The sequence below is a fragment of the Astatotilapia calliptera genome, chromosome 2, assembly GCF_964374335.1.
Source record: "Astatotilapia calliptera chromosome 2, fAstCal68.1, whole genome shotgun sequence".
NCBI classification, from domain to species: domain Eukaryota; kingdom Metazoa; phylum Chordata; class Actinopteri; order Cichliformes; family Cichlidae; genus Astatotilapia; species Astatotilapia calliptera.
In genome coordinates, this window is record NC_137423.1 from 7,600,771 (window position 1) to 7,672,859 (window position 72,089).

A 72,089-nucleotide genomic window follows, 5' to 3' on the forward strand; every position below is an offset into this window, starting at 1 on the left:
TTAACTCTGTATTTTTCTACTCATGATGGCATTTTATGACATTCAACATGGACAATGAAATGCCTAACGTTTTGAAATGGTTTTCAGCTCGGTTAACGGTAGCCTACCTAAAGTTGCAATCTCTTTGAAGCTTGTATTTTAAAATTATAGTCAAAAGCTGTATAATATAAATTCAGATTTCAATTGTATTTGTGCGGTCTTAAATCTGAAATCATCTCAAGATATTGTCTGCTTCATTTGTCATGAAATAACAATGGAACAGGCTTCACCTGCCCATCAAACTGCTCATTATTCAACAGTCAAATTAATTTTGAGCTCCTGAAAAGGAGACTGTATAAAAATGTCTGTAATTCCGAAACTGCTGGTGCATGATTTTTTTTTTTTATTAAACCCACTTAATTACAGCTGAAAGTCGTCACGTCAGTCACATAGTTACAAATGTGACTATAATGATACTGTCAAATGGTGTTGTCTACAGTAAAGAGGGTAGAATGTAAGTCAAAGACTTACTAGAATTTATTTTATTCAGGTAAATGTTACAGATAAGTACAAAAAAGGACGCACATGTTCCTCTCAACAAACCATTAACAATAAACTAAGTCTGATGTAGTAAATGGACACAATGCATTTTATTTTAACACACAATGGGTCAGCAAAGCTACCTAATTACAATTTATACTTGACTACATCACACAGTAAATTAAAATTTCATGTGGCTTTGTTTTGACATCCAGTCAAACTGAAGATGGGTACTAGCTTACAGTTTGTATTTTATGTTACAGGAAAAAAAAGACAACCATTTGGATGAAGTAACTAAATTCAGTGAAGTGCCATTACATGGTTTGGGACAAAGCTCGCTCAGTAAAGCGATACATGCATCACCTGCTCATCATGTACTGCCAAAAAATGAGAAACAGCTCCGTTACAAAGAGTCTGCTCCTATTATCCCTTACATTTTTTACAGCCAAATTAAACCAGATGTTTGTGATTACAAATATTATTTAAAAATAATGAGCCTTAAACATGCGTCAGCTTTCAACAAATAACAATCACTTTTTTGCACTTGGACTTGTTTAAGGTCCTGGCTTCACCGTTGCCCAAAATATGACAAACTTACACACATCGTGTGTAAAACGAAAGATCAACAACAATCAGAACAATATTCCAGACATTTTAATAAGGGATTTTTTTTTACTAGAACACAATATGTGAAACAAAGACTAAGAAAACAGCTCAAAGCAGTAAAAGAAACGATTAGAAAGGGCAGGATAAAACCTAAACTGCAATTGTCCAGCTGCCGGTCTTGTAAATAAAAGCAAGAAATATGTTTACACAACACAACGTTCATTAGGACTGATATGACAAAAGTATTTTTTTTAAAAATCAGTCAAACACGTGCAAAGCAAAAGGACAAAAGACTGGGCCTGGCAACCTGCTGCTACTGAAACCTCAGTGTAAAGAAGACATCACTAACAATTATTAATTACATTTGGGTAAATTACAGGGCCAACTTCCGTTATTAAAATTGAAGTAATACATTTTATAGCAAAAACGCTTGATAATGTAGAGTTTGAGCATATCAATTTAATTGGTTTAAGATGTGGAACATTTTGATATTAAATGAGAATAGAAACACATCATAAGCTCAGCATGAACGAAAGTTTGTTGTCATCAGAGGACTGATATATGACTGCAAACAATTACAGATATGAGTTCTTATATGTTTTTTAAGGTGATTTACTCTGCAAAAATTGTTTTTTAATGCATTTATTTTTGTGACATCTTTTTGCCTATTTGCTTAATTTTTGCTGGGAGAAACATATTTATTGATTTTGCTGGCCAAGCTGTTAAAAAATATAATTGTATTGTATTATATTATAATGACTGATTGTGGTTTGACTAAAACAATACAGTATTCAAAAAACCGCATGTACAATCTGTAAGTCTGTAAGCGGAAATGCTTTTTAACTCCTCAAAGCTGAAATAACAAACAACTTTTATTGTCACTGACTGATTAAATTTTCTAGCTGTCAAACGGTCCTCTTTTATTAGCTGTCTTCACCATTTACATATGCGCTGCTCAAATTCACACAAAATGGGTTTATCTCAGTTTACAGTAGAGATACATTCCCCAGTCAAAAGGTTAAGACCACTTGAAAAATGGCAACAACAAAAAAAAATCAGATTTTACATGGTTGAATCCTAACAAGGTTGCAAGTTAGGGATGGATATCGAAAACCGGTTCTCAACAAGAACCAGTTTTCGATACCCATCCCTAACTTGGAACCTTGTTAAGATCCAACCAGGCAAAGTATGATTTTTGGCCATTTTTCAGGTGGTCTTAAACATTTGATCAGGACTGTATTTAAAGGCACATTCTGCATAACCTCCTCTTGCAATAATGACTGAATATGATAAACAGATGCTAATCAACCAATTTCATATATTTCCACCCAGATGCTGTTTCAATGTGACCTGCATCTTCTTCAGTATTTGAAGAAAGTGGGACGTTCAATGAGGATATCACCACCTACAGGCAAGGAAAGGAATAGCTTCTGTATTGTAACACTTACACCACCTGCAGGCAGCGTTTCAACAGTTTCAAAATTTTGTTTACTTTTTGTCAAGCACATTTGTGTTAGTGAGTCCTTCTGCTGGTATAAAAATAATACTGTTTTGCCAACAGGGCGTACGAAAGAACTAGCAACTACTAACTAGGTTAGGTTCTAAGTTTGGCCTGGTTTTGGTTTTGAATACTTCAAGTACAAGATTTATTGTTAACTAATAATGATCATATTCAGTGATACACAGGAGCTACATAAATCTGCAGGTAGTATAAATTTTAGAAACTTTTCCTTTCCTGTAGTAGCAACACAGACCCCGCCCATTGTGATGCACGCAGCTTCCCCTTGCAGCAAATCTACAGTCTGCTAAACATGAATCGAGTCTGTGAAAGAACCAACTCAATAGTTGGTCCTTTCAGTCTAGGAAAAAACGAAGAAGAAAAACATTGACACCTAAATCTATGCATTGATGGCTCTACCATATTTCAGCACTCAGTCCATTTTCATCTGATCATAGTCCTTCACAGGGCTGAAAGAAGGAGACCGATTAGGAAATCTAGCCGACTGTGCCTTTAAATGCCTTATAGGATGCAAATGTACAAATGCTTTAATGTATGTGTATGTTACTTCTTCTCAGTCTTCAGTGTTTGCACAAAACTCCAAAGACCCTTGACCACCTGTGGAAGGAGAGAGAAAAGAGGGATAACACCAAAATAAGAAACAAGGAAAGAAAGAGAAAAATTACAAATTATCTAAATGAAGTGCTATACAGCATGAGACACATGACTCACTTTTACTACAACATGCTTTTGTGCGTCTCGGCTGTGGGAACACTGAATTTGGATGGGGCTGTTGGGGGAACGACGAGGGGCTGGGTGGGGGCAGCATTACATACCAGAGTATATGACTAGGTGCTCCAGGTCTGACAGATCTCAGCCTTGGCTGATGAAACCAAAGCACTTCCACAGATGTTTCTACACAGTGGGATCAACAAGCTCTCCCTGACCCAACTCCACCCCCACTCTTTCCCTTGTCCACCCAACCCATGTGCCGCTCTAAAGAGCTTTCACCTGCTCTCATAACTGTACAGTTATTATTTAAACACTGCAAAGCAATCACATATGAATGTTCAAATAGCTCGGTTCAAGTGATCGCCATCTAACAGATGCCTTAATACAGAAAACACAACTTCACTATCTGACACACTGCCCAGAATCATTAAGTCTACAGTGATCATCTAAGGGTTTAAGGGTGATTAATTCATGCTTTGCAAAATAATGTGCAGGGGATGTTGTTTTTCTTCTGAAACGACAGAAGCTGCATTAGAAAAGATTTAAGGCTTGCATTTGGTCAAAGGCCTTGAAAGCGAAAAAGGCTGGTACCACGCACATACCACCAGTCGCTTCATTAGGGCTACAAAAGACACACTTCCATTAAATCACCGTGAAAGAGTTTGCCTTGGCAGGTGTACTCCCAAATCCATCTCGCAAGAGCCCACCGAAACAGTGTGAATATAATTCAAAGAGTACACACTGTGCTGGAGAAACATTTGAGGCAAACTGAACAGAATAAGGTATGAGGAGAGTGAGAGGAAGAATAACGTATGCCCGGTTATACATCATGGCAATGAGCTCTTACAGATAAAATGAGTTTGGGCATAAATGCGACTGCTAACACTCTACATCTGAAGGAGTATTCCTAGAAACCTGGCGGAAAACAGCCACTCTTGGGTGAGCGTTTACGAGACCGATTACACAGACTGCAGAACAGCAGAAAATTGATGAGAACTGCACATGGGATAAAAATGTACAAACTTAAAGGGAGCACATATACACATCCCTTATTATGCTCATCTCAGGCATATTTCTGGTGTGAGCACAGGCCTCTCTCACCTGCTATTCAAAGCTTTTATTTACAAGGGACAGCCAATCGGACAAACGCTGGCTTAAATGGAAGCTAAAGGGGCTGCTCCAACATATTGGATAAAGATTATTTTGAACTGTGAGGAATGAAAAACTATTCTAGAAGGGCCCAAAAAGATATACATGAAGTTGGAAATAAGCACAACAGGTCCGCTTTAATAATTTACATAAGCAAAAAGCTCTCACAACACTGTACAAAGATTACTTACTTGTTTGTCTGAGATTTTAAAAGCACTTCTCAAGTAATTCTCAAACTTCGGCTCTGTCTTTGGAAGTGGCTTTCCCTGAAGAAAAGGACAATTAAATCATCATAATCTTAACTGTCATTAAATTATGAAGGATCATTTAAAAACAAATAAAAAAACAGCAGCCTTACCTCCTTGGCTGCAGTTGACAACTTGCTCTTAATCTCAGGCAGAGATTTAGATGGGCCGGGCTGTTGTTTGTCTTTTCCCAGGGCAGGTGTCTGGAAAAGTACATCAACTAGATAAGACACTAGAAATTTACAGAGCTATAGATAAAATGATGGCTTCAGATTATGCCACAGCATTTTATCGTTAACACAAGCTCAGTTCTTGCCATCAGTATTATTTTGCTAAAATGAACCAAACACACAGTTGCTAAATTTAGCATGCTGCTGATTAATTAATCTGTTGACCAACAGGCCAGTCTGGGCAAAAGCCCTGTTGTGACCCACTTAGCCTTGGTCTGTGTTTAAAGCCTTGGCGTGGGCAACCAGCTGGAAGGGGATAAAAGAATTGGAGAGGACAACAAATTCTAGCCTAATTACACCATCATCCTTTTTTTAACAAATACATCAGGTACAAATTATGTTTTTATTGTCTGCAAGCAGGAGAGGGCAAGCCCTGACTCTCCAGTGAGCAATTCAGGTTGTTTGTCAAGTGTTTTCCATTGAAGAAAAGTTTCTCAAACACTGAATTCGAAAGAAAAAAAGTGCAACTTTAGCTTTTATGGCTGCTGTCAGTAAAAGATTTCTACTGAATATCAAATTATTGATTTGCACAAATAAAGCAACAGATTTTCTTTTCAACAGACAGTACTGTCTGGGCAAAAAGCAGCCACTCATTTCTGTATATTTTCATTGGAAAATGGAAAACAGGTGCAGTGATTTATTGAAACATGTAAACATAAATGGAAATACAGTATATCAGGTAAAAACAGAGTTTGCTTTCTGCCGATCAAAATATAAAGAAATTATGTGTAGCTCAAGAATTTTGCACAGTACTGTATTTACTACCAATGGTCAGGATTAAAAAAAACAATACTATCACCAGATTTGCAACAGTAAATGTTTCAAAACACAAAGACTTTGCTGTGTTTCTGAGGAAGAGAAGTGCGAGCACTGAACTAGTAGGCCAATAGGTGTGTCCAGACCTGGGCAGCCAACGACTCAGGTCCTCAATTAGCAAGTGTCTGAATGTGACACAACAAAAACACACATACGCCATACTCTGTTACTGCATGTTATGCAAGCCATGGAGCTTGCCCCTACATGCAAAGCGGAGTGTGGAATTCAGCGAAATTGCAGGGTTTCATTGATAGCCAGAGACACATTGGAAAGATGACAGTGTATAGATGTACAGAGAAACTCTATACCCACTCTATAGTCAACCAACTGTATGTCTGTGTGCCTGCATTACGACACTATACTATTTCATGGTGACATCTAGCAGCTCACTAGTTAACAAGGACATAGAAATCACTATGTTTGTAGTGTCATTCCTACTGGAACTAGAGGTCATTATATGTATCTTTAATTTTAGATACTGAGTCAAAATGTGCTGATTGCAAAAAAAAGAACAATAACTGCATAACATAATATATGTAATGTCTTGCCATGCATAACCTAAGTTTAACAGGCCTTCCAGGAGAAGCTCTCATCTTCCAAATACCAGACCCAAAATTTTGTAATTAGTCGTACACGTGTAGCCACAATGCCCTGTCCCTGCCTCTGAGAGATCAGGTTCTCTTTTAATAGCAGAGATTAAAAGGTATAAAATGAACAAAACCTTGGCACACACATACCACACTAAGAAAATGGCCTTTTTTCTGGCTCCTAGCCAGACAAATGCACTACATGTTTATTATTTACAGGCAGCTCTCCACTTCCAAGGGACAGCTGTGGACCTGAAACAGCTGATAAACACACAAAGCCAACAAGCTTTTTCATCTGGCCCAGACACTGATTACAGATGCCATGAGACATGGAACTTAATCACAAGCACGCTATCATTTGATGTAATCTCTCATCTTCAATCCAGTGCAAATACATGGTTGTGACATTTTTGCTCATCAGGGCTGTTCAGGGATAGTAATTGTCATTTTGCTGGAATGAAAACCTTGGAGGCACAAGTAGGGGGAAAATGTCAGGTCACACGGAAAAAAAGTGACTCTCATCCTATAAAGCCTCTGTATCTACAGGTACTTTAATGAGTTGATCTTTTGGTCTATCTTTGAGTCCAAATGGTAAAATGACAGATTGACAAAAGATATTAAAGCACTTACAAGATATGCACCTGCTGTAACACATGCCAATCAGTCGCTAAAACAATGACTCAAACCCTTGTGGGATAAGGCTGAGTGAAGTAGTTAACAACTTTACGACTCTGACGTGTGCTCGAAGGCATCGGCTTCGCCAAACCCATCAATCAACCGACACCAGCTGCAAGATAAAGTTACTTCAGATCAGCGCAACTCGAGTTAGCTGGTTCTCACGTCGAGCCTGTTATACAAGAAGGTGCAGCTACACGCTGGGCCGTGAGAGGTGAGAACCGTGGTACTGGCAACAGATCTGACAAGCCAATCTAATGACCAGTCACCTGCATTTAGGAACGAAAAAAACAGACACCCACACCCGCTTCCTCGCTCCTCAGGGGCATCTGGAAGCGCAAGCTGCACCAGACATCAAACACTGGTAATGAGAGCAATTGGGAGAAGGTGTGTCCAGGAAGTGAGGGGTGTGAAGAGGTGGTGGAGAGAGAACAGTTGTGAAGAAGCTGAGAGGGGATGGAAGCATTCAAAGCACCACAGGCAAGAAAGTTAAACCAGCAGGTTGGTTTGGGGCGATTTAGTTGCCCATTGGCTAATCCCCAAGAGCATTTCAAGAGTCGCTATGTTATGTCTGGACAACAACTACTGCATTATAAACTGCGCTCACCCATACAGCATGCCCTTCAGGGCACTACACCTTCAGGGGTTCGGTAATCCTGTGGCTTAGTGTTTAACATGACAAAAAAAAAAATCACAAAGCTTTCCATCAAGATGTCAGACGAGAAACGATAATCTTCTCACGCGCCCTGTCTGCGTAAGTGAGCGCAAGTCATGTTTCTATCATACAAACAGACAACATTCGCATGCCAACACGTAACACCTTATCTGAGCCGAGTTTCTGTCCAAGTATTTTCTTTCACAGTAACATGCTTTGAGAAGTATGTAAACCTGCAGAGAAGCTTGACAATTTGTTTTTCTTAAAGTGTGCGCGAGCTACAGAGGGGTGAGGGGCATCAAAGGTGGCTGCAACTTAAGATGGCGAGGTCAAGCTAAAAGGTCGCAGGTTTAAACCTTGCCCCAGGAAACCCGTTTAGAGGTCAGGTGTGTTTGCTTAAAGACAGGCAGAGTTCAAGCTTTAGGTTTTCAGAAGTGGCTGTCCAAGACATTCCATCGAAGAAATTAACTATCAGGTTGAACTAATTGCACCGTGCATTTATCACATTCCTTGGCTTTGGAATGGGAAGGCTCTCCAAGTTTTTTGTGTGTCTTTTCCCCTCCATTTGGTGAGCCTGCATTTTTTCAATTGATAATGGCAGTAAATGCAAACAACCAATTTAGCAAAGTTCCCTCACCTTCTGTAAAACATTATGTAATTGTGTACTTTTTTATCCACTCTTCTGTAAAACTTTTCATCATCTGTTGTTTGTATACTTGTTTCTATGCCTAACACGACACATTTCTTCAGAAATACAACTACTGGCTTTGACTTTACCCTGCTGTAACTAGTGACATAATAAAAAAATTCCCATAAAAATTGCAATGTTACACATTTTCTTAAACACTTTTGATCTGGAGTACAACGGTTAACAACTGGCTATTTAAAATACCCACAAGCCAACCGCAGGTAAACAAAGATTTACTTCGGAAATCTTTTGGGCATACCTTAATCTGTGGTTTGACAGCTGATCCTGAGGCTTTTCCTGCAGGGCCATTTTGTTTTACTGGAGTCTTGTTGGGCTTCTTAGGTGAGGACTCCGGGATCTGAGGAAATGAACAACATTCCCAGTAAGATATCTCAGAGCTCCATAGAAATGTGTGTACTTTAAACAGCTCAATTCACCACACCGGGTTCCTGAAATTCATAAAGATGTTAATGCTTTCTTAATGCATGCACTACAGCCCTGAGCTTTTCTTCATACTATCTGACAGAGATATTGTTTGGAACATGTAAAACTTTTTAACCTATCAGCTCCTTTGTACAAAGACTATGTCCACACGGATTTAGCGCTGGTAATTGTCTAGTAAATTCAGAGCGACTGAGGGGGCATCATGCATCTTACACACATGCATCTCTGAATCTGTCTATTTCTGCTGTGTGCTGTAAATGAGAAAATTCAAGTTTGGATCATTTTAAGAATTTATGTGTGAGAACAGCTAGTGGCAGTTAATCACGCTAAACAAAACCAAAAGTGACAGACTGAAGTTACTTAACTGCTGTTGTTCATTGCTGACAACTCAATGAAGCCTGCCCTCGTGTTCTGACCAACTCAACTAACTAAATATTCAATGCAACACATGTGGCTCAGTTTAGACTGCTGGCCATTTACAATTTCCTAACCCTCTAAAAATCTGTATCCCACTGATGTTCTTGCTAAACGCAATGCCCCCCTTTTATAGCCGATAAATAATAAATGGCAAGTGACAAAACATTATCCTCATTTGCAGTAACTCCATTTCTTGTTTTGCCATGACTTGTCACAATATTTTCTCCCACTCCTATAAGGTGTTACTGCTTCATGTGTGCATAAAAAAGCACAAGAAAAAGGCCAAGAAAAGTAAAACCTAAACCAAAAAAGAGAAAAGAAATAGCATCAGTTATAAGGTTATGCAGCTAATTAGATATGACAGCAAAACAATTGCCTTCCTTTGTATGTTAAAAGCATACCTTTAATAGTGCTAATCATTAATTAAGGACTACACTTAATTAGTGATTTCTCATTGATCAGGTACTTAGTACCCAGACAACCTGTAATTGTTGCACTGGATTCCTTCCCGTCAGGTTTTGATTGCTCTCAGTCACATATGTAATTACCTTGGAAAAGCTGGCAAGTACCTGAATATCCTAAGCAGCAAATCCTTTCTTGCAATCACTGGTATTCACCTTGGAATGGACTAGAAGTGTAATTGCCTGTGTTGACACAAATGCTACAATGCAATCACACATGTAATATCCTACAGCAACGCCTGCAATATAAGATGCTGGAAGTAACAGTGAGGTTTCAAAGCCTTAATTCCTGAAGGACAAAATTCAATCAAGAGAAACTAAACATCATCATGGATGCATCTGAGTCTACCAAATAGAATCTGTACATCAACATTTGTATCTCATTTTTCTGTTTTATATGGTTATATTAAACCAACCATCTGAATTTCCTGACCTCTAAAATACCCCCAAAAATGTTGGGGGTATTTCAGACAAATTGTGGAGAAATTTGAATGAGATTAGGATGAGCACAACGATTATACCAAGGGTTAGGGTTATGTAGGTACCCAGTCAAAAAGGGCTTTACGACCAATGCAAACCTGCAACTCTTGTAATTTTTAAAGTTTAATTAAAAAATATCTACCACATCTACCCAAACACAGAGATTCTGTAATATGTCAGCAGGTGGATGACCTCGGAAACTCTTGTTTTTCCATTGTTTTTTTGTTTTCTTCACACCTTTCTACCATCTCTTTCCAACTCAGGAGTTATGAAGGTATTCTGGGTGCGACTTTAGAGCGCTCATGTTGCTACAAAGCACTAAGACCCATTCACAGAAAGAGGAAACCAAAGACCAACTCTTGAAGGATGATGAGATGAGTGACACGCGTGTCAGCTTGTAGTAAAGAACATTTTCCAGTCTTTCAACAGGCTCAACAGTTATTACAGTCCATTAATAATGATATTAAGTGTTTAGAGAGAGCACGAAATCTTCCAATCAATAGGCAATTTGCTGTCCAGTAAATTTGAGTAAAGAACATTTATAAACCCTGTACAAATCTGTTGCAAGAAACACAAAAGTAGTGTGTAATTATTTAAAACACGTGAGATTCCGTGACAATACTAATCTACACAAGAACAGCTTAATATCCTGATTACCTGTTCATCAAAAATACATGATCAAATAATAACAAGAAATGTAGATTCATATGAAAAAGGATTTGATTCAATTTTGATACTGAATATGTCTGAGATGTTTTGGGTCCTATTCAGTACAGTATGGAGGTTTGACAAGAAAAAGAAAGCAAAATATAGCTTGAAACACAGCTGAATTAGCAGTAAAAAAAAAGGGATAATAATTGTTCCCAGCCCTACTTCCCCAAAGCTTTGTGCTTTCATTATTAAAGAATGAGACAGGGTAGCTATTGAGCTAAAGAGACGAAGGGTGAAAAAAAGGATTAAGGTCATGGAAGGAATGGGGTGTGGGGTGCAGGAGGAATTGGAAGAGAAGACAACAGAATAAATCAACAGGTGACAGAAATGCTCAGCTGTCATCTGACCCTGAGGGAAGGATCGGCGCTCACGTCGCAGGTATGCGCATCTGCCCTGCTTTGATCTTTTGCCTGGCAGAGTTTGCACTTGGATAGCGTGCTTTTAAAAAAATAGAAGAACGAAATCACAAACAGACACCGACGTAAAAATGAGGCAGATACACACACACGCACCCACACACTTGCAAGCGATTGTGGTAACATGCAAAACAAGTGTTCAAAGGCAAAACCCAGGTGCAAAGCTGAAATGGCATGAGAAACGATAAAAAGGAGCAATCATATTAACAGTGGGATGACAGAGGGACAAAGATATGCAGTGTTTCAGAAAAATGGTTGAAGATGTTTCCCATAACTGAAGTGCATGTGCGTGTGAGCACGCATGGGTGAGAAACAGTATGTAGAGTGCAGTTCTCTGCTTATGCGCTACCAGAATGAAGTGCATTTGTTTGCAGACTTTGTGCATTTACGCTAGAGGTTATATGTACTTATATGTTCAAATGTGCATGTCTACTAAAGTGTATTTATCCCTGTGTGTGTGTGTGTGTGTGTGTGTGTGTGTGTGTGTGTGTGTGTGTGTGTGTGTGTGTGTGTGTGTGTGTGTGTGTGTGTGTCTGCTTACGCACAGCATAACATACTGTTGTCTTGCTGGTGAGACGGTGAGAATTCAAGCAGATTACAGAGAAGAAATCCGATCATTACACCACACAGACCCTGTGTTTTACTCTAGGAAAACAGGTGGGTACTTGAGCGAACAGGATGAAAAAGTTCCATGTTTTGTCTCATACAAAGAGGTGGACGGTCAGCGAGTGCACGAATGGGGAGGGCCTGCTAAAATGAAATGCTACTGTAGCATACAGTGAGTGGAAGTTTAAATGATGTGGTTAAAAAAAAGGGTTAGAGAAATTCTTTCTAGACACACACGCACACACAAACAAACACTAAGGGGACGCTAATGGCTGCCCTGACATCTAGTGGACAACAAAGGCTCAGAAACATAAATACATTCCACTGTAAAAATCAGAGTTACTGAACCGCAAGAAACTTTGTTTGAACTAAAATGACAGAACAAATGAGTCAATAAACAAAAGATCAATAAATGTTTATGCAATAATACTAAAAGTGAAACTAAGATGTGGAAATATCCACAGCTCTCAAAGACAGGCTGGAAAAATGTGTCCTTGCATCTAATGAATTTTGTCAAATACAAATTATCCGAGCCTATCAGATAGTAGCTTCTCAAATGGGGGTAACAGCACCCTGAGAATTGCTCTAGCTCTACTAATCTATCAAGTGCCTTAAAAAGCTCATAGAAAAGAAAGCAAGAAAGCAATAAACAACTCAATTCACTGTGAGTGGAAATAAACAAAATGTACTTGCCCTTCTTCTCTGTAATTATGACCGCAACAAAGCAATGAAAACGCTGTGTATGGAAAAGTAGTTTGATCATGGCAGTTTCCTCTCAGGTACTGAAAACTACAAAGATCCGCAATGCTTAAAGGGCAACGGTCATCACAGTACATTACATGATAAATGTTTGGTTCAATATGATTTAAATAGCAAAATTCGAGACACTGATGGTGATGGCATCTCTTTGTTAGCTTTTTATTGTTGTTTTCTTTAACTAAAAAGTTGTAAATAAAAAGTTTTTTCTGGACAGAAGCTCTAAAAAGTTAAACAATTTTTATTAATATTCAGAGATATTCCAATTTAACTGCTCATTATGTTCTTAGGGTTAAAAAAAACAACTAAATTCTGATGAGCACTGGTTCATATTAATTTTGTAGCAACGTTTCCCAAACATACTTCCAGAAATGGTTATGAAATGTAAACAGTCCTCTTTATTTATTTACAATGACACTAACGTTAATACTTAAATGAGCAAGGACAGAATCGTATGTTTCTCTCCTTCAAGCTGTATGACTGGGGTTAAACAGAAATGATACTTTCGGCATGTACAAGTCCACTTGGGTCCTGGTGACGCTCGAGGCGGCAGACTTCAAAGAAGCATCACAGGAATCAGTACTTGGCCACTGAGTCTCCAGCTGTCTGTGTCCACAACCTAAGTATAATCCAGGCTTTATCTGGTGCCACGTTCCAATAACACTCTTTCAGTGGGCCAGTTGGTGTGCAGCATTTTTATAAACAAATGAAGGTTTATAAACGTCAAGTCAGACGAGTTTGATGAAGCAAATAGGTGATTTCTGCTTTTCTAAAGTTGTTTAACGCACAAACTTTAAAAAATATGGTGAGAATCAGGTCAGATTATCCTTTCTCACATATAGCACAACGCAAGACACTGCCCACTTTTGACACACTCACTACTGGAAATATTCTGTTTAATTTAGCAAAGGGTGCTGCCTAAATCAAAGATGCAGAAAGCAGGCACATGATATGTCTGTGTAGGTTCTCAGTCATCCAGGTCAAGTTAGTCCAAGCAGCTTGGAAAGAAAGCAAGCTTCTTCACTTTTCAAGAAGCTCCTCAGATGTCTTCAAGAAACTTCCAGTCACTTTCTTTCCAAGATTACAAATCCAAACTGCATTTATCACAAACTCCATGATACACAAATGTTTTTATTTGACCATATTTCCTCCATATTTGATTGTACCTCAAACCTACTCTCATATTTTTTTAACATGGAGAACCTTAAGGTTGATTGTTATTTGTAATAAAACAAAACGGATGAAGCTTACCTTTGTAAGCACTTTTCCCACATTCTTCTGTGGCTTCACATCATTTTCATCACTGTCATCATCGCTACAAGAAGCAAGTAAGCTGGTTAAAAGCTACACTGCTCGATGTTTGTGCCCAAAATTTACAAAAAAACACACACACAAAATAATAGATTTTATACTATGAGTTCACAAAGATGTTATCTTTTAGAATGCAAAATTATTTAGAAAACTAAGCCAATTAAATAAACAAATAAATGAATAAAATAAAAACATACTCATCATCATCTTCATCACTGTCTTCTTCATCATCATCATCATCGTCACCATCATCAGAATCCATCTTCAGCTTTTTCTACAAGAAATATGAATAGTCTTTTTGTCAAAAACAACATTTGAGGCTTATTTGGGGTGTCAGAATAAGTAACAGTGCACTTTAATGCTGACGTCCCGCGATAGCATCTTATCACCGATTACTAAATGTGACAACCATTAAACAGAAGGCTATGCAGTAAGCCACCACCTCGGCAGGAGAACAATTTCTGTAAACAATGATTAGTTTTGCTATAAGTGCAAATATAAAACATTTAAAGCAATGTAATACGACAATGTCAATAACTACCATTGGGGGTTTCTTCCCTGCCAGCAGATTTGCAGGCCGCTTTACCGGCGACGAATTGTTCTCCTCCTCTTCGTCATCAGACTCCTTCACACCTGACAGAGCGAACACACTGGTCACATATTGTCAAACAATCATACAACTTTTCTTTATGTTATTTTACCCCAAAACATTGTTTTAGAAGAAAAACTTACTCAAAAAATTAAGTGTAAAGTCATATGTGGACTTTTTTCGGGCTGGAAAATTTGACCCTGTATTGTTTTACCGAGCATGAAGGTCAGACTTACAACTTGCTATTTTTCCACTGACAAGGTCTTCAGTAGGTATGCCTACTTTATTTTAACAATGAGGCAAATAGTTACCTGAGTCTTAACCTTAATACTCACTAATAAAATGTTGCCCGCTTATGTAAACTGGTCCAGAACCAGACTGGAGACGGAAGGTAACTGGAGGTGTAATCTCAAATCCACCTAAACTCATCTGGAGAAAAACATAGCAGGAAGGAAGATGACATTATAAGTATTTTGTCAACGATTTATGAATTATTTATATTTATCAGAACAGTGTAATGTTTGTATTTATGGTTCTGAGAAAATGCCTTTTCTTTTTAGTTCTCTTTTTTATTAGGCATGAAGACCGTAAAAACAAGTTAATTTAAACCAGAAGCCTCTTAAATACTTCTGTCAGTGTTGGTGCTGACTCACAGAGGGCAGGACGGAAGGTTTAAGGACAGCTAGCGGCACTTTTGTCGTCTTCCCGTCGTAAGTGAGGCCTTCAACTTCCACCATGTGGAACTTATCTTCAGCCTCAGCTCCCAGACACACCTGGAACAAAATAACAGTGTGCTATATAAAACTACCTCCATGTACTGGCAAAATGTCTCTCTCTTTTTTTTTTTTTTGGTGCAAACATAAACTGTTCTTGTTAATGTTACTGTTAATCTGATTAAACTCCTGTTTTATCATCTATAAATAGCCTACTGCATCAGTAAGGTTAGTAGACTAACGCTGTGAATGCTCCATGACAATAAATAAATAAATAAATAAATATAAATTAATACCAAAAATCCAATATGTTAACATTTCAGAAATCGTGTTCTCAGGAGAATATAAAATAGAGCCGAAACTCCAATCCGCTGCTCACTAGCTCACAAACTACTGGTAAGGAACTTCTAATAAACAATTGCTAGGGTGCAAGGAGTGGGGTTTTTTTTCAATGTGGGATTTTTTGATCCTTCAACCAGCAGCCTTCCCTCGTGCATCTGATTAGGCTAAACACCCAGTTTAAGTCTGTTTAGTCCATATTTGCCATACATGCAATTTATTTTCTTTCAAAGCTCTTCTTTGGATGTCAGCTGCCTTTTATTCAGTTCTGTCAAGATGATCCCACACTGCTTCAATAAGGTTCAGGTCTGGGCTCTGGGGAGGTCAAACCACGACTGACTGGAATCTTTCATTGTGTTTTTTTAAATTGAGATAATTTTTTTATTGCACTAGGTGTATTCTGGATTATTGTCAGGATGAAAAATGAAGCCATTAACAAATCTGACAGGTTTTTTTCTACATTCTGTTTTTCAGAAATAGCGACACTCACCCTTTCGCCTGACCTCATCCGTACTTAAGGCAATTTGAACCAAAAATGTTAAATCTGGATTCATTTCTCCATGAGACCTGTTACTAGTCACTTTCTGTCCAGTTCTTGTGTATTTTGGCATAACACAGACTTTTCTCCCCATTTCCTTTCCTTTAAAATGGCTTTTCGACAGCCACCCTTCCACTTACACAATTTCTGATAAGATTTTAGTAACTAGTACATGGAAGAAAGATCTGATGTCTCAGGTCCTGTTTCAAGTCTTTGCTGGATTTATTTCCTGTTTCTTAAGGATATGACTGTAAATAGTTTTTTCATACTGCCACTTCTTTTTTTTTGGTCCTCCACATGTCCTGTTTCCTCAATTGTTTTTAAGGAAACAGTATACACCATGTCAACATAAGCCAAGACTTTGGCTGATAGCCCTTCGGGAATCACTTTGTCAATGCAAAAACCAAAAAATCCTACTACATGGCTGTCAAATTCTCTTATGTTTGCCATTTTTTGTAACAGATTATTTGTTTTTGCTACAGATTGCAAGTAGTCGATTTTCAGAAAAGAACAGCAAATGAGTGAGAAAGCACCAAATTTCCAAAGAAAAGCTTTGAAAGACCTCCAGAAATCCTGAGGAAATATTGCTCAAGACCAATTTATAATAGGCTCTTAGGAAGCGAATTATAGAAAATTTGAGGGGTGGATGTCTTTTAGGGGTAGATATATTTTAAATTATATATACATACTATATGTAATATTATTCTCTCTGTTTATTGCCTACACCTTTATCTTCACGTGCCATAACAAAGGCATTTCCCAATTTCTGGATAATTAATATCTTATCGCGATAAAACAAACTATGTTATTACGAATTTACAAGACACATAACAATTTATCGCGAGAGTATAGCATTAAAGAATAACAGCGCTCAATGTCGATCTCGGCTTCCGTAGTTAATAGCCGTATTAGTCAAAGAATTAATTTTTTCAAGACCAGGCAAACTCGATCTAAAGTCTGATTCTTACTGCTTTCAGTGACAGCTGCTGCTCCGTTTCATCGCCGTCTAGGTCAACTTTGAATTCCCGTTTGTCCGATTTCAAGGTGCAACCTGAGGGGGAAACAATACGTGTAACCAACCGTGGGTTGCGCTCGTCTTAAATAAACATACGCACATGCATATCATTTTATCAGATAAAGAGGTGTATATACATTTTGCTTCTTTACGTGGCTCCACGCCATGCTCTGCTAGCTAACAAAAGAGCTGAATTGGCGCGAGTGGGAGGGGGTAAGCAGGCTAGCCAGCTGTTTAGCTATCTTCCGATTAAAAATCTCCAGTGGCTATTTGTGCATGACAACATGACGTTAAAACTGATTGTGCAAACAAAAAAATCGGGTTTGTCAGAATTAGCGAGCTCACCAAATAAGTACATTTGTGGTCTGCTCATATCTGAGATATCGTCCTCCATCTTTGTAGTGGGTGGATACAGTTCCGTAAACTCGTATGACGGACACATCAAAGAGCCACTAGGACGGTGAAACGTCACTTAGGGACAAGTGATCTGGAGCCAATAGAAATTAGAGCGGAGAGAAAACTCAAGGTGAGCGGTCATCTGGATGAACACGAGATGGCGCCGTTGAATGAATATTTGGTAGTTTTATCTTTAATAAACCTTAATATATAAAGTATACATACATAATACTAACTAAAGGAAGGAAGACATGACAGACTATTATCGTTTTTTTGAACATGATTGAGACAAGCATAGGTTATAATACTTGGCAAACAAATCCAAATTAAAAGCTATAGTAAAGCTTGAAGTCTATACGCATGTTGTTGTTTAATTTTTGTGTGTGTATCTAGATAGATAGATAGATAGATAGATAGATAGATAGATAGATAGATAGATAGATAGATAGATAGATAGATAGATAGATAGATAGATAGATAGATAGATAGATAGATAGATAGATAGATAGATAGATAGATAGATAGCAGGGTTTATATTTAGATTGTGATCTTTTCCCTTATGTCCATTGTCTAATGTGCTGTTTGGACTAAATAAAAGAGGCCTTTGGTCAGTAATATTAAAAGTCCAGCCCAGGGGGCAGTTGCAGAATGGAAGAGTCCTCTGCGGTTGTTAAAAATATTCATAATACAGTGAAGAATCATTGCAGCCTTGCATATTACAGGAGAAATTAACCATTATGACGTTCCAGACTGAAACAGATCGATCTTCTTAAACTCATTGTTTTTGTGATGGTCACTTTAAATGTATAAAAACATTACCCTTTTTGGTTTGGTGATCAAGTGAATGACCGCATTGTTCTTTTTAATTACAAGGCAGGGGATAGAATAAATCAGATAACTGCCTCTGTCCTGCATGGTTATAACATTTTGTTAGCATTCTTTTATTGTAACCACCTTGTGACGACTGTTGTTGAGAACTGGTGCTATATGAAAATAAATCCGAACTGAAAGGAGCATTCAAATCGGATTCTTCCATAAAAAGAAAAGAAAAGCTGCAGTAAAGTATTTGTTGTGTTAAGGTCAGAAATGTTTCTTTGCATGATAAAGGTTATCACTTTCACTGACACGGAGTAACCTTTCCTTCTTAGAGGACAAGTGAACCCAGCCCATGCCAGCAAAAATCTGCCATTCACATGGCTATTTTACTTGCCTTTAACCATTTCCAGGGCACACAAACAAATGTGTAAAGTGTAATAGGAAAACGACAGCTGAGGTATTACTCAACCTGTATTACTCAACAAGAATAAGTCCTCTTCATGCATGCCTGGAAGCTTGAGAAAGCTTTAATGTGTCATGTACTGTTGGGACACGTCTGCAGATCCGTTCTCATGAATGATGTGACTTTGATGTGCATGGGCATTACTCAAAACTAGTTTTGCACTTTAGTAGTAATGCTGTAAGACTGTATGAATTTATGAAGTTGCTGGTGACTGGTCATTTTCTATCACCAATTAGCTTATACTGCTTAATAAAAAATTTAAGTACTTCTTTGAGATTACAGTTATGCTAGAATAATTTTACCATATGAGATAAAAAGAACATACAATGAAATGTTCCCATCTACATATTCCCACTACTGTATAAATCTTCCTTCCTCCTAACCTTAACAGGGAAATGCTCACATTTCCTTGTTCTCTTTTCCTTGTATGCATTCTTATGTGTAAATATGCAAAAGTGTAACTGTTTGCACACGCTTAGGGTTCAATTGTATATGTGTGTACATCAAAGAGAGACATGAGAGCATATCAAGTCAACAGACAGAGTTTATTCATGTCGTGGCATCAAACAGCAGAAAGAGTTCCTCATTCGTCACTTTGACTTCTGACTTGATCCTTATGGAATTTCCTTGTTTTTTGTTTTTTTAAAATGATCATATTAAACCAATATTTTCAACCGTCTTGCCTTCTACTTCTCTGCCATAAAATCATGTGCACTTTTTGTTAAATATTCTGTATGACTTTGTAAATGTTAGGGTTTTACTTGCCACTTCAGGCCGAATCCCGTCCATGGATGTGTTTAGTACTGGAAAACATTAATATGTCCATTTAAACCAGTTAGCATCATTTGAACACGTATATATCTACCCTATTCAAAATAAAAGAAGATGAAGGGAATAATAAAGAATGGCATTTCTGAATACAAACTACAAAATCTAAGTAGTATTACCATTACATTCATCAGCAGAGGATTATGGTTCTGAGTCTGAACTGATACCGGTGTTCAAAATAACATTTCTCTAAGAAAATCTATTGTTTGTGGTTCAAACTTTTCATCAAACGTAAAAAATACATTTGTTTAACCTTATTTGGGTGTTTTATCAAACAGAGCTAAACTTGCTGACAAGCCTAATTTGCCCACATGTAATAACCTGCTTATATGCACCTTTTTCAAGAATCTGTCACACTTGACAAAGCATTAGAGGTAAACTGCACAGATCACCTTTGGAGTGTTTTGCGGATTTAGTGCAAACAGCTACCAAGTATATTGTTAATCTTCAGTAGAGTTCTTCTTCATTGAGCATTTTCTGCTACACAAAAGGATCACAGTGCTACTTTAGAGCCAAGAACCATAGACGACCTTTTGTCAACAAAGCCTCGCGTGTCAACACATTAGCAGTTTGGCAGTGTCAGACTGTGTTTGCCTTCCTCTGAAATATTGCAGCTGCCACAGACGGAAAAGTTGTTATAACTGCTGAGTGATGACATTACATCTAGAAAAAAAGAATCTCAAAGATTTTATATCCTGTTTATTTATGCCGTAGATATGCCATGGGATGTTTGGCATCTGAACATTGGTGTCATGGCATCAAGCCAGTCTGGAAATAAAACTTATCAAATGCCTGGTTTTGTAAAGAATGACAAATATGTCACTGGATTAAATGGAATTTAGTATATTTATTGTCCAGATGAGGCCGTAAAATTATGCTTTTTGTACCAAATGTGCAGGTCACAGGCATTTTACTTATATATATATATATATGTCGATAGATGGATAGATAGATGTATATATCGACACTAAGATATGCAGGGTGATAACAAGTAGGAAATATTTATTGCACAAGAGCAGATCTGACTTGATAATCATACTATAGAAGTCGAACTTTCAATGCTCGAAGAGCTAAACCCACCGAAGCGTCAACAACTGCCTGATAACGGCTTAAATGTTTACTGCATTTCTCAAGAATGGAAACAGCTGATTGGAGGAGACAGCACAACGTGGTGAGTACTTTTTTCGTTTATGGTGCTCCTGTTCAAAACAAAATGCTTGATAGGAAGTCTGATATACCTTGAGCCTCTTTGTTCTTGTTCATCTTGTGTGGTGACATTTTATTGGATAAGGACAGGGCTCCTCAGTGGCAACAGAGAGGGGGGTGGGAGAAAAAAAATTCAGTGCCACGATAGGAGAGGAGGAAAAAAAATCTTTAAGCACCTGTAGCAAAACACAATGAGCAGTTTTGAAAACGGTAAAAGGAAGGAATTTTTCTAAAATGGGCCAAGTCACGTCTTCAAGGCATTCGAGATAGAGAGATGAAAGCAGCAGGGAGCAGAGGAAGTGGGGGTTGAGGAGGATTCACCTGGAGAGCTGGCTGATATTGACACGATCTCAACCAGGCAAGACGCTCTGGAAACTGACTAAACATTGGCACTATGCCTCTGAGAAAACAGAGGGTTGTTGAGGGTGGCTGCAGCTGCAGACAGCTGTTTCGAACCACATCATCAAGCTGCTCTAAGAGAAAGGCAAGGCTCAAACAGGCAAATCTCAAAAAAGAAGGAAAGGGACAGGCCTTCTGATAGGTATTTTTCAGTGGCAGGTACAGCCAAGATTAACAGGAGGTTGATGTTATGCTTTACAGTCCAAAGGAACTGAGTAGCTCACTGTTAAGGAAAGAAGATAGAGCACAACAAGGCCCATTTCCTGTGACGTTCTTTGTGTTGAAGGCTCATTTACAAGCAGGGAACCTGAATGATGTGTTTACTGTACCTAGGTCTGCCTGGGTCGTTTTTATTTTGACTTGGGCGATAAGCACGATAGGCTGGATGTGTTGATAACAAATGTTTACGACTGTCTGGTGCGCAGGTGGCCACGATTCGCCCAGACAACAATGGAGGCAAACACCAAAAATGGCTACTCTCCAATAGAGGATGTTTTGTTTTCGTTTTCTATTCTAATTATTGGAACAAGTCTGCCAGAGATCAGTAATATCTTCCCCACTCGCTGTCTGAGGAGGGTGCACAGTATCCTGCGGGACCAACATCACCCTGCGCGCCACCTTTTCCATCTGCTGCCCTCAGGGAGAAGGTACAGGTCTATACAGGCCAGAACATCCAGACTGGCCAACAGCCTGTATCCACAGGCTGTGAGGCTCCTGAACTCTCTGCCCCCCTCTCACGGACAATAACCATATCCAACTTCTTAATAGCAATGAACTGGTCTGCATTGGTGCATCATATCTTTATTCTCTTCCCCCTCCTGCCCCCCCCCCCCCCCCCTCTTTCTTAAATAGATAACTATCATATCTGATATCATATCTCACAGTACAATAATATTGAATGGGTTGCATTGTTGTATTTTGTCATGTTTCTCAGGTCTTTGTCTGAATTTCTACGAACATTATTGCTAAGGATTGTCTTATTGCATTGGAGTCACACTGGGTTAAATATGTACACTTGGGTTTTAAGGGGTATTTATTATTTTCTTCTTTTTTTTGGGTTGTATGGCAGCCCCAAACGCAATTTCATTGTTCTTGACAATGACAATAAACAAATAAATACTAAATACTAAATAATAGTGCTGTCTTTTGGCATTCCGCTTGTACATTTAGCGTAAGTTTAAGTTTAATCGCATTCTTTTTGGCCAAAAAAGAAACTCTTTCGAAACGTAAAGATACAGTAACCATAAAAAAGGCAACAGGTATTTGGGAGATTATTTAGGGTTGAGATTTGCATTCCTGCTGGATTACAGTAAAAGGCAAACGAACTCTGATCAAATCAAGCATCAAAATTCTTGTTTAAGGTAACTGTTGATCTCACTCGGTTATGAAATATGTTTTTTTTGTGCTGGGATGAAGGAAGGAATGACATTATTAAACAAGATATCTGGCCCCCGATAGTTTCAGCCGTTCCCTGCTATCCCTGCTGTTGAGACGCTATCTCAATCAGTGACCCACAGAAAAAGGCTAAACTTGTTAGCCTTTCATTTGTTGCTTGGTTTCCTGCACCAATCACTGGACAACTGCTTCATTAAGTCCTCGCAGTTCAGTGGAGTAAAACAAAAATACAAACAAAATCAGGCTGCCGCATTTCAGATGTTCATTTGGCACAGGCACAGCTCGTACTTTCTCATGTACTCTCATTCTAATTTGAGCTGGCATCGGTTTTCAAACCTTTTATTTATCCAGGGAGGCTTTTGCCGAGCACGCTTGCTGTTTTTTCGGCAACGCCCTGCTTCACGTTCACACATGGGAGCTGTAGTCATCAGTTTTTATGGATAAAAAAAGGTATTGCTCTGTCCTACTCATACAGTTTGATGGTATCTTACCTTTGGGTGGTTTGAAACTTTAATGTGTAATCATAGCCAATTCCCATGAGGCTAACTACATCCCTAAAATCATAAAGTATTATTGCACAGTTTTCATAATGGTGACAAACAACAACAGGAAGTGAGTGAGGGAACCCAACAAGACAATAAGAGGCAAGAAAAACGGAGAGGTTTGTCATCTTTTCAAAAAGTCACAATATTTTTTAATATAAAACACCTTTAAATTCGACATAATGAGGAATCCGTGATCAGGGCTTTCACCAATCCACTACCATTTGAACACTGCAGTTGGGGAGGAGATCCACCTTAGCAGCCGCTGACTTCAATGGTACATCCGAGTGCACACAGAAAAGGGTTGAAACATGCATTTACTACATTGTTACAAAGTCAAAAGCGAAAACACGAGGTCTCTTTTTGCCATTATTGGCAAAGAGTCTCTCTGCCACCTTGTGAGGGATCCAGAGGCAAAAGAGGGTACAGTCTTGACAGTTGGGCATGTACAGAGGTGTCCATTTGTTTCCTGGCACTTAGGGATAAAGTGCCCTCTTCTCTTTTAGACCGACAGCTGAAGGGAGAGCGGAAACTTGGTGTAAGGCAGGAAATTACTCAACATGCTTTAGATATTTAAGATAACAGTTTTAGACTTGCTTAGTTTTGACAAACATCAATGTAAGTGCGGCTCCTGTGCTGTGAAGTCCGCAAACAGTGTTTTGCAGGTCTGGTCAGTAACCGATAGCTGTGTCTTTCTCTCTACAGACTCTTCCCCACCATGTTGCTGGTAACGATCAATGAGTGAATAAGCACATTGTCCATTATTTGATTTGATTTTTTTTCCAAAGTAAGCATCCTGCATCTATGATATCCCAAAATGGTTCTGAGTTTTTGAATGTCAGTCTTGGAAGAAATTCCTCTCTTGTGTCCATTCACACTCACGACACTTTGATCAAGACATTCTGTTTTCTCCCCTTCCCTCCCTTTCTCTTCTAAACACACACACACTCACACACGCTCACACTACAGATGCTACAGAGGTGACGGAGGTCACCTTATTGTCTTCTGCCCAGGGCTGCAGGTTCTGCAGGGCGTAGAGGGAGGAGTTGTGCAGGCAGAGTGGGTCCGGCTGCAGTGGCTGGCTCAACGTCTTCTGGAAAGCTTCCTGCTGAAGTTGCAGCATCAGCCGGTTGGCCTGCTGCCTCTCAGCCTCCCTCTCCTCTGCAGTCTGTCTCCTGGGTGAAAGGAGGAGACAAAGGAGAGCAAAGGAGGATTTAAGACCAATATAATGTTTCTTTTTATGGCGATTGTACACAGTATCGACTTGTACCACGTGCCAGAGCGTTTTAGCAGTGTGCTATGCTTTAATAAAGAAACAGTGGGATTCTCTCCCTCCTTCTTTCTTTACTTTTTAAACAGACACCATATGTAGAATAGATCTGCAATTCTGTATTAGGTGCTTCTGTTAAAATTTTCCTGGATAAGTTAGCATATCCAGGGCTCATTTATTGTCATTTCTAATTGACAAAACCAAGAAAAAGCTGGCAGTCTTTGGTACTGGTGGTGAAGAATTTCAATCATATGCTGCAATGCCTGAAAATAACAAGAAAAAAAAATATATAGAGACATATATATATAGTAAAAAGCCACTGATCAAAGAAGTCAAAGGAATCAAGGGGAAAAAAAGCTTTTAGCGATCAGATGAGATTGCAAATTTCATAATAAATCATGTGGATTTGCAAATTGCCTGTTTTTTCTTCTGTCTTTGTACTACACCTGTGCCAGATACTCCTTCTGCTTTTGGCTACACGACAGCTGATCAAGATGAGTGACAGGTGTTGCTGAAGGAACGTGACTAATAGAGGGGGAAGACATACAAAGCACTTCCTGCCTCAAGGTGAAAAGTTGCATCTGTTTCTTTTCTTTTCAAAGAAACGACTCCGCACATCCTGTATATGCGCTGTGCTGATATCAACATTTGCTGCATTGAAAAGTCATGCGTCTTCCTAAAAAAAACAGCCTGTTTTGTAGCGTTTATGTTGGAAAACCTCCAGAGTGAACTGGTGTTTTAGTACTCAACAAAAATTACACTTCTATTTCAATTTAAATAGTGAATGTAAATACTTTTGGCAATTTACTTGAATTACTTTACAAAGGCAAGCATATCTATAAACAGTGGAACATTTTACTCTATCGGTCTTGAAAATTTCTTATTACCATAACAGAATAATTCATGGTGATTTATTTACGGACATTTGGAAATGATATGTTAAACAACATGTAATAAATGTTCAATTCTCTTAAAAATATAAAGCAAAATACAAATGGCAGCTAGAAATCACCAGCATAAGCACACCTCTAAAAACACTCTTTCAAGCACGCCAACCTCCATCCATTAGCCACACATTATTGTTAACAGCATTATCATAATCTAATTCCCTGGCTGTTGATTTGATCATCCTCTTGTTACTCGCGTAGTCGTCACACAAAGACATCCCTCATGCTCATCCTATCAGGTGCACACTACAGGGAAATGGCATAAATCTCAGCAAAAGTAGGAAATCAGAAAAGCGAGTTAAGCCAATTCCCTTGTTACTCGTGACATGCCGTTCAGTCTGCTGTTTATTTTAAGCAAATTCATTTTTACTGCACTTTGTAGTGGAAACTGTGCATTAGCATTTTATGGCTTAAGGACATGATTGCTGCAGGTTTTTTTTCTTCTATAAATGCATTTTTTTAAGAAAATGTAAATGAACATCCTTAAACCAAAATTCTATATTATACTTTAATTTACAACAAAGAGGGCAGTGATTTTTAACTGTTTTCTTTAACTTTTAAATAGAAAATCATTCGAAAAAGCTTTAAAGCCATTTACACATAAAAACCCTTAGGGTAATGACTTAAGGTAATTTAGCTGTGTGTAATATGCGTTTGAAATATGTATCCTGCTCCTTTAACAAGGGGCAGGGCATCATAATTTGATTTCCTACTCATTTACTTTCAAATGGCTATAAACAACAGTTAGAATGAAGTGAATGAGTGTGTGTTTTTTTCATGGACTCGGCAGTCAATTCCTCCTGTGAGTGTTTCAGTATTGCTTTGGACAGCAGGTTTCTAAAAGGCCTTTCAGGAGGCTCAGGAGTAATTGTGCTTGGTCAAGTGAACTGGCCTCAACTGGCAGCTAAGCTAAGCAAAATAAGTGTTGTACAACTCCTTCAATGCAATGTGGGCCATTTTACTTGTCTTCAAAGTAAGACACCAGTAAACATTTTTGGACGCAAGTGTAAAACAGAGACACATTCTGTAATGTCAGTTTGTGGGACAAGAAGATTTGTAATTCTGCGCAAACATCCTGTCCTAATGAAGTCAAAAACCATCAAGGCCTGTTTGTTTTGCTTAAGTATATAGTGGGATGCAAAAAAAGAGCAAGACGTGACACGTAGAACGGAGAACTATGTTACTTTAGCATCCAATAACACCCTGCTGCAATCTTACCGCCATTTTGTCCGCCTGTTTTGAAACCAGGTCTTAACTTGTGCATCCGTCATCTTCAGCGCCTTAGCCAGGGTGGCACGCTCGGCCGATGCCAGGTACTTCTGTCGGTGAAAACGTTTCTCAAGCTCACAGATCTGCACCCGGCTGAAGGAGGTGCGAGGCTTTTTCCTCTTAGGTGGCGTCCGGTTCTGGTACGGGTGGCCGATTCGACGGGTCACAGAAAAGGGTGAGAGGGCAGCTGAAAGAGGGAGGAAAAAGAGGATTAATTTGTCTGATGAGTGTTTTAAATTTGTAAAATTCTAGAGATTTAACATGAATGCTTGATTGGTTACTTATTTCCATTTCTAAGCTGGAGTGACCTGTTCTTCTGAATTATAAATGCATTTCCCCTGAGGATTTATTTCTATAGACTCATAAACCTAGCTAGCTTTCCATTCCTTGGTAAGATAAAAATTATTGTTCATTTGCTGCTAACTGAAAAAAAAAAGCTATGATGTTTGGGGAGTCTTAAGAGATGGCCTAGAAGCTGCCAACTGAAGAAGATAACGTCACTGCCACATTTTCCATTTCTGAAGAGCACGCTGAGATGTGCAAACAGAAAATCCAAGGAAAAAGTAATTGAGGCAGAAGTAGAAAAATGGTATGTGAATTATCACTTCAAAATTTAAAGTGCTAGAGGATAAAGACGTGAAAAATACTGACGCATATTAAGATTTCAAATGCTGTTTTAAATCCAGTTTATACTTTCTGGTGGCACACAATGGTGGCTCTTAACAATTAGCTACAGGTGAGGTTTTTTGGTGGGGGAGAGGGGGTGACTCACCTGGGCAAGCACCCTTTGGAAAAGGATAGTCTGCTAGAAGGCCATTGCCGTCTCGCAGGTGGGCAAGCTCGGGGTAATAACATTTGGCTAATGTCTCCACCGTGCTCCAGACAGGGACCCTGCCGATGTCTCCCTTGGGGAGAGGACAGAGGGATCCGGTGGCCCCCGGCCCCCCTGTGGCCTCTCCAGCTCGGCTCTCCTCTGCCTGCTCCCCTAAAGGAAAGGGAGACACAGTGAGGTCCCGCATCTGGAGCACAGCAGCAGCTGCCGCCGGGCGGGCACCGACGCATAGCAGCTAATCACATGAAGGGGCCTAAATGATGAACAGAGTCTACTTTAATGCCATTTGCTTCTAGTCTCTTAAGTTAGCATTTGGAGATCTTTAGCTAAGAAATGAGATATATGCCATTCAGAAAAAAAAATAAGTGACATCTAGCAGGATTACACAGATAAATCAAGCCCTGGCTGACCAATCAAAAACCTACAGCCAAGGTCATTCTCTGACAATGTGATGAAGCTCCATAAGTACTATTCACAGACCTACATAATATAATTGTAAGCCTAACAAAACACAATTTCTGAAGGAAAGTAGATTTTGGTGGGTCTTTTTTCATCACAATAATTGCATTTAAAAAATATTTGATATTTGCAAAATGTCTTGGAGCACAAACATGAAGCGTGTGTCATTACAACTCAAGCAATAACCTCAATTTGCAATTGTGTAACTTCTTGCACAGTGACATCATTTTTTGCAGAATAGGCTGTCATAAACTTTACACGCATTACTATTTAGAATATAGACACTTTATAATAAATGCTATTTCAAAGTATTGTTGTATTGTCTTACTTTGTCTCTTGTCGCTTAGTCACTGTTCCTTCTCAAAAATATAAACTGCAGTTTTGCACTGTAAGGGTGTACATTGTGTTTTTCTTCACTCTCTGCCTCAGTGCCTCGTGGTTCTTTTTCAACTGCCGGGTATTAATAACAAGTTATCTTCTTGCATCATAAAATATCTATGAATCCTGTCTATTTTGTCAGCCATGGGTAAACAGAAGATCGATAAATGTAATGAGATCGTTGGCCATAGATCCACTCCCAGGCCACATTCTCATTCTGAATGGAAATCAGCAGAAGAAAAGAGAAAAAAAAATACTTTCTGTCTTCTCTCCTTCTCTCTCTATCTCTATGTCATCCGTCCCCAGCAAGCTGTTTTGCCTGCTGTCTTACAGGGTGTTTATTTGTTTTTGTTTTGTCAGAAAAGCTCACCAGGAGCCAAAATGAATATGAAAACATCTGCATAGGTGTCCCCTCAGGGTTACGTGCTGCTCCTGCTGCTGCTCCTCCTGCTGCTGCTGTTCTCAGAGTTTTCAGCGACTTGAAAATTCATTTGCTATACAGACGATGACAATTTGGATGTAAAATAGAACATGAAGTTATTACGCACTTGGCAGTCATTTCAAGGGAGCCGCCAACGTCCCCTGATGGTGCTGAACATGAGTGGCAAATTGAAGCGTACACAAACAAATGATTTGTAAAGTAAAGATGAATAGCTACTATGCACTGTTACGGTAGGTCACATAAAGTTAACATCACGTAAGTGCAAATTAGTAGCACAGATTTAGTGTCTGAAGTGAAAATGTGCTACAGTTATTGGCTTTCGCATGGATTTATAGTGACCATGACCTCTTCGTTCCCTCTCATTATTATTTTTAATCTTCTATGTTAATATTCTTATAACAATTTCACGTTATGTGCTGCTCTGATGCTCAATAATAATAAAAAATGGTAATTGTACCCCTCCAATATTCCTTTTGGGACTTAGACCGGCATCTGTAGTATTTAATCACGAGTTTCTAATGACAAAATCCCCAAGATATTTCTATAACACTACTATAGGTGCTCACAATGGACTGGAGCACCTCCACAGTCCTTAATACTGAATTATACGGCCCTTATTGGACTTCATAGTGTGTTTCTAAATCTCCTGTAAAGCCACATTCTTACAGTAACTTTAAAGTGGAGTCTTAAATGTACAGCACATATGTTAAGCAACATATCATTTTTGCTTTTTGTGTCATTGCCCAAATCTATTTGGAGCTTTATGGGTCCCACAGAGAAAGCAAGCGTGCCTGTTGTTGCTCCCAGCGGCAGGTCTGGCTAACTAATACAGCATTAGATGGCTATTTCAGGCCATCTGTGGGCTAAGTAATGGGCCAGGCACATACAAGCACGTTCAGAGGCAACCTAACATGCAGCAGCACCCTTTAGACCTGACAAGTACAGCAAGGCTTTGCTTTACAGTGTGCAAAATCCTGATAAATATATGATCCAGTGGTGTGATACCCCACCAGACATGTTTAATGCTTTTTTTTTCTTTGGTTTTACTCCATATGCCTTCAGGTTTATTCATTACTATAATTATCGAGACTGTGAACTGCAGTATAGAATCAAAATGAATTATGCAATGTGCTGGATTTTAAGCCAAACCAATTAAGAATGCCCTTGCTCAATTGCATCAGTGAGTCGGTTAGTTTAGAGACAGTCAGTGTAAACTAGCTGGATGTAACTGGATTATAAGTAATATGTTACAAATAATAGTACCAAAAATTAAAGCCATATGGAATAACAAATATACTAGTCAAAATTTTATAAATCTGAAATATATCAGAAATACTGATGGCAGTAATTTGTATCTGGAGAAGAATACCACTCCTGTACAGATTCCAAATGTAAGGGTATAATAGGTCCCACGAGCTTAGAGCTTCCACAATTAGGAAATGAGTTATTAAATAAAGCTGTAAAACATAATTATTTTTCTAATAATTAATTGTTTTCCTATAGCTCGGAAAACAGTTAAGCAGTCTGTATGTGGCCATTATCCCCAACAAAAAAGCGATCATGTAAGTGTTCCCATGAAACAAAGAAAATGAAAAGAATCACCAGCAACCAAAAATAAATGCTGCAAAACACATTGCACATTTTGTTCCCCCTCTTCATCAAATGGAAAAGAAAATGGGTGCGAATGCTAAATCTGTTGCCTGGATAACACAATTTAGCATAAGCATATCAAAAAATAAAATGCTACCGTGGAGAATATGTTTGCCATAATAAAACCACTTATACTTAATAACACTTCCCGGTGACAGCGCCTCCCGTCCCCACGGCGGATATTACCTTTGTAGCAATCTAATAAATATATCCGTGAAGGATTCTAAAGGGGATATTGAAATATAACATGAACATATATTGCTATTTATTACACTATACGCAACAAAAAGCAGGGATACTGTCTTTTGTCACACGGAAAATCAGGCCAGCGTGGAAGCAAAAGGGCAGGAGCGGGTTCAGCTCTGAAATAAAATCATATTTTTTTCGGCACTGCTGCCATTTACACCCAGACACAGATATACAGGAGAGAAAAGGCGCTTTAATTATATTTCTTTTATTTCTGTTAGGTGGTCTACAGTGAAAGACGCTGTATTATTGCTCTGTTTATTGTCAAAATGTCCAAACAATTCAAAGAACATATTATTATGTACTTTGATCCTTCATCAAAGATGACAAATTTCTGTTAGATTATTATTATTAGTAGTAGTAGTAGTAATCACTAGTGGTAAAAGGCTTGGTTTCTTAAAATTAGTACATATTTTACTTGACATTTTGTGCTGTAAAGCCCAATTTTCATTTCACTATCCATTATATTTTTCTTCAGTTACTAACTAGTCTTAATTTTCATTACATATTATTGTGCTATGTTTTATGTTATTAATGTATTATTTTTTAATTCGTTTCTGACGTAAAAAAAATAATAATGTGAAAAAAATAACATTACAAATAAATCTTGAACCCGTATATAGACGGGTTTGTTTATTTTTTTGAGCAGAGTACATTGAAAAATAAAGGTGGCTACTGTTAGCCTCCGACTACTACTGATGCTGTTGCTGCTATAGTTGTGCGTGTGTACTTTTACGCACGGTGCGGCTTTATGTATGATTTTATTCTTCTCTGGTTGATTTTTGCCTACATGTTCAGGAACAGCAGATGGAAAATAGCAGCTAGCTAACCCTGGTGAACTTATTTTAATTCTTCACTCGTCCTTCAGAAATAAATAAAAATAAAATAACACATAAATTAGTTGCAATAAAATAGCCTGACGCACAACATTTTAGGCCTGTAAGCGCTGAGTGAATACACAGAGGAGTGGGTGACCACCAAGGATACATCAGTAGGCTACATGAAGTGTATCTTTACAGATGGATAAATGATGCCCCTATAACCCGTAAATCTTTTGCGACAGTCCAATTCAGCTTACTGTGATTAATAACACGAGTTTGTGCCATGTGGGAGGCATCCCGGCGTGAAAAATGAGAATCTATTGTCGAAGTTAACAGGTTTCGTTTACATCTCTGCAAGAAAAAAAAGAAAGAAATCCTGCCATGAATGCCAGAGCTGGAAGCATTTGGCAACATGTTTAGCTGTTTAAATCTGCACGGGACCGTTTTTCTCCTCCGGTTTCAACTTGGAAGGCGAAAAGGAAAAACAAGAAACAAGGAGAAACATTTAAAACGGTGCTCTACCCATCAGGATAGATGATAGTCCATTTGATTTACGGCCTTTTATAGGAAACAGAGCAGGCTAAATCTGGAGTGTTTGTGTGTGTATATCTGAATGTGTGTGTGTGTCTGCGCGCGCGCGTGTGTGTGTGTATGTGTGGATAGTGCTACTGTAGCTGCTGCTGTAGCTGTTCCTGCTGCTGGTGATCTTTGGCTGATCAATACAGAGGAAAGATATAAGCTGTGAAATAATTACAGCGACACAAAGCTGAGAGAAATTAAACGAGGGGCCCTCGGTGACTATGAGTAAAATTGATAAGCCTATTTACACTGTATCTTTTTGCAGATGACATATCGTCCCCCGGTATTTAATAATTAATCAGGTAGAAAGAACTGAAGAGTGAATATTTAATGCATGGAGAGGAGGGGGCGTGCGCGCGCAAATCCATGATGTTCTTCCTTTATAGCAATGAGGTCATGAGAAAAATATAAGCTGAACCACCCCTCCCCCACCCAAAAAAAGAAAACAGAGAACGCAGAAATCGTTTTTATGAAATACGTTTACCTATCTCAGCATATTCCATTAAAATTTTATTGGCAATCGGTTTTTTTTTTACCATTTTCTCACTGAGAATTATCTTTCGTATGTTTTTCATATAATTTATTATAAACAATATATAGTCGTTATACTAGAAAAGAACTTATCTTCAATTGCATTACATTTCATTATTTAAATAAGCATACATATAATATTTAATTAAGTAAAGCAAATATCTCATTTTGGATTGAGAAGGAAACAAATAAAAAAACGATGTCAGCCTTTAAGTAGCATGTGATTCTGATAGTGTTGAAGGGCGTGTGGGGTTTTGGGAACAAAAATGGCTGCATGTGTTTGCAGACACCTGAATAAAAAACATAGGCAGGAATTATGTAACTCATCGTGGGTATTAAAAGCCCAAATGGCACAAAAATCGACTTCGGTGAATTTCATTTTTAAGGAAAAAAAATAAAAGCAGCTGGTTCTGAAAGAAGTAAAATTGGAAATAAAAACTACAAATTAAAAAAAAAAACCCCACTGAAGTCTACATATAGTCTGCTAGAGTAAGTCTGCAAGCAATATTGTAGCTGTTGTCCAATTATAGCCTAATTTACTCAGTTCAAATAATAATAATAATAATAATAATAATAATAATAATAATAATAATAATAATACATTCTTGTTTAGAATTTAACATGTCATATATTGTTACTACGGTGACTCATCTTGCTTTCTCAATTGGCTCTCCGGGAGAGGGGGGAAAAAATCATTCATCCTCATGAAAAAACGGGGGACGTCGTTATCCGTCATCCGCTGTAAATGGAGAGTGATGGTCCAATACTGATTCATCAGCATGTCCGAGTCAATTTCTCCACTCGTTTATCAGGCTGCCCTTCCAGCATAATAAAACTGACTGTGTGCGCATATATGATTCGTTATAGATTACAACCTAAAGATGAAATCATCAGCGCCACTTTGTTGAGCCATTATAGGCCCACTTCACGCTTCGTCGGTCGGGGGTTGTTTTCAACACAAGTGTTAGTAAATTCATAATTTCCTCTTTAGTGGCTGTGAGGAAAATATTCACTTTTTTGGTGGTAAATAACGAGGTCTTGCTTTCTGACCTACTATGTCTGTGTTCATGAAAAACATTAAACTACAAGTGTTGTGGGACCAGGATAAGATTTATTCTTTACCTGTTAATCTGTCCTTGGCGAATCTTCTGCTGCTTTCCATCCACGGAAATGTGAAGTTTGCTGCATTCCCCATTCCCATCCCCGGCATCGAGGGGATGCCGGGTCCGATGCCCGGTGGATGCGTCGATGGGGGTGGATGAGGAGCAGCAGCGGCGGGTGGCGGTGGCGGAGGCGGCATGGGCCTGTGCGCCGGCACCCGAATTACCCCACCTGCACCTCCAGAGTTCACGTTAACGTTCATGTTCATACTGACGTTCATGTTCATGTTGACATTATAGGAGCCGGCTAAACCCGCCGCTGCTGCCATGGAGCAGGCCGGGTTGTAGACGCTGTTGTACCCATTGCTGTAGACATTAGAGGCCAGCGCGTAATCCGGGTCACCGGTCCGGTTAGGGAGCATGCAGCCGCTGGACTGGTCCGAGCTGTTGAGGATCTGGTCGATGCCGAAGCTGATGGGTTCATGCTGCTGCTGGTGCGTCTGGTTCACCTCCTCGATCCCAGTGTGCTCCATAGTTTTTGTTCTTAATGTGCTTGTCAGTATATTTTATCAGCGCACGGATGTGTTTTTGACATATAGCAATTCACGCCTTTGGAAATGAAGTATTTGGATGTAGTCTGCAGTGGTGAGCTTTTTTTTTTTTTTTTTTTTTTTGCTTTCGAGCATCGACACGGGCCTGTTCTACTCCCAGGAAACCAATAAGGTGTCCAGCGCTATCCAAAATCTTCCCATTATTTTTTGTCCAACAGTGGGATCGGGTGTTCCCTAAATTAAATGCCTATCCGTCGGACTAAGAAATACCGTATCCATCTTTAATAGCGAGTTCTTTCCAAGTGAATTAGATACAAGGCAGCTTTACAACAAGAAAAACAGCCGATAAATGCCAAATGGCTATCCCGAGTAGCCTACTTACTGAGAAAAATCCGAGATTTTGGGGGGAGGCACCTCTCTGGAGAGACTTGATGCGCTTTGTTCGCCTACTCGGGCAAAGACGATCCATACGCTGGGGTCACGATAGGATAACCAAAGCTCGTCGCATCAAAATGGAGCTGAAGACAAAACAAAACAACCCCGAAGAAGCGAAACGAAGCGCTGACCTCGCAGGCGTGTTTATTAATTGGAGGGGAGCGCGGAAGAGTGCTCTGTAGTGCTGCGTTTCAGCAGGTGAGACTACCCTCTGCGTAAAAGCTGCCATTCGGTCCTCCAGCCAACCCTCCTTCCCTCCCTCTCTTCTTCCCTCCCTCCTCCTCGGTAGGACAGTTGTTTTGCTCGGATGTCTTAAAGAAACCGCAGCTTTTTATTTTTTATTCAGCTCTTCTGGTTTCAAATGCAAGGTTTCGTGCATTTAGTGGAACTGAGGCCCGCGTCAAGTGGCTACTTTCACCTTAATGCTCCTCTACGTATCAGAGATTTGAGAACTATGCTAGGTCTTCAGGAATGATAATATTTTTTCAGTTTTAAGAAAGTAAATTATTTAACAAAAATCAAAATTGAACAACAGTGGGGGACAAAATCACAGGACAAAAAAAAAGAACATTGCTGTCTGTGAACATAAACTAAAGATTTATGTAAACATTTCCCACAATAACATTATGAGCTTTGGTGAGTTTATGACAGCAAATGGTCTGATAATCATTATCTTTATGTTATGACCAAGGTTTTCAAATCAGTGCTCTCTGTTAGGATTTTATTCTTTCCCCAAGGAAAACTGCTGCTGGACATGATTTGGAACAGAACTTAATAGCAAGGGGACGCTTTAAGGAAAACAACAGTTTACTCTTCAATTAATCCTACTTTATGTGTAATCCACGAAGCCACTTAAACTGCATACACAGTGACACATATTCCGCCAGAGTTTGTTGGTACCATCATTTATCCATTATTCACCAATATTCTAACCAGTAGAAACGGACAGAAGATCAAAAGAAGTGACAGCGAGCTGTGTGGTATCTCCGCTGATTTGATGGCAGCTGATAGCAGTACAATTTATCCTAAATGAAACAACAAACTGTGAGCAAGTGTAAAGGTGCTTGTTGCGCGTTTGCGCACAATGAAGTCATAAATCTCAGATTTTGATGTGATCACTGTAGGCGCTGATCGTCTCATTCCAATACACACGATCACAAAGATAGATAGATAGATAGATAGATAGATAGATAGATAGATAGATAGATAGATAGATAGATAGATAGATAGATAGATAGATAGATAGATAGATAGATAGATAGATAGATAGATAGATAGATAGAATTAAACAAATAAATAGCAGATGGACAGATATCAAGAAGCCAAATGTGAAAAGCGGCGTTTCTGATTTGCACAAATTATTTAACCTTTCCCCGCCCGGAGCGACGACGTGGATCAGTCGGGTCTCAATTCAATAAAAATGAAAAATGGCTCATAATAAAAGCGCGACACGGGGAAAAACGAATTTAATATATCACCGTTTTATTACGCACTTATTTCACTTTCTGTGCGAATAAAGATATCTCTCAACTGCACAAGGTGGCTAGAGGGAAGCATAAAAATCAATTGTGTGAATTCGAGGCCATATCAATAACGGTGCGGGACGAGACCGGTGCGAGTGTAGCTGCTATTAGGCCTGTTTATATTTGTGCGTTACAATAAAATGAATAGGGACGGGAGGATGCACTGAGACTCGGATCAGCTTACTGACAAGGTAATTGGCCGTTTATGCAAAACCAGGAAGATCTATGGGCAGGAAGGCGGAAAATAATGTTTGCAAGCCACTTTGGGGTAACACATCTCTCCCTGTTGGTGATGTCAGCAGCTGTGATGTGATGTCTGATTGGGCGTCACCTTAAGTGACATTTCTTTTCTTTTTGGATACAGAGCATGCAGGGAATCCCATTTTTTCCATGTCCAGTAAATAGAAAATCTGATGTACTGATGCTCGATTTACAGAACTGTATCTAAAATTGCCGACTGCTCTATTGTTGCGCAACACTGTAATGTAGATTCAGACTTTTAAAAGGATGATCAACTTGTGTGTGGGGTCAGCGTTAGATGAATGCGTCCTATCACAAATTCTGAGTGATTATAATCTAAAACATTTGGAATTTGAGGGATCTGAGGGAAGCTGTTAGATCGCATATTTCGATTAGATCATAATAATAATAGTAATTAGTAGTAGTATTAGTAGCATTTACATTTATATTGATTATTTGACATCTCATTTCCGAAGGATTTTAAGAGACATAATCATGTTAAACAAAAGAGTTAAAGTGTAAACCTCTAATGTAGGTGTAATATCTGAGATCTCTTTATTGAGCTTGACAACCTGAGCCTGCTCAATAGGACACCAAGCGTCTTGTTTCATTATTCTCAACAATTTAGACTGCACACCATGATTAGCTCTCGTGTAAAATGAACGTATTATAATGAGACACCAGGGAGTTAAGATGGGGTTTTAAAACTTATCTGATGTCTAATGTGTAGTTTGGGACTCTTTAGATGGATCGAGCAACTTCTTATCCTGTGACCTGTAGCAGGGTTTCCTTCTACTTGTATACTTTTTTTTATTATTTTCAATCCTTTAAATGGTTTTTTGATTTGTTTTAATTCTCTGGATTTTATTTTCTTTTGACATCCAAAGCACCAGGTTTTGAGCCATATCTTGCTAAATCTTATCGACGCATGACATAGCGCATTGTGAAACACTGTTGGGACTGTTCTCTGTGGACTCCATATTCTCTCTAGCTTCAAGTGCGAGTTAAAACATCTTCCTCTGGCCACACTTCCCACTTATATATATCTCCCAGTCTGCGAATCTGCGGTGGCAATTACCCAGTTTTCCAAAAGAGACTGTTTTTTCTTCCAATGTGCTACACCTGCAGAACGTCTTAAATTATTGTAGATTTTTGAATAAAGATCCCTGAACTTGTTTTGTCATTATAAAAATCTATAATAGGCCCATAGGAGGTTTATCTATAGGTTTTAAACGTAAACTCAACATGATGCTGTGCAGGTTTGCAATCAGCAGTTTTACTAATGCAATAAAACCCCATAGCCAATTAAGATACCCCCCCCCCCCCCCATCGCACGCACACACACACACACACACACACACACACACACACACACACACACACACTCAGACACGCACATCCCAACACACACAAACACATGTGCGCATGCACGCATGCTCTCTACTCTCTCTTAATATGAAAGCCCCTTGCTGACTTTGCCCAAAGGCGTTGTCTATGGTTGCCGGCTGTGCGTGATGAATCGTTATCTCCAGGCCATGTTGCTCGTCTGGGTAATAAAGTACCAGCAAAGCGGAGACAAAAGGAATTTGTCACAGTTGCCTCCCCGATATATTAGTGACCTATAGGCCGATTTAGCTCTCATTTGGGGGACTGAGGGAGCTGCACACCAAATTAAAATGAACAGAAGAGGATGATAAAAAAAGACGCAAATGGCAAAGTTACGTATAAGCAAAGAGCCAAAGGATGCTCGGGCTTTGGGAGAGGACCGTATAGATCTCCTTCTGGGCTTACAAATTCATAATAATATACAACTAGCGGTATACTTTAGTTACAGGTAATCTTTCACATAATGCTCTAAGATGCATGCGAACCAGCTTTCCGTGCTGCAAGTGTTCAACGTTTTCCAATACATTTCAGCCGGTCATAAATCTGGATTTGGCCTAATTCTCCAGCACTGAGGGGATCACAGTTCAGGCCTATTCTAAGTTATTATTTATATGTAATCCTTGAGGGGTTTTATTAACAGAACGTTGATAAGAAAGGAATACAAGACAAAATAAAAGTCACCAAACAGAAAAAGCTTAATGTTAAATACTGGACACAATGTTACTTAAATTAAAAAAAAAAAGTATAATTTTACCCAGTGAATCATCAACAAAACTTTCAGCAAAGTTCACCGTTTCCCCCTGAAATGAATGGAAATACTCGAGTAAAATATTGTTTTCTTAAAAGTGGCCTGGAGGATTCACTCTCTGTAATAATATTATTTTGTATCACTGGCTTTGTATCTTTAGATTGTGCTATGAATTTTTTTACTGTCCATGGATTTTTTTGTACAAAAGAACCCCACCCACACCCCTCCATTCACTTAAAGTTGGCTTCATTTTTCCATAAAACAACAAAAAACAACAAAACTAAGAAAAATTAGAGAGCACGTTGATAATTGTGAACATCTTCCTGCCTAGTTGACACCACACACACAAAACCTGCAGTTAACACAGGAAAAATTCACTAAGGACAAACACAGGCATCTCATAATGGATGTCTACCTGCCAAGTTATATGCTCTTCTCTTCCCAGTTTTGTTTGGTTCTCTGTTGCTATTAGGTTGAAATTCAGAGGAGACACACCTAGAAAAAATAACAAAGTCCAACTGTTAAAGGACTCATCCATGCATCAAGTTAAAAATTAAAATGCACTGTTCCAAAGACCTAAAAATATCATTATAAAATACCCATGAATTTTAATAAACTCAAAAGTTCAATACCACATGTTTATTGGAAACACATAGCATTACCACGGCACGTTTTGTTGTCTGTGAGAAGAACATGAGTTCTTCTACAAAAGCCTTTTCACAGTTACTTAATACAAGTATATTTGTCTGATTTGTCTGTATTTGCTTTACGTTTGGTGGTGAATTCTGCTGTTGCCCTTACCTTTACAGTTCAAGCCATATCAGTGATCAGCTTAGGCACATTTACAGATTTCTGATTCATAGCAAGACTACAGGCAAGGGTGTCTTGGTAGCCTTTGAGTGGGTTTAGTTCCCAGAGTCTTTTCTCCAGGTAGCGAGATAAATAAATGGACACCTGCACAAAAATCATATTTGGCCTCAATGCTAGCACCTTAATGATCTCTGAAAGTATCTAGAAATATATAACAGCTAGAGTATTTTGTGCTGCCAGGAGCCTTGTTTTATTGCAATTCAAAGTATACAAATTTGTGTATACATGGACAGAAATTGATCTTTTTCAGCCCAGAGTACATTCAAAGTAAAAGTTACTTGTGCGTAGGTACATTCTTGGACAAATGCCTGCTAACACTTGGCTGCTGTGTGCCCACAAATTTTAAACCACACCAACATGGTCGGATATTTGAAAACCTTCTTTGATATGACAACTTCCTATCTAGAAATAGTTTAAAGAAATGGGTTTCTGAAGACAAGAAACAAGAGGTTAGCCTTGTGCTGTTCCATCTCTTTTCATTTTAGATCAAAAATAGTTCGTTTGACAGTTTTGTGTGAGTTTCCAAAGGGTAGCAAATCTGACCTGACACCACTTATCCTTGACCTCAGGCTTGACTTTGACTGTATGGAATTAAGTATCAGCTAACTTAATAATCAGTCTCTCTGAAAGCATTGCCTTGCATGACTAAATAGACAGTGGATGGGAAGTATGGAAATACGCTAATGGAACTTGTTGAAATCTTGCATGTCTGCACCAATTTCGAGCTCGTCACACTGGTGACCTTGAAAATAAAGGTTTCCAAAAATGTGGAATTATGTAAAAATGTCTGTAAGTAAGTCTAAGATTTTTTTTCAAAATATAGCTATTAATTATAGTGCCTTAATGCAGCCAAAAACTGAAAAGTAAAAATAAGTTGTTAAATCTTAGGAAACAAAGTGTAAAAATATTGGTTCCACGTGGGGCACAAACCCTGGTGTCTTGAGTCAAAGTCTTTGGACATAAAAGAAGAAGCAAAAAGCCACAAGAATAGGATATACCCATAGAACCCTGAATCATGTCACTCTCCAGTTACAAAACTGTGGTGCAATAACTATGCTGTGATCCGCAGACGGTACTGAAGGTGTAGAATTCAGGCTTGAAGAGGGTAATGTACTTGTGCTTTTTTCCAAACACTTACAGGAGCCTCATAGAAACAGAGAAGCAGAAGAATTTCATAGAAAAATATTTCAGGTTTTCTGTGGACTTGTTTTTGCACTCATGCCCACTTGATACATGGAGAATTATAACGTATTGACTTTACTGTCTAAAAGATGGTACATATTAAGGTTTTTTTTTTATATAAAATGCATGAACTGAGAAGTCCTCTTGGCTCCATGAGCTGTGACAGAAGTATTAATCAAAGTAGATGAATGCAACTGCTTATATTTTCTTAAATTTATTTTCCAGGATATCTAACTGGATTAAATATGTCTCTATTAAAGCTAAGAGCTATAAAGTTGTTGTTGTTGTTGTTGTTGTTGTTGTTGTTTTTTAGAAATATAAAACAATCATTCTACTTAGTAAAATTGAACCTCTACAGTATTAGATTGTTCAAACTTTTCACTGGTTCCAGACAGTGACAGGTTTTACTTTTGGCAGCCAGGGTTGTTTACTCACACGAAAATCACTTTCATTTTCTGTTTTGGTAATATCGTTAAGTTGTGTTTGCAATCTGCAGGTTGTGTTGGGTTTTTTTGCTGAGCACTGATTTCGCCACATCCCCAGTTTTCAAAAATTCAAAATCCCATTTTCTGCCATAGGAACGACACCTATAATCACTAGTGACCCTCCTCGTGTTGCTGTAGCCATCAACCTTCATGGTGTTGAGCCTTTTATCGAGTGTAGACAAACAAGACTCAGCGACTCAAGAAACAACATCAGCATGTAGAGTGCAGCGCCACCAGTGTTCTGCTACAAATCACAGAACCCATAAAGAACCGTCATGTACGTGGAACCCTTTTTGTTGAGAGTGTAGGATTACATTATTCTGCATTTGGAGGGTTCAGTCCTTGACTCTTCGCCTCCCTCAGGGGAAAACCTGGCGCCTCATGCCCCTATCAGACGACTCAACTGGACTGAATGGAGAGGAGGAGGGGAGGAAGAGGGGAGTAAAACCAGTGAAAAAAGAGATGAGAAACCGCTGAAATACAGGCATGGGACTGGGAGGATGGAGGGATGTCATGTTTCTGCACTAGGCCTAAAAAAAGAATCGGGTAATTATTATTATTATTATTATTATTATTATTATTATTATTATTATTATTATTATTATTATTATTGTTGTTGTTGTTGTTGTTGTTGTTGTTGTTGTTGTTGTTGTTGTTGTTGTCATTGTTTTTATTGTTGTGATACATGTATTTATTTTAAAAGGATAAACTGTATTTAATCTCTAAGTTTTTATGAAAAAAAAATCGACCCCTAAAAAGGTAAAATAGAAGCGATCATTTCATTACTGGACGTCAGATTTCTTGAGTTTATCTTTTTCTCCTTTCCTTTTAAATGCAAACCGATTCATTTTGCCCTTCTCAGCTGTTTGCCTCAGATAAACCTATCGATTAGACATCAGTTAGATTCCTAGCCAGGGTTTTATTGAGTAAGTTGGTGAACCTTAAAGTGAATTACAGGAACTGCTCTGCCCCTCCGGTGAACTATTTAGGTGAATCTAATTTACTTTGATAAAGACCATCTATTTTATTTACTCTGATCGCCATTTTCATCGAAGCTTTATTGTGAGACTGTGAGGGCAGAGTTGGTGGAGGTTTTTTCGGGAGGAAAGAAAATTAGGATTTTGAATTAGGATTCGATATTTACAGGTTTAAGCAGAAGAACAGAAAAAAAAGAAGAACAAAGCCGCAAGATTACATATTTATAAAATTATTATTACCTACCTGTAATTTTTTGTAAATGTGATCATATTCACTCAGTAAAACCGATAAAGTTTTTGTTATTATTATTTTTTTAATTTTATTTTTTGTGTGCAGGAGTAACAGAAATCTGCAATTTCCACGTGAGCTGCTACAAGATGTACGAGAAGACTTCTTTCCACTTCTCCAGTGAACCTATATAAAACGGAGCATCTTTTTAATTGACTAATTATGTTTTTTTCCCCCTTAAATAAATTATTTGAAATTATATTTGATTAGATGGATTAATAATAATGCAGGTACTGTGGGGAAAAATTAAGATTTACATTTTACACTTTAGATTCTTTTTTAATGGGAGGATAGAAATACGTGTTTTTCCTGAATGCTAATTTTGCAGTTAGCACACACACACACACACACACACACACACACACACACACACACACACACACACACACACACACACACACACACACACACAGATATATAAATAAAAGATAATATTTGGCCACAAAAACGTGACGAATCTCTGCAGGACAACCAGGATCAAACGTGATAAACAAACTGGACAGAGGTTGTTTGTCGTCCCCTTCATTCCCTGAGTCTACAGTCCAAATCCCGACTGCTCGGAGAGCCTGTTGTACACATGCGTCGTATTTAAGTGTAATTGGCCGTATCATTGGCTTTTGTCTTGTTTACAAAGCGGGCAACAGGAGCGGTAATTTAATTTCCGCCGCCGCATTGAAGAGCCACCAGCCGCCTGTCAGGGCCGAGCACAGCCTCCCCATCCCCGGGCAGCGGGTAGGCGAAAGACCCGGGGCGATTCTGGAGAGAGAGTAAGGGAGAAAGAGGAGGGGCGGAGGGTGAGGAGGGCGACATCTGCCTCACAATAAAAGTCAATATGAATGATATGCTGGGATGCAATGGAGGATGGACATGTCATTATGGCTTAAAAATATTTATACTGCTGTGACCAAGTGGTGACCAAGAGTGTTTTGCTTTTGATGAATGTACATTTTCTTTGTTTACCCGTTAGCTTCCAGTTGCACATATCTTCTTATCAATGGATTATTTCATATTAACATTATAGCAACATAAGATATACTAATTCGCTTTCATCGCCTTTAGATTATTTACAGATTATTTACAGATTATTTACAGATTTTTAATTTTATCCGTCACTTGTTTTTTATTGTTTAATTTAAATGTAAGCTCACTCACGTCTTGTTTTTTTCCCCTCGCCACAAAATAATTTGAGTTAACGTGAAAAATTAACCTAAACCTACCTAACCTAGAATCCGAGACAGTATAACAGAAAAGGGAAGAATAAGATCAGGATATTACAACTGATGGATTTCTTTTTCTGATGACGATCAGCATTACCACCCTTTCCGTTATCATCACAGACTTTGTACAAAAAACTAGGACGAAGAAAGAAAGCAAAAGGGCAAAAGCACATTGACGCTCTTATGTGAAAGAGGAGCAAAGTAAAATTAAAAGCAACCGTGCCAGGTTCAAGTCTGGAAAAGAGGAAGCACTACTTACACTTTGTAAAAAAAATAAATATATCAATAAATAATGATAATAATATACAAGAATTAAATTTAGACCACACAGCGGGCTGAAGTTGCTGATTTCACATTGGAGACATTTGGTGGTGTTTTTAGGACAAATTCAAATTTAATTGAGCACAGTATGAAGGGAATAAAAGGCTCTGCTACGCATTTAAAACTCAGACCTGTCTTTAAAGGTCATTTAATTTCTCATTTGGAAAAAAAAAAAAGAAAGAAAGAAAAAATCTTTATAGGGTTGATTCTTGTTTATGTTTTAGAAATTAAATAATGAATTTAAAAGGTTAAATTTGTTTGCAAGAAGAAGAAAAATAAGAAGCTTTTATAAATTAACTCTTTATTGGTATTAAACAAGTCTGGGGAAGAATGAACCATGTACCGAGCTGTGTGTGTTTGTTTACTAGACCAGCAGCGAGGGAGAGAGAGAGAGAGAAAGATGGCACATTAGGCCTGGGGGCACATCATTATTAGAGAGCCTGGCTTCGCTCCCTTTCTCTCCATTTCCATCTCCACCTCTCTCTCGCTCTCTCTTACTCTCTGCCTCTTCTTAACTCTACCAGACCCAATGCATCCAATCGCAGGGGTGGTCGAAGGACAAACAGAACGGCCATCGTGCGGAAGCTTCCGTACAGGGCAGCGCAGTTCCTGTTCTCTAATTAAACCATGATACAATGCAATATTCCTCTCCAAATATTCTCACATAAATTCATTTCACAACCCATTAAAGATACAGCGGGTGAGATCATTTACATCACAGTGTCCCAGTACAATACAGCATGATGCCGGCTTTAACAATGCCGCCAAATGTGCCAAGTCCCCTGGTTGAACGGCAACCTGGTAGGCATTAACTCAACATAATGTCTCACAAATTAAAGTATTGCTGGGGCTACCACCATGGCGTCAGATAAATGTTCTCTATTAGGAGGCCCCAAGCTGTGCAGAAAACAATTGATTGCTTGTTTGTGTTTTCATATGGCATCCGTGAACATGCAGAGTGATGGATGAGAGCCCACCATCTCAAGTTGCTCTTAGTCGATTGCTATTGGTGACTTTTTTTTTCCTCCTCTCTTCTAATAGGAAAGTTAGCCAGTCTGCACACATACACCTTATATTCTCTTTATTGAGGCTGTAGGAAGACAGAGAGGGAGAGACGGTGCAAAGCGGGCTAATGGGAGTTGAACTTGGGCAGATGTAATTGCAGAAGGAGTAAGGTGTTAACTGCAGTTATGTTGACACTCCAGGACTTCTTCTCGTGTTTCTAAATGATGCCTGTGTAAGATTTTAGTTTGATTTTATGCTTTTTTTGACAGTTTACATATATTTCTGGACGCGGTCGAATTCTGCTTCCAATCTCTGTTGACAAGGGTATGAAGTAAAGCTAACTGCTAAAGCTGTTTAGCTTTCTTTGCATCTTTGTGTGTCATTGTTCGGGATGCTAACGTTCAGTAGAAGTGCTGCTTAATTTATTAACCGTAGATCCCTCTTAAGGATAATTGTTTTCACACATGCAGCCCTGAATGTTTTTAGATCCTGCCTTATGAAATGCTTGGTCTGATTGAACACTAAACTGTATTTACTGTGCTGCTTTTCTGGTGCAACGTTTGTGCCTCCTGCACAACTAATCGGATGGCCCACTGACAAAGAAAAGAAAATCTTTCTGGTGTTCAGAATTTGTCTGAAGCAGACTATCTACTGGTGTGTGCCATAAATCAGATCAACTATAATGTTTCAAACTGATTCTTGAGCGAAGTCAGCTGATGACTCAGCTTTTTTCCTTTTCATACCAACTAAAGAGCACAACATTTCTGTCTAACCTAAGGAGCTAAACATTTTCAGCAGCAGTATCCAAGACAAGGGCAAAAAAGCCTCAATTTAGTCAAATCGCTTCTCAAGCAGAATGCAGAGAAAGGTCCAAAGACAAGTTGATGCACTGACTCAACAAAAACTACAACTCTTTACTGTAAAAATAGAACATGTAATTTATTGTTTTTCACAATATGCACCTAAATGCCAACAACCAACCAAGGAAGTAATAGCAAAAGGGTTTTAGGGCAGAGGTCAGAGTGATGTGCAAGTAGAGAGGGCACCTGGTTTTCATGTAGTACATGCCACACACCACATTCCCAGCTATAGCAATAAGTTACATTATTTGTAATCCTTATTTAAGTTACACCAAATGTTTGTGCACCCCTTATATTTGCACACTGACAGAAACGAGGCATTTTAGGTCCCTCCCTGTCCCATAAAGCCAACTTTCTTCTGCAGGTTGCAAACATACGGTTTCAACAGCATGTGGGTGTGACTTCTGACCATATTAAGGACATGCCATCTGTTTGACATCAGACGAGGTAGCGCTGGAGAAAAATGAACAGAATCATCTGGTTTCCCTATATTTATTCGTCAAAATGAGCCAAAAGAATATATAGTATTTTCTAATTAGGTGAGGAAACTGGAAGGAGGAGCCCAAAAAGTACTCAGACAGTGTCTCCTCTTCTGGGCTGATGATGAGATAAATCTGTGTTGTTACCCCCTTTTATATAATCTGTTTATACCATTTGTTTTCACCAACTCAAATGTTTAATCAGATTAAACATGTTTTCCATTGACTTCAAAGACGCCTCAGTGTGAAAGTAATTACAAAAATGCATGCAATGCTTTTTTGCTGTGTATTAAATGGCTAAAAGTGAGTTCTTAACAATAAAAGAAAATCATGTCTGTACATTAGTGTAGTTAGTTTGCCATTAATAAGTTGTAGTGGTGTCTCTCCATGTCTTTCTAATGTCACGTTAATTATCAGGTTATTTACGTCTTCTGTATCATATTTTTTTTTCTTACATTCACCAGTATTACCTATTTATAAAAATAAAGAATTTTTTAAAGAAATCAAATGTGTTTTGTTTACTGCGTAACGTTTAAATATCATGACATTGTCACACATCAGAGAAGGGATTTCCTTGTTCCTCTCCCCTCGATGTAGAAACTGAAATCTGTCATCATAGCATTTGTAGGGCAGTCCAGATAAGGTCAGAATTAAATGCACTGTGATTAAAGCCCTTCACTGAAACATCTTCAATCAGTGTCACTTGGTTCCTCACAGCCATCGCAGAAATCAGGAGGCTGCTTCTGTGAGTCTACGTGAAGGTGGACTAGGACCCCCCCTCCTTACTCTCTTCCACAATCCCTCCAACTAACTAACCGACCACCCCTAAGACACCCGTGAAATCAACAGAAAAGGCTTAAATTTAAAAGAAAATAATTGTTTCAGGATATAAATCATCAGCCTTGTGGTGCTTTTTATCACTCAGAAAGAGAAACCGAAAGAATTTACTGTATTTCATGCAGAGTCTTATCGGGCAGAAAGTACGAGCACATTTGATACTTGTGGTATGACAGGATGTTGGGGAGAAAAAAGTAACGTTTAGCATGATGCATAACCGGCTTTAGGTTATCGCCGACTCGATCCCGAGTCTCCTGCTGTAAACTGGGTGTTTTATCTTTGGGAAGCAAGCAGCCAGAGGAGGCCTGGCTGCAACGCCAGCCAAGGCAGCTAATTACATTTTCCATCTCGACAAGAATGGAGGATACCTTCCTATGTTATTAATCATAATGAGGGGAATATAATAAGCTACCATACATCATGCTGTTGACAGTCGTAGTTTGCCATTTGCAAGCCCAAGCATTCTTCTTCTTTTAATGGCCATAAACTGAATTAATGTACGCTGAGTTCGATGCCCACAATCAATTGTGGATGAGATTCAAGGCCTTTTAGCCTCACCCTCCTAGATTTTGGATGGATAGCAAGAATTAAGCTTCCCAGGAAATAACTATAGGTGTTTATATGTACCGAGCAACAGCGATTCTCATACTGAATCGTCATAGATGAATGTTTTCCACCAGACTCATTCCGTCGGTCACTTTGGAGGAAAATCATCCGTATTTGCATACTATTTTGGTTAACAAAACATACAGGTTGCAGGATGCTTTATTTATTAGCTCTATGCATGGCTGCAGAAAGCTTTTCTTTAGTAAATGAAGCTTGTCAAAATGTTATTTAATTTGCTTTCACAGGCAACTAAAGCACAATTAAGCTTTTTAAATGTTTAAACATCACTAATTAATATTATACAGATTTCAGTTTAAAAACCCACAGAGAAACATCAATGAACGTCTGAATGAATGTCTGTAGCCATTTTTAGCTCATGTTTGTATTTTACACCACATTCACTGTATGGTTCAGTCTCAAGGCTCTCATTAACCTGGTTTGAAAGCAGCAGCAGGCAGCTGTTTCCAGAGAGAGAAAAAACATATTGTAGTCATCCACTCAGAAGAGCTGGGTGTCTTCTTCATAGTATCACTGTGCTAATTTACATTGCATTTACAAAAAAGTGAAATATGATCTTCTTTAGCGAGCTTTTGCTGATCACTCTGATCATGTTTTATCCATACAACATTTAACACCAGTGATAAACACATGGCAAACTGTGCTAAATGTGCAAATTAAATATGATTTCATTTGGTTAACATGTTGGTCACATTAGCAGTAGGCAATCATATTATGTGTCAGAGTTCTGTTCTTCTTCCTAGTGGCTCGAAATAACAACATATTTTGCTACTCTCTATCAATATTAGGAGTAGGATTGTGTAACAATCAAAATTCCACAGTAAAGGAAGCAAATATAGGGATTGATCTTTTCGTTTAACCCCTGGTAAGGAGATGTGTTTGCTCACTTGCAAACTCTTACCAAGAGCACACAAAAACTTCGCTGGGGCTAGAAACTGGTTAGCTTAGTCAATATAAGGACTGAATAAAAAAAAGACGTGGCTCTGTACAAGAGTAACAGAAATCTCAAGTTATTCTTTCAATTTTTATTTTTGGTTGTTTAGGTTGTTTTAGGTTACAAATTTTTTTAAAAGATTTCTTTGTAGATGTTTAAAGGTTTTAATAAGATGCTCATCAGTGGAACCACAGTGTTGTTTTCAAAAGGCAACTAAACCGCTCATATCAAGAAGACGGTAAGGTCATAGTTAAAAATTGAAAAACGCAGAGCTGCATCCCTGTTTTTCCTCCACATTTTATTTCCTATTCAGACTGCAAATGTTGAAGTAAGCGTATATCAGATCAACTTCATGAATTACATTCTAGGTCACTGTATTTTTGTGTGGCTGCATGACATAGCTTTTCCTTGTGTGTGTGTTTTTCGCCACTGATTTGATGTTGAGGGTGACAGTAAAGTGCAAACAGCAATCCACATTTCTCCTTCTGTTGTCAACCCTGGCATTTCTGAATCAACTAGGGGAAGGCGATTTTATCACTAGGTTTAATAACGGCACGAAAAATGAAAAGCTCCTGAAGGTAGCTATACCTCCTGAACGGCTATCTGGAGAGAGAAACAGCACAGCAATGTAATTTATCGTGACTGAGCTCACAGCCCTCGGGCTTCTTCTAAAGGAAAAAAATGTAAAAATCGAACAAATAGGAAATAAAGGCATTTTCTCCTCTTAATCCTCTTCACCTCAAGGGTGAAAGACATAGGTTAAGGACTTCACGGCCCTATATAAGTGAGATAAGTTCTAAGTCAGTCTGGTCAGTATTTCAATAACGTCATCAATCCTGGAAAATGCAATCAGATACAGTCCAACTCTAAGCTGCTGTTGCCCTTTGGGAGGCTGAGAGAGACATTCATTTTGGTGAAGAGGGCACACGATCTCCCTTTTGTAATTAAGAGTACCCAAATAAACTGTGTGTGTTACCCCTGAAGTGGAACAGTTAGAAACAAATAAAAGGCTAATGAAGAAATGATTGCTCTTTTACAGCAAGAGGGAAGAGAAGGAGTCTTATGGCACTGAGTTCCATGTATGCAGCAGGCCAAACTAGCTTTGCTTATGGTTGAAATTAGTCAAAAATAAATGAGGACTGGTACACATCCAGATGTTACACAAGATAGTTAGGAGTCACCTAGAAGACATGATTTGACTTCCTTTAGGTGTGCATCTTTGTTTAAAGGGGGCCTCCAATGATATCAAACAAGTGTGTCTCAACCAGTAATTCCTGTTCTGTAATCGGAGCTGGAGAAGTTTTGTCAAGCCTGGAAAATAAGTAATCTCTCTTGCGCTTTTTTTTGATTTGAAGTGAAAGAAGGGTCTGAAAAGCAAGAGGACTTGCCAAGCAGGCAGAATATAATGACCAATTTGAGTTTCGCTATGTGGTAAAACAGTATTTCTGACCATTAGCCTGCAGGGGCGTCACAGCTTCTTGTGCTACTGATTCCAACCAGCATTTTTCCACCATTTGCCATTAGCCAACTTTCATTCAACCAAACCAATGCACTCCTTGCGCATGTCCCAAGCCTAGATAAATGGGGAGGTTTGCAGCCTCTAGCTTAAAATATTTGCCTAATCAAACAGGTTGAAGACAAAGTTAGAGAGGCAAGGCTAAGATTATTTAGACATGCAGAGAAGGAATAGTGGCTATACTGGACAGAAAATGTTGAATATTGAGCTGCCAATCAGGAGGAAAACAGGAAGACCACAGAAAAGATTTGTGGATGTAGTGAAGAACAGCAGGGATAGGGTGAGATGCAAGCAGATGATCCACTGTAGGGATTGCTAAAGGGAGCAGCCAAAAGAAGAAGAAGTAACGAAAACCAGCAGTGCCCCAAAAGAACTTACGTCAGTTGTAGTTCAGTCAAAAAATAGCTATAGCACTCAAAGCAGCTTTTTCTGTCTTCCTGCAAACAATTTTATCTCTACCTTAACGTTGTAGAGATTTTTAGTATTTTGATATTTGGTAGTACAGTTTTTCAGATATGGAGGTTGTCTCTCAGCTGAGGCATCATTTAATGCTGTCACTATCAGCTTTCAGTGAAATCATATTTGCTAATGAATCATAATGTGATCTTGCAAACTTTGAAGGTGCACAATGAATGTTTTCTTTTTTTTCCAATGCAGCCTGATGGAATGTTTTGGAGGATTGCATCACCTACAGGATTGAACTTTACTTGATTGTCCATGCAAAAAAAATTTTGTTTTCAAGCATGCCATGACAAAATATTTTTTAGGATGTACATTAAAAAATTTTGAACCTTTAAATGCTGCGTTTATAATGTTTAAGAATCGGAGGACTTCTTCAACTTGTCATCTGCTCGCAGGCTCGCGAGCTGTAAATCGCTTGAACACTTTAAGCATTCACAAGTTGCCCATAATTAAAATGTTTTTCATGGTCTCAGTTACTCTATATTTCTAAAAGTGCGGGCCTTTTTGTTTCATATTTACTTTTCTTGGCAGATAACTGACGGCAGATCAAGACGCTGAACCAATTGCAATGAAAGGTTTTGACTGCGGCAATGAAAGTTTGTGAATTCCAGAGAACAACTACGTCTCTGGTTACAAAGCAAGGTCAATCCACTTGTGGTGACTAGATTTTTGTGTTTGGGGCGCCACAGGTATATGAAAAGACACAGCAGACATGTCTGGCACTTTGAGATTTCAGCTCTCTTTCCCAGAGAAACACAAAGCTGTGAGGCTTTTCACATGGGGTCTAAAAAGAAGACAAAAAATTGGTCATGTGTCATCAAAAACGTCATCAACCATGGAGAGTGGGGCACATACCTTTGTGCAGAGCTGTTGCAGAGGCTTGTTGGAGCTATTGGTGTATCAACCTTCATCTGAAACATGATCCTCCACATCTGCGTCTTTCCACCATGGCCAAATCCCTGGCTACTGTAACTAAGGGGATTTTTTTTTCCACAGCAGTGCAGCTTCTACTCCCCTTTGACTGTCCACCCATAAAAGTGTCAAGATTGAAATATCTGGATTAAGCATGAGTGAAGTGGCTGCAGTTTTCACCAGCTTGTGTGAAACGTCTGTGTTGTCGACGGTGCGGCCTTCTAGCAGGAGGAAAATGCATTAGTCCCAATGGATTGTAGTCCTCCGGAAACCAGATATGCTTCTTTTATAAAGAAGGACACAAGTTAATTTATGTCAGAGCTTAAAATGAGCCTGTTGCCGTTTCTTATGTTAATCATGAAGCAGGTGCTGTGGGGTTTAACCTCACAACAACAACTGGCTCTGTCTCAAGGTTGTGCCAGATTGTAAATGCTTTAATTTTCAAAGATTATTTGCAGCTTGTAAAGTTAACATGGAGAAGAGTAGTAATGATCTCTTATTGGCACCAACTGTGATGATCTTTAGAAAGATAAGAAAACACCAACGTGCATACACAAGTTTTCACTGCTTAAAGAGTTACTTAAGAGGTTCAGATAAGTAACCCATACACAAACATTAGACAGGAGCAGAGTCAGAGAAGGAGCTGACACTGATGAACTTGGCCTGTCCAAGCCTGCAGGTCTTACTAATATTGAAGCACGCAAACGATGAAGTCTGAAGAACACGACCTGGAAAAAAAAACAAAAGAAAAAAACCCCACCTTCTCCCTCCCTCCACCTCACTTCCAAACAGTGATCGACACGCTGACTCATGGTAAAGCCGAAAAGAGGCATCTGGATAGCATCTCTTGACTGAATCCTCTGAACTATTCAGCCTCTTAAAACGTTTTGTCGCCATGCTGTCCAGCCTGTGCCATTTTCATTCCAGTGCAGCCGCTCTGCTCTTCCACCTGTCATCTCCACTCTGAGCTCCCTACGGCCGACCTGCTGACAGCTTCTGAACGTGAGGGGAGTCACAACACCAGCAGCTGGGGGATAAGTGTTTTAAAAACAGCCTATATACCATATTTAGTCGTCACTACACTGATGCAGTGCTTTGAAAAAACCATCAGTGCATTTTGGTAAAACATCATGAGACTTATCAATCAATCTGAAAAGAGCAGCAATTTCTAGTAAGAACTAACACCCTGTGCACTGACTGACAGAAATAGCTTCCTCTTATTTCTGGTTAAGTACTCATCCTGCGTTTTTGTACCACAAATAATCCTTACAAATGTACAAATATTTTGTATGTATCATTAAAACCACTTATGACAATTATCACTTACAATAAGAGAATTAATAGACTAATGAATGAATTTTAAAAAATCTGTGTTTGGCATTGTCACATAGACTTAAGCAAGCAAAACACAGTAATCTTAGCTGTTAATGTTTCCTTTTATTAATAACTTCACCTTTTCCTACTTTGAATTCCATGTAGTCAAAAAGTGTGGCTCACAATTTAAATTTAATGACCTCTTCCCCCTCTTGTAGTTTTTTTAGGGCCTTTTATGCTTTGGACACAATCGTCTACAAAACGATTATGATGCATTTTTACATCGTATGGGTGTATGCAATTATTGCTAATTATTTAATTAGGTATCTGAAGCATCTTTGTAACAGCATTTCCACCAATTAGTTGGACCGTGTCTCACTGTTATTTCATCTATACCAGCTTTTCCAGGTCTTGCGGGCATTATGAGCACTTACTCACTGCTGGAGACAGTTTGTATTCCACTCTTAAATTTCAATTTGGTTCTTGCTGTTTTCTCTTGTGCCCATCCTTGATGCTATAATTACATTTGGGCAATAGGGTCTACAGTATTTCAATTAAAGTAGAATGGGGCACATTTCTCTGTTGTAGCCCCACTTTGTGATTCAGGCTGACGTGAAGGCAGTGCTGTCATGATAAGGCCGACCAAGCATGACACCCAGCTGGGTGTAATTTTACAGAAAAAATATTGCCTAGTTAAAGTACTACAGCAGCGAAATTTACCTTGGTGCAAAACTTTAGTAATGAAGAAACTGCATTACACGGCAGTCTTATTCTAAATGTTCCAAGTAGGAATAATTAGAAATAGAATAAGCAAAAATTTAATGTCTGTCTCTCTGCAGGTGACAGTAAATTGTCTTTGCCATGGTTCCTCAGTGAAAACACAACATATAAAAGAATAATAATGAGACACAAAACAACTACATAAAACATCTGTTTAAGCTCTCTCAAGATCATCACACAGCATGTAAACCTACAGGGGTCAAATATGAATTCAAGAATCTCATAAGATTATATTCCACACATCATGAATAAGACGAGATTTGCAATCATTAACAATTGCTTCAATCAATTGGGAAATAAGTTTGACCCGCTGCAGTTTTGCAACTTTCCTAGAGGCTTCAGACATATCTCTTAGTTTTCCAAAAGATGTTTCCTTCACAGTGTGTGAGAATGCCCTCAGCCACCATCTCTGAACAGGTGATGTATGAGGTTCAAACCATTGATGCTGTGCCATAATAACCTGAGAACAAAGCTGAGAGTGTTTGGAGAAACACAAACGCTACCATCATGGCTTTAGTCTCAATAAAGACGACCCAGATTCATTCATTCATCAACCTATCTCTGATCTTCTGCTTGAGTTGCATTACCCTCACCTTGACGGATGCTGAGAAGAGATCAAGTTAATGGCCATTAGTGATAAAGCCTTTGATGTTTCCTGATAAGGCACGACTGTTGCTCCGGTTCTTTGTCATTTACAGTTAACTGTGTTAAATTATGAAGAAAATCATTTGGTTTTTCCAAGAATATGAGAGACTAGCGCATAACAATGAAATCGTCACATGATGGAAAGACTACTTTCCAGACTTTTTTTTTCCTTCGGTCCAGGTACATAGGCTAAAAATGCCTATATACATTCTATGATGCAAATGTCTGTGTTAAATACTTCATAAACTTCACAGACTGCTTTAATGAGCAATATCATCACATTAACAAATAACAACAACGATAATGATTGTGGGCAGTGTTGTCCTTTTTTCATGTTGCAAGTTAAAACCTTTTTCAACCAATTTAATGTGGTGGAAATTAAACTGATAAAGATAAGAGGGGTAGGGTTTAGTGAAATTTGCAGCAGTGCTGCCTCAATTTGCTGATCCCTTCCACAGGCCGGTGGCCTGGAACCAAACTCCACAACTTCAGAGCCCTAACTTACACAGTATTCCTTATTCATAATGGAGGGTGAGTGCCATTATTTTCTCCCTCCTCATTCTATTTAAAGGCTGGTATCTCCTCTTCCAAGTTGTCACCACCTGCTCTGCTGTTTGGACTTCCTCCACTAAATCTCCTGAAAGCTCTTAGTCTGGCTCCCCTTCCACAATTCTGAATAACATCCTCTCTGCCTCTTTCAGCCGTCTGCCTTCCACTACAAAGGACACTGAATGAAAGTTTTGTTTAAAAACAGGTAAAAAAAAAATTTTCATATTTTTGAAATCAAGCCAAACCAAATTTAAGACGTGTACACTGAAGACTCAATATGAATTTTAACAATAGATGTATTTTTTTTTTAAATCCCTCAGGATGTTCTCTTAGCAAGTACAGAAGGAATCAAATAAATCTTGTAAAGGGTGTTTGATATATAGGGCTCAGACTCATGACCCCCACATTGGACAAAAATATATTGCTGGGTCTGCTATGCATGTGCAAAGCCATGAAACATTACAGCTTCATTTCTCGTAAATAAAGTGGCAACATGATCAACATCTAGCTGGATACAGTAACTCTGGAAAAAATGATTATGCTTATTTAGATCTTTGTCTTCCATCAAGCAGTTAAAACTGTGGTCCAGCTTGATAGTGATCATGCATCAGTGCAACAAATTGACTGGCTCATATCAGCTATTGATTAGCTGTTTGGAAGCAGAGGTAGGAAACCACTGTCTTTGCCATTACAGAACCAGCCTGTAGATTTCTAATGAGGGGTTTTTGATTGCTAAATATCTTTCTTATAATGTCTTGTGACTGAGAAGGACAAGCAAAGTAATATTAAACTCAGGCTATACAGGTTCAATCTGAAATGCCACAAGCCAACTCTGGAAACTGACATTGTAGTTTTCACAAACAGTTATTTGTAACAATTATTGTTACATTCATAATTGGCAGGATGGATACTAAAATGTAATGTGACCAGTGTTGGGGAGTAACGGAATACATGTACCGCCGTTACGTATTTAAAATACAAAATATGAGTAACTGTATTCCGTTACAGTTACCGTTTAAAAAGGTGGTATTCAGAATACAGTTACTTTGTTGAAATAAATGGATTACACGGCGGTACTTTCCTGTTTCATTTTGTCGCGGGTCAGGACTGTTTGGGTTTTGTTTGACAGCTACGTTCTGTTGTTCCAGGCGGCAGCGTTATGGTTGCCATGGTTACAGGGCGATGCTCGCTCTCTCTCTCTGCGACTGTGTGTTTCCTGGGTGAGAGAGCGCCTTTTCGTTGTTGTTGTACTAAGCTAACAGGCAGAATGCTATAAGCATAGCTCTAAAGAATGTAGCATCATGGGCAGTGTAGTCCGTGTTGCAGGGAGAATGGACTGCCATACACGTTATGGGTCTGTGAGCGCGAGGAGGGAGAAAAAGGCGAGTGGAAAGGTACGAGTTGTCATCGAGGAAAAACGGGAGCTGGAAGCATGTAAATATAATAATAACCACTGCAGCCAAGAAGAGCGCCTGACAAGCCCAGTTGTAAGTAAGCTATTAAGACTCGACTGTACACCGTGTTCGTGTTTTCCTCCGAAACAATAAGTTCCGTTGGAGCAGCCTTTCAACGCCTCTCTCTGGCTCTCGCAAGAAAAGTTGACCCACACAACAAAGTAAAGCTATTTTTCGGCTACCAGCCGACAGGGACCCCGCCGTATTAGTCAGAGGTCCCTTTACTACAGTTCGGAGTCGCGGACCTTCAGTAATAGTAATAAATCACACAGCAATAGTACATTCACGTTGTTGTAAAAAGCATGATAATATATTAAGTAATCCAAAGTATTCAGAATACGTTACTGTCATTGAGTAACGTAACGGAATACGTTACAGAATACATTTTGGGGCATGTAATCTGTATTCTGTAATGGAATACATTTTAAAAGTAACCTTCCCAACACTGAATGTGACCAAAGCACTTTTTTAATTGAGAAAAACTTTGAGCTGACAGTGTTTTTAATAGATGAACAAATCACGTCAATATTCAGAACTAGTTGGGAGAAATAAGACTTTTAAGAATGTTCTCATGCATTGCATCTCAGGTATTTTTTCAATTTTATCTGCCTTTAAAAAAAAGTTTCCAAAACTTCCAAGTTTTACCTTTTTTGGATGGATTCTTTTATGATATTGCAAGTTAGTTTAAAGTTTATATAGATTTGCAAGTCCTTTGTAAAATAAAATAATGGATAGTTTAAGTAAATTCACACAGCTCAGTTTAGTTTGATGTTACTATACCCACTTAACGCTTGTTTACATCCTCGCTGCTTAATCTGGAGAATCTAGATATGGGGAAAGGGAGGAAGTACCCCTATGTGACAATCACACCTAGCAGCCTGCATACTTCAGCTCTCTCGTCTCCAGCATGATAGGGGCCAGAGGAAGGCATGTTGAATTGAGCATTTGACTTATGACTCATAATCTTGCAACCGAATGCATGAACGATGTCGGTTAATGGAGTGTGGACAGTATAGTTTCTCACTAAGTGCCATCATTCATACATTTTAAGCTTCGGTGGTTTCGTGTCAGCTGTCAGAATTGAAATGCATAATTGAAAAATGCTCCACAGTCTGGAGCAACATGAGGATGGACAGTGATTCACGGGGCGCTTCAAACATTTTCAGTCTAATTTGAAAAGGGTTTGTAAAGGTAAACAGTACCTGACAGGAAGGTTGTTGGTGTGAATACCTGCAGCTGATTAAAAAGGATTTCATGGGTGAAGCAACCAACTTTCTTTCTTTCTTTTTTTCCCAAGATTATCAAAAGGCATTCTAGTTCAGTGGCTGAATGGTGAACTGTTAAAAAAAATGGACTAGGTCCCTCATGGTGTTGATTGATGTGATGTGAGTGTTGCCAAAATGTAAGAATGCACAGTCAGCGAAACGTCCCTGAATAAATGAAAGCTAAATAAAAGGAAAGCAAATGGGATTTTGTTCATCCATATTCCTCATATCGTATTTTATATATCTTGGCTGCTGCTGTAAAAACATGTAGCTTCAATTACAGAGTTGATCCCACTAGTTGACTGAATAAATAACTTTTGTTATTTCTCAGCACCACGGGCAGTAAAAAAATGTATTAAAAAGACAAACAATAACAACAACATAGTATTAGAAGCACAGCTTGACTTTCAGATTCACCTGAAAGTGCTGAGAACCAATTCAAAGAAGTTGGCCAACGCCAATCAAGATAAGGTTTTGTTGTTTTGTTTTTATCAAAGAAACCAATAACGCCAATCAAATTTCCAACGTTTTTAACTGTAATCTCTGAAAGTCTGCTTTTTTAATAATGTGGCTGTCTGAATGTGGACCTCAATAATCCTTGGTTATAATTGCCTGTTATTCACAACAAAAAGCCTAAATACGTCCTTTGAACAGACGAAACCAAAGAGTAGATGTTTGGTGATAAGGAGCGGCACCACATATAGCAAAGAACAAACACAGCATATCAGCACAAACATGTCAATTCAATTCAGTTATTCAATTTTATTTATATACCACCAAACCACAACAGCAGTTGCCTCTAGGTGCTTTATATTATACGGTAAAGACCCTACAATAATGGAAAGAAAACAGAGGAAACCCCAACAATTACATGGCCCCCTGTGAGCAAGCAGTTTGGCAACAGTGGGAAGGAAAAACTCCCTTTAAACAGGTAGAAACCACCAACAGAACCAGGATCAGGAAGGGGCAGCCATCTGCCGCGACATGGTGTGATGAGGGGAGGAAGACAGGACAAAGACACGCTGTGGAAGAGACCCAGAGATTAATAATAATTAATAACCAAATGCAGAGAGGTGACCTAAGAAGAAACACTCAATCCATCATGGGAATCCCCCAGCAGCTTAGACCTATGAACCATACCAACCAGCAAGCACAATGGCAGAGGGGGAATAATTCAGGCTTCTTTTTCTGCCATAGGACCTGGACAGCTTGCAGTCACAGTTGACCACAAACTAAACTTTAAGCATTATGGAGACAAATGTGAAACAGATGAAACTTGGCTAAAATTGGCTCAGAGAGAGGAAAGCATGCTGTGCATGAACAAATACCCACAAAACTCAATGTACTGAACTAAATTTGTAAAGAAAAGTAGTCCAGAATTCTTCCATACAATGTGAGAGACTAATAAAGCTGCTAAAAGTGGTTCTCCAAGCTATCGAATCATACAGTGCACTTAATTTTCCAAACCTTCTTTTTCAAACAATTATTTATTAGGCTATGAGCAACTGAAACCAGAATGAATGATGTATGTTGCTAAAGTAGTTTTCCAAACACCGAAAGTGTACAGTGAATAGACATGACCACCAAGTTCAGCATCTAACTACACTAAAAGCTCCCTGGAGTTTCTACTTTTGTCCAAAAAGCAGAGCAGGAAATGACATTGTTCGTAAATGATTTGAGTCAGAGATGCTTCACTGCTTCTTTAGAAAGGATTCAGACAGAACTGCACAGTGATAGGAGGACTTATGGCCGTTTTGCATTAGTTTTTTATTTAGTTAAAAAATTGTATGAGACTACACTCTCACGTAAGCATCCAAGACTTAATAACCATCTGTACAAAGGATTGTTATGATGGTTCTGTTGAGAAATTTGACAAAACTGGTAAAGACTAAATCTAAAAATATTTTCCGTATGTTTGAAATGCCTGGTTTTTAAATTTACTTCCATAGACTAAAATGTTTTATTAAATTTAGGATTTAGGAAGTGTTTAGTTAGTTTTTAGTTGACTACAATAATTTGGACCAGTGTAAAGACAGATGGTGTCATTCAAAGAATGCAAAGGTAAAAACAAATAAAAGACACAATAGTATAATATAAGAATTCGTAATTTTAAAATATCCAAGACTGTCACTCTAAAAACAACTGTTCATTTGTTCATTTGCCTGGTAGGAATATCGAGTTCCCAAACATGAGTGATACATGATCAGCTTCCGTACCCAAATTCTCATAACAAGATAAGTAAAAGCAACCTTCTCCTCCACAGTTGCATCCATGCTCAGTGTGGCACTAATTAAAACAAAAGATAACTAACTTTTTTGTCAATGTCAGCAATATGAGCACCAAACCAATAGCATCCAATCAGTTTAATTTGCACTGTGCTGTGGTGGTGGGCTCATGCTGATAGTGGCCTCTTGCTTAAATGAAAAGTGAATCTCTGCCCTTGCATCATACTCTCTCTTCTACCCTTGAACAAAGAGCTGTGCTACATAAAACCTGTACTGCAAGAAATGCTTGATTCAACAACTGGTGCTCTTTTGTTTTCCTTCTTGCAAGATTATTAATGTTTAAACATGATGAATAGAAAGCAAACTGCACTGGAGAACTGTCTTACTGTCAAAGAACGTTCTGCAACAAATCTAACACGAAGTCAATCAGTATCAAATGGTTCAAGCTGGGGGTTTCTTTTTTAGAGAACACAAGGTAAATAAGTGACACCTTTTCAGCTGCAGAGCTTTTATTTTCACACTGAAAATAAAATACCTAACCTCAGGTATTTTTCCACAATGGACAGGCTCCGTATTTACAGCATACCTGACATTTTTAGCAGCGTTTTCGTTGTTGTACAGTTGCTGCCTAAGCAAGCGGATCCTCTAATGAACCAGCGGGTATCAGCAGATGTGGGTCTATAACTTAATTTCCCCCCTCAGCTATAGCACAGATCCTATGGCGTGTAAGTGGTCTTGATGGATGAGCACTACAGCTCATCATGCCCCCACCATCATCATCACCAGCCCCTGCATACAGGACCCTTCAGCTCTGCCTCTGCTGTCCCAGAATGTGTTTTATTACGTTTTGTGTGTTATTCAAAAGCTCAAATAAATTCATGATTCCTGCAAGGCTTCAGAATATACTAATTTCATGTCAAAATACTTTTTTTTTCACATAAATAATGTCTTGCTGACTGTTTTGATTTTACCGCGCAGTTGCATAAAGGATATATAGTGGCACAATTTCATTAAAAAAAGCGATCTCTATGACCTAAAATATTACTCGATGTCAAGAGATCTAGCCAAATGTGATATTATTAATCAAGCAAATAAAGAAAAACAGGTAATATGGTAACATGAATTTAAATTGTTTTTTTAAACAATTAATGTATTTCAAAGCTCAAAAATAAGTATTTATTATTATCATTATTCATGTTAAAGGTAGAGAAAAAGAGAAGCTCCTAAAGTGTTTCAGGTAAGTGACCACCAGTTAATGAGCTAATATGTAAACACAGCATAACTGGGACGGCTGAAAGTGAATTTTTAATTAGATTCTTTCAGAGCATTTTTTTTAATTACACATTGAACTTTATGCTTCAGCTCAGTCAGAGCTTCAAAACTGGCTAATTTTGCTCTTGTTCACTTTTATTTGTCTAATTATGTAGGTCTACAATAAACTATAAGATATAAACATTTAATTTTTCAGTGTAGTTTAATTTCATTTATTTTCAAGCAAAATAACACAAAAAACAGACAAAATACTGAGAAATTCAAGTTCAGTTAGAGGCAGCTCACTGATCAAGACATCTGTATGTCACTCTCCTAACACCTAACTGCCGATTAACAATGGTGTAGTTCATACAATGTAGGAACCAAACAGAGAAAAAATATTGGCTTACCAGAAATCCAAATAGATCCAAAGGTTGCACCACGCCCGATGAGTAAGGAGATGTTGAGAAGTCTTACCAAGAAACATTTGTTGTGAGTGTTTGCAGTGCAGTCACTGTGTGTGGAACAGTCAAAATAAAAATGCATCTATGGGTGATGAAGGCGGGGGTGATGCTTTTGGATAAAAGTATAAAGTTGATCTGTGTTTTAACCTGTGGTTTTGTTTCATTTTCAGCTGACGTTTTATCAGGTAGGCACCACTACTATTTGGGTACTTTAAGGAAAAGAAAATGTTGTTTAAATGTGGTGTTTACCATATATTGGTTTTAATTATTATCATGCCAATACTCCCATAAGATGAGTCTTGAAAAGGGTTGTGTTCTAGGGACTTTCAACTGACATATATTTGTTCAAAAGTAACATTGGACATTATTAAAAAATGACTTGTGATTTTTGGAAACATACACAAACAAACAAATGAACTTTTGTGACTATTTATGAATTTTGCCACTAGACCGGTGAGCGTATACACAGTTTACTGTTATGTCCCTAGTCGCCAGTGGCAGAGCTGATAGATGTTTAACCAATTCCAAGCCTAAAGATCAATTATTATCCCTGGAAAAAAATGTGTATATATATTTTCTCTGAGCATTTACAGGCCCACTGGTTGATTCCTGGGAGTTTTTATTTGTGCCTAAAAACACATGGTGAAAGCCGTTTTTCCAAAATGTGCATTTTGTATGCTGCAGAGATTCCAGACCATGCCCACTTCTAAAGCTTTTCATGTCTGATGCAATGACCTTTGTCTTGTTTATATCCAGCAAGTTACAGATAGTCACAAATAATTCAGCGTGATCGCTTAAACTGTGATAGAGAGATGAACAAACACACACATAACAAGCTAAATCTAAAGCTTCATATATATACAGACACAAACACACACACAGCATCTTCTCAAGATATCCTCTGTCCCTCTCAAGGGCACGGAGCTGTGGTTCGTGCTTAAGGGCCGAAGGGAGCATGTGGCAAGGCGTCCATATGGGGTAACCTGAGTAAATGCAGGCTAAGGCCATCGTGCGTTGGTGCACTCTGTTGACTGTTTCAACAGACATGTTTTCCCAAAGCAAGAAAAAAGTACACTAAGAGGGGTGCCTTAAGTCACGGTTCAGTCCACAGAGATATCTCCCTTTAGGAATCTAATCTCACTTGAGCACTGCATCCTGCTGCAGTGCTAAAACTTGCTCTCGTTGACATTTTAACATCAGATATTAAATTAGCAACAAAATTTTATTTGAAGTGGAGATCAAGTTTGCCAACATGCTCTCGTCAATCCTCAGTTACCACAAGCATCTTCAACATCTCTAAATGTCATTTGGCTGTCTCTTTATCTTTCCCTCCCTTCAATTCACCTGCGGATGCAGTCGCAATCAAAAATGCAAATTACCCAAGTGGGTTAATCAACATTAGAATAATTACACGGTAACAATACAAGCAAGCAGCAATGAGTGTGGGATGGTAAACCCGTGTAAAACACGTGCTGTTTATTTGATTAACATCAGGATGCAAAGATGGCTCCCCCAACAGCAAAACAGGTGATTGATTGAGACTAAAAAAAATTAAGTAGCGATTAGGAAAGCAGAGGATTATTTAATGTGAATGTACACAATAACTTTAATAACTTTGCTGTGTTTCTGTGCTCCTCCCTTCACTTTCTTTTTTTAGACCAGCATTGCCTGTGGCTGAATGCAGTAAGTCAGGACATGCAAGATGCCCACGTCTGTTTCAGCTTTGCTCCCGACTTCTGAAAAACTTGGATATTTGCTAAATTGATGAGGAGCCCTAGATCTTGTGAAATCCTTGGTGTTGAGCTGGACGCAAATCCTAGTGCTCCAGTCCCTGAAGGCCTCCACAAGGTTCCTGTATCCCTGCTCTTCTCCACTCCTGATACATTCAGCAATAGCTTTATCCTCTGAGTATTTTTGGATTCCAGATGCAGCTCAAAATCCTGCCACATGCAACAATAGCAACTTACAGAATTAACGAGAAACCGTCTTTACTGTTCTTTGTGACAATGACGCCAAAAGAATTGATTTCCAATTGACTGAGAGTATTGCCAAGCTACTTACATTATCATCAATATTTAAGTGAAGGGTGAATAAGTGGTATTTAAGGACTGTTTTGGTGACGTTTTTACCTTAAGTGCCTCTTTACCAAGATGAGAGGGAAAATGATTTTTAGGGTAAACCGGGTCAATATTGAGACACGCAAAAGTCAATTAATGCTGTAAAGTGTCTTTTCTCTTCTTTCGCTGTTCTTCCTGAGTGACAGACTGAACTCTCAACACCATCTGCCAAAAAAGTCTCCCTAAACTTGACCCCACCGCCCCGAGGGTTTGACTGACCTCTGTTGCTAGATTCAGCTCGCTGGACCATCTAGAAAATAGAGGTCTGGGCATGAGTCAACTTGATATTTCAAGGATTTGGTGATTTATCACATCTCAGTCTTGAGACTCCCAACCTGCATTCACCAACGTCAAAACAAAAGCAGAAAGAATATAGAAGGTGAAGGGGGAAGACATTAACAGCCCATAAATCTGCCAGAAAGGTCCACAAGTGTTCTGTCTTTGCTGCTATTTAAAATGACGACCATGAGGGCTAGACAGCATGCTTCCAGAATGCATTCCACACAGGCGTCTGAGTAAGGTGCACTTTCACTGACTTGCAGAAGGCGTTGTTGATTATGCAGGATCTGTTTTTCATCTTTTCTCACAGTTTGAGCCTATATCAGTGACGCCCAGAGGCTCCAGACCAGCTTTTAATTATACAAGGGTTTGTTTTATTTTTCTTTATTTGAAACAGAAAATATAATTCATCACATCTTCAATATTGTTTTAGAAAAGGCGCCAATGACAGGATACTCATTAAATGTACAAATATTTGCATTGCTGTGAGGGATCTGTGGGGCAGCAGCTTTGTATAAATATTAATACACAGTTCTTTTTATTACTTCTGTTGATGAAAAATGAGGGTTAAGATTTCAGACAAGATATTTTTTTTAATACCTATCGCCTTTGATGGGGTTTAAATAAAGTTTGAAATCCTTTAAAGTTTCTAGTGACAAAAAGATAAACATTTGCAAAGCGACAGAGGCAATTTTTTAATATTACATTTATCTCCACAGATGCGTGAAATTGGGTGATATGGCGATGTTGCCCGTCGACATTCACATCATATATCTTTTCTCACTGCACACTAACCACAAAACCTTGAGAAACTAAAAAAATCGTTGCAAAATTCACATTTTTGCATGAAAACACAGCACCAAGAATTCCCAAATCAAGTTCAAGGACAGAGGATATAGTTTAATAGGGAGTGCAATCAAAAGCAGATGATCTGTGAACCAAGTGGAAACTGACTTGTAGTTATGTAGTTCTTATTTTGAAATACCTGTGTGATTGCAGTAACAATATAGTGGCTCAGATTTGGACAAACTACTTGCCCAGCCTTCCTCTTGCTCATTCCAACAAGGTCAACCACAGTCTCTCTGATTTCATAAGTTATTATGTTTCTGACTCCCCTTCTTCTTCCCTCTCCCATCTTACTTCACCTCTTGTTCCTCCTTTTCCTCCACGTCCTCCTCTAGCTCTCACTCCCCTTACGCTCTGTCCAATATTGGCCTTCAGTCTTGGCTGAACAAAATGTTTACCTGTATCCTATTTTTAGTACTCAAGCTTTGGTAGTATATTTACATGAGTCAAAATGGGAAGGAAATTAGCCAGACTGTGCTATGTCATTAAACTGCAAAATTAGGTGTAAAGCAGATCATTTGCATGTAGTTTGGCACATGTGCAGAGTATTAAGAGTATTGAGTCCAAATTTAGTGTTCTGTGATTGTCATTTAGAATGAAATCATTATAGAAATTGTAATCCAGTTAGCATAATCTTTCCTTTAAGAGCCTTTTACACTTGCTGGTGTCATCTGTTGGAACAGATATGCAGGATTTGAGTTTACAGTTAACAGACCTTTTAAGTTAAACCTGAGCTGAATTAACAATTGAACCAAAGTAACCTTACAAAAATAAACGTTAAACATATCCATTGTCTTTATTTTCACACTTTAAAATCATCAGAATCCTTCTTACTTTGGGATACATTTCATTAGTGTCAGAGAGTGAGTGCAGAAATGTTGCATCGGTATCTATCTAGCTGGAACACTGGGATGTGCAATACACTCCGCTGAACAATAGATAACATGCTGCAGCTATTGATCCCTGCTGGTATTTTAAGTTTTGGGTGAGGGGCGCTCTATCAGGTTTCCATGCACAACTGCTCAGTCTGCACTCTAGCAACTTGTCTTTAGAGCCCCTTATGTTCCTGAGGCGAGGCAGGGTTGGTGACTCCTGGGATATATGATTAACTTTAGAGATCCCAAAGCTAAATCAAAATAATCATGTCCTCTGGTGTCTGGAGACATCAAAGCGACTTGCAAATGAATTGCTTTCATTGGAAATTTGTATATTTCAAACTCTACCTGCCAAATCATATTATTTCTTACCTCCTACATCATTAAAATATATTTTTCTTCAAAAGATTTCTGTAACTGATACATTTTAAAGAATTCTCAACTTTTGACACTGCTCAGTCTATTAACCAAACCTGCACTATGTCCCATGCTGACATCCAATTTCAGACACAGTCACATTGAAGACAATAGGAATAATAGAAGCAATGGCTAATTTGAACCCAGCTTATCAACTACCATTATCACAGTGAGAGCCTGAGACCCTGGCAGCACGGCTGATTACAGATACTGTGGTGTTATTTGAGAAATTGCTCATTTGGCAAATGCTTATGTTGTCTGTTACCTAAATTCTCATTTTCATCTATGTGTTTCAAGGGATTTGTTTTTAATTTAAAGAGACAAAAGAAAACAAAAAAAAGACATATAGTGGGACACATAATCATTGACACGACTATTCAACAGTACAGTTGAGCCTCACATCCAACCTTGATAGACACATTGCTCAAAACAAAAACACACGACTCACAAGGGAAATAAGCAACAGCGAGCCTAATGATGGAAACAACTTAATGTGGCAGCAACATTGCCCAGACTCCTCCCCAACAGCGAGGTTTGCAGTTGTGTGCATGCGTAATGTCCATTTGGGACGGGCAAGCTAATTTACCAGGCCCAAGAACAACATCGCACGGCCCAAACGATCGCCAAGCCGCCGAAATCGCCCCCTATCACAATCAAGCTCTGGTCCAGTCGCAAAGCAAGCAAGGATTCATTTTAAACTAAAGCTCGGGCTTTGAAAAATGACCTTTGCTTGATCCAGTGCTTCAGTATGACAGAAAATATGTGGATGGCAAAGTGTTTGAAGATTAATGGGACTCCTTAAAGCTACAGTTTTGCAGAATTTCTTTCTTTTCTCTTTGGCTGACTTTCATTCTCATTCATGTACACAACCACATCTTCGAACTTCATTGTCGACTGGGAGCAGAACACTTTAAACCACGAGACAATAATGATAAACAAACTGTGACTCCTGCGAAATGAGCACTAAGGTGGTGTAATCGATCACGTGAATGATGAATCCCCAGACTGGAGTTTTGCCTGGCAGTGGTGGTGTGTCTCCAAAAGTCTTCCCCGGGGAAACATCTTCCCCACCTCTTGCCATTGGCCTTCTTGGTAACGCTATATCCGCATCAGAGAGGCTGGCCCCATTGATTTAGCACTTAGCTTCATTGTCCCATATGAACAGTTATCATTTTTGGCTGGGGGCCAGAGGCCAGGTGTCAAAGTTACCAATCAATGATCCGAACTTTCGAAATGGAGTGACACCAGAGGATAATGATAAGATAGACTTTAGGAAGAACTGCGGATTGCAGGAAATATGGTATCAAAAGAAGCTGGGTAGCTAGGAAGCATAAAACAAAATAATATGTGTCACCGATGCTGAGTTTATCTGTATTTTGAACATTGCACAAGGTTTTTAGTAAAACTGTTGCATCTAGCAGCAATGGAAACGAATGCTTCCAGCAAATAAGGACCCTCTCCCAGCTAACACTGCCCAACAGGTGAGTACCTAAACAGATCACCAGCAGATTGCATACACCCCTAATGGAAATTTTACAATCACCAGTTAATCCAACATGTGTGTCTTAGATTGTGGGAGCACCCAGACAGAACCCACAAAAGCAATGAGGCACCACTGCCCAGTCTGTCCTTACTTTGCTATGATAATCACTGATACTAACTTTACACAGCATCGATTGTTATTTTCCAACTTGTTCTATGTTAACTCTCATTTCTTAAAGCACCTATAGTTGACTGCTGGAGGAGTAGTTATGTTTCTTGTTTTTTGCTTAATAAGAGTTATTTAACCAAACCATAATGACAAAAACCTATTTTAATTTAGAATACTCGATATTTCTTGCCGTGGAATTAAAATTTGAAATGACCATTTGACTTTTAACTTTGTGTCGTCCATCAAGAGAGTTTTGGTTGCACTCTTAATTTCTGGACAGTCTGTTTAAGCACTCTCTTGGGATTGCAAGACAGCATGGCAGAGCAGATGGGAAGTTTTGCTTAGAGATCATCTATATGAGAGTTGAGATCCCACCCCACCCTTTCACAGGGGTCACAGCTTCTCTGCATGTTTTCATGTCTGAAGTAACTGGGTCAGCAGTATAAGCTCTGAGATGTCGAAAAACTGAGACAGTTCTCTACTGAAAAGGGGCACCAGAAGATATTCATTACAACCAACAACAAAACGTCCTCTTGGCTACTAATTAATTGAATACACTTGGCTCATTGGTTGTAAAGAATGCTTTAATTCTGTTCAGTGGAACAGCAATTACATGTGTAAATAAATAATAAATATGTGTGTCTGTGTTGTTGCTAATAGCTTTGCACTCCTAAAAAGGAGTCCTTGGACATAATTTAGGTAACTGGCTAAGATGCCACTTGGGTGCCTCACAAGTTGAGGAGGTGTTTTGTAAATGTCTTACAGGGAAGTAACCCATGAAAGAACCAGGAGAAATTCCATCACCCAGTTTGCTTGGAAATCCCTGACTAAGGTACATGATAGATTGACTGGTTCTTAAATACACATTTCTATTAAAAAGTCTCATTAAAAATCCCTTCATGATGCCAGACATCAGAGGACAATGGCCAGACTGCATCAAGCTGATAGGAAAGCAACAGTGACTCAAACAACCATTTATCACAATCAAAGGTATGCAGAGCATCTTAGAACAAAAAACAGATCAAACCTGTCAGCTAGAAAAACGGGAAACTGAGGCTACAAGATGACCAACACTGGACAATAGAAGATTGAAAAATGTTTCTTGGTCAGATGTTTCTCAGTGTCTGCTGTAGCATTCATCCTTTGGCAATTGTGTGATGCTGTCCTGTCAATATGGACTCAAATCTCTGAGGAATGTTTCCAGCACCTTTTTGAATTTATGCCATAAAGAATTAAGGCAGTTCTTAAGAAAGAAGGGGGATCTAACAAGGTACTAGAAATCTGTACCTAATAAAGTGAGTGAGTGTACATTTCCCATGAAAAATGTTCTCTTCCTCTTGCTGTCATGTCTAGTTTAAATAGACTTACTGTGACGCAGACCTTTTTTAAAGACAGGTGACAGCAAACAATAAATCTCTTGGAAGCATCGCTGCAGACTTCAGTTTTACTGAAAGCTCACAGAGAAGAAATCGATTCCATCAATCCATCCATCTTCTGCCGCTTATCCAGCAGTCTAAGCAGAGAAGTACACCTCCCCGGCCATTTCTTCCAGGTCACGTGGGGGGACGGGTCCCAGGTTTATTTCAGGACCTCCTATATCCTAAGAACATCTCGCCCAGGACAGATTTTAGTCAGATGCTGAAACCACCTCAAATGGTTCCTTTCAGTATGGAAGAGTAGGGGCTCTACTCTTGTCCCTCCCCAATGATTTAACTCCTCAGCCTATCATTAAGGGAAAGCCCAGCTACTGTTCAGATTAAGATCATTCCCACGGCTTGTATCTTTGATCTCATTCTTTCGTTCCTTGCCAAGGGCTTATGACCGCAGATGAGACAAGGAATGTAGATTGACTGATAAATTGATAGCTTCACTTTCATTCTCAGCTCTCTCTTCACCACGATGGACCATTACATTACACTCAAGGCATGGCCCCAATCCATCTGTCAATCTTCCACTCCCCCCACTCATGAACAAAACCCAATGATGAATAAACTTGTTAAACTTGAGTGTGCACGCCACCCTTTCCCAGTTGAGAACCATGGCCTTAGACCTGAAAATGCTTATTCTCATTCCTACCCATTCAAACTCAGCTATAGCAGGTATTTCTAAACTCCTTCCCCACTAGAAAGGTGACAATCCACATTCCAAGAACTTGTTTCAGCAGACAAGGATTGAACTACCAGGGCTTCTGCCCTTGAATGCCACCCAACAGACATGGCAGCCGAGTCCTATTACACTTACTGCTGATGATGGTGCTTTGTTGGCTCCTTGTATTTCATCCAAAAGACCCAACAGGCCAAGGCCAATCACCAGAAATGCCCCCTCAAGTTTCCTCCCTAGGCCTGGCTTCGAAGTGAGGCAGTAACCTTGTCCCATGCTGGTTACACTGTTCATTTCGCTGTGTCTTCATAGAGGTTTTAGGAAAGGTTTTTCATCTAGATCCTCACCCAGGATCATTTTCATGGGAGATCCTACCAGGGGCAAAAGTTACTGCCACTATAGCACCACGTATCACTGGGACACATAAACCCCTCCACCATGTTGAGGTGGCAACTAACTGAGGGGACATCATAGAAGAGTAATTTTTAGTAGTGCATTCTATATTATTTGAGTATGTAGAGTCACTGAGTTATTTAAAATTTGAATATGATGCCTTTTAAACATCATATTATTTGTTCAAATGTACACATTTTCCTTCTATTAACTCTTCTGTTATAAGCAATGAGTTAGTACTCGTGCAAAGAAATAGTGATAAACTGCCTTTTTTCTCATGCTTTCCTGCTTAGATAAATATCACTTGTTATTCAGTTTAAAAATAAACTATTTCTCAACCTAATATTTTTCTCCCCAAAGGAAGAATGTCCTGGTTAATCAAACGTTATTACCCTTTATTGGAAATACTATTAACAGATGAGTGGTTTCTGAGCAGAGTCATTTAGCATCTTCTTCCCACGTTGTCTAAAATTGGGATGGGTGAAATGATGTTATCATTGCCTTGTTAATTCACCTAATAATTTCTCATTTATTTAGATGATGAGAGCTATAACTCAGCTCACCCTGATAATTGTTCACCTGTGGATTTAACACCTTCCATGAGCTCTTTAAAATCTTATGTATCTTCTACATATCTAGGATAATAAGCAAATCTATACATAACAAATTTGATTTTGTGCTTTTGCCTTTAGCTCTTTTCTTATTGAACTAGTTAGAGAATTTATCTTTTTCCAGCGTTACCAAACTAAACACTTTGCATGTACAAAAGGCTTGGATTTGCTCCACTGCATATTCAGTGAATCCTACCAGTCTGTTGTTTGCACTGTAAGAATACATTCACAGAAATTAAAGATGACAGATGTGTTGCACATAAGTCCATGAGTGTGTAACAACAGTGGAAGATGGGTTAAATTTGCATCACATTGACTAAATTAGACAGAATAAGCACGCCCAGTCTCCCACAACCTGTGCTTATGTACCTATGGTGCATTAGTGATTCACACTAACTGCTAGCACACAGTGTGATCTGGTTCATATTAATAAGTGTGAACCTGGTGGATTGTTGACTTTAGCTCTTGTTTTCTTGTTTTATGATCTGTTAGCAGGTCTTTATACTGTATGTACAGGATCTTAGAGATGTTTTGAAAGGAAACATCGTAAAACATCCCAACCTTTTCATCAAATAGTCACAACTTTCAAATTATCAATTCATTTTTTTGTGCATGAATTTTCAATACAAACACAAGACCAAGTTCTGGTCATACACAGATTTTCACACATCATTTTTTATATTTTAAACACATTGTTAATGACAAATGATCACTTGTTTTAGTTTAGGCCTTACAAACAACTTGGTTAGACTTCAGCACTTAAAAGATCTTGGTTAGGCTAACAAACAGATCATGCATGACATATGCACTTGCTGACACTGGTTCCAGTGGTCTCCAGCACAAAGGATTTGGAATATAAACAAATATATTAAGCATGGTAAGCATGCTGCTGCCAAATTGCAATTCAGTGGAAAAGAAATAACTGAAGCTGTCAATCATGGAGACGGTGTTCTTGTGATTATTTTGAAAGTAAACATCATAACAGGGCCATGACCTTCTTTGGTACATGCCTCTAAGCTGTCAAATGTCAGAGTGGGTCATGCAAACAAAGGAGTCAAGAGTTACCTGCAGGCATCTGTATGTCCTCCGGTGTTTGCTGAGCACAAACTGTCAAGCAAATGCAGTTTTAGGCAGTTTTAGCAGCTGTCCAACTCACCTGCTTACTTAGGACTTGTACTATTTAAGAGAACGTAAGAACCTATGTGTGCAGAACAATATAATTTGCTCATGTTTTA

At 38.7% G+C, this 72,089-nt stretch overlaps 2 protein-coding genes and 1 long non-coding RNA gene across 6 annotated transcripts; 1 reads left to right on the forward strand and 2 right to left on the reverse strand.

Moving 5' to 3' along the window:
* Positions 1 to 2,809: 2,809 nt before the first annotated feature.
* On the reverse strand, positions 2,810 to 17,676 carry npm1b (nucleophosmin 1b). Its single transcript, XM_026183349.2, has 11 exons — positions 17,542 to 17,676; positions 17,150 to 17,232; positions 15,245 to 15,364; positions 14,927 to 15,020; positions 14,544 to 14,635; positions 14,200 to 14,276; positions 13,943 to 14,006; positions 8,660 to 8,758; positions 4,863 to 4,952; positions 4,696 to 4,770; positions 2,810 to 3,241 (listed from the first exon to the last, which is right to left on the reverse strand). The coding sequence occupies exons 1-11, from the start codon at positions 17,636 to 17,638 to the stop codon at positions 3,188 to 3,190; spliced, it is 945 nt and encodes a 314-aa protein (XP_026039134.1). The 5' UTR covers positions 17,639 to 17,676; the 3' UTR covers positions 2,810 to 3,187.
* Positions 17,677 to 23,361: 5,685 nt separating this feature from the next.
* Positions 23,362 to 35,001, reverse strand: tlx2 (T cell leukemia homeobox 2). Of its 4 annotated transcripts, XM_026183369.2 has the most exons (5): positions 33,788 to 35,001; positions 27,500 to 27,712; positions 26,677 to 26,914; positions 24,236 to 24,416; positions 23,362 to 23,755 (listed from the first exon to the last, which is right to left on the reverse strand). In XM_026183369.2, the coding sequence occupies exons 1-5, from the start codon at positions 34,296 to 34,298 to the stop codon at positions 23,744 to 23,746; spliced, it is 1,155 nt and encodes a 384-aa protein (XP_026039154.2). In that variant the 5' UTR covers positions 34,299 to 35,001; the 3' UTR covers positions 23,362 to 23,743. The 4 variants fall into 4 exon arrangements, with proteins under 4 accessions (XP_026039154.2, XP_080161112.1, XP_026039146.2 ...); XM_080304986.1 differs by lacking the exon at positions 27,500 to 27,712; XM_026183361.2 differs by lacking the exon at positions 23,362 to 23,755 and having other exon boundaries at positions 24,076 to 24,416.
* A 6,360-nt stretch (positions 35,002 to 41,361) lies between these two features.
* LOC145430268 (uncharacterized) lies at positions 41,362 to 42,650 on the forward strand. The gene is made up of 2 exons (XR_013910730.1): positions 41,362 to 41,731; positions 42,500 to 42,650. It is a non-coding gene; the product is annotated as an uncharacterized LOC145430268 (long non-coding RNA).
* Positions 42,651 to 72,089: the final 29,439 nt, after the last annotated feature.

Excerpts from the sequence above, each read along its gene's own strand:
- npm1b (XM_026183349.2), bottom strand. The coding sequence starts at position 17,638 with ATGTGTCCGTCATACGAGTTTACGGAACTGTATCCACCCACTACAAAG. Across the intron at positions 14,007-14,199 it reads AGTGATGAAGATGATGATGA|CGATGATGACAGTGATGAAA; the intron begins GTATGTTTTTAT and ends TGCTTCTTGTAG. Across the intron at positions 3,242-4,695 it reads TTAAAATCTCAGACAAACAA|GTGGTCAAGGGTCTTTGGAG; the intron begins GTAAGTAATCTT and ends CTCCTTCCACAG.
- tlx2 (XM_026183361.2), bottom strand. The coding sequence starts at position 34,298 with ATGGAGCACACTGGGATCGAGGAGGTGAACCAGACGCACCAGCAGCAG. Across the intron at positions 27,713-33,787 it reads CGCCAAGGACAGATTAACAG|GGGAGCAGGCAGAGGAGAGC; the intron begins GTAAAGAATAAA and ends CCTTTCCTTTAG. Across the intron at positions 26,915-27,499 it reads TCCAAAGGGTGCTTGCCCAG|CTGCCCTCTCACCCTTTTCT; the intron begins GTGAGTCACCCC and ends TCCCTCTTTCAG.